This window comes from Mustela erminea, chromosome 5 (genome assembly GCF_009829155.1).
Source record: "Mustela erminea isolate mMusErm1 chromosome 5, mMusErm1.Pri, whole genome shotgun sequence".
NCBI classification, from domain to species: domain Eukaryota; kingdom Metazoa; phylum Chordata; class Mammalia; order Carnivora; family Mustelidae; genus Mustela; species Mustela erminea.
In genome coordinates, this window is record NC_045618.1 from 53,557,057 (window position 1) to 53,629,145 (window position 72,089).

At 36.2% G+C, this 72,089-nt stretch overlaps 3 protein-coding genes and 2 pseudogenes across 3 annotated transcripts in view; all 5 read left to right on the top strand.

The window, feature by feature from the left end:
• LOC116590124 (olfactory receptor 4F21-like) overlaps positions 1 to 3,860 on the top strand; it is a 6,163-nt gene extending 2,303 nt beyond the window's left edge. Inside the window, exon 2 of the mRNA XM_032341778.1 lies at positions 3,772 to 3,860. Within this exon, the coding sequence (XP_032197669.1) occupies positions 3,772 to 3,860 (89 nt within the window). The remainder of the gene's footprint in view (positions 1 to 3,771) is intronic.
• Positions 3,861 to 22,708: 18,848 nt separating this feature from the next.
• LOC116590125 lies at positions 22,709 to 23,903 on the top strand (annotated as a pseudogene).
• A 6,622-nt stretch (positions 23,904 to 30,525) lies between these two features.
• Positions 30,526 to 33,083, top strand: LOC116590126 (annotated as a pseudogene).
• A 17,923-nt stretch (positions 33,084 to 51,006) lies between these two features.
• Positions 51,007 to 51,945, top strand: LOC116590127 (olfactory receptor 4F6-like). Its single transcript, XM_032341780.1, has one exon. The coding sequence runs from the start codon at positions 51,007 to 51,009 to the stop codon at positions 51,943 to 51,945; it is 939 nt and encodes a 312-aa protein (XP_032197671.1).
• Positions 51,946 to 62,524: 10,579 nt separating this feature from the next.
• On the top strand, positions 62,525 to 63,502 carry LOC116590128 (olfactory receptor 4F6-like). The gene has a single exon (XM_032341781.1). The coding sequence runs from the start codon at positions 62,564 to 62,566 to the stop codon at positions 63,500 to 63,502; it is 939 nt and encodes a 312-aa protein (XP_032197672.1). The 5' UTR covers positions 62,525 to 62,563.
• The last annotated feature ends 8,587 nt before the right edge of the window (positions 63,503 to 72,089 follow it).

Genomic DNA, 72,089 nt, shown 5'->3' on the forward strand with positions numbered 1-72,089 from the left:
CTATATTCTAGATGCTGTACTTATCATCTCTGTGATTTATTTATTTTGTAACTATCTTATTCCCCTTTATTTATTTCACCCATACACCCATCCACCTCCCCTCTAGTGACCATCAGTTTGTTATCTGTTTTTTTGTTTCTCCTTTTTCCTTTATTTTATTTCTTAAATTCCACATATGAATGAAATCATGTTTTTCTTTCTATGTCTGACTTATTTCATTTAGCACTATACTTTCTAGGTCCATCCATATTATTGCAAATGGCAACATTTCATTCTTTTTTATGGCTAATATTCTAGTGTGTGTGTGTGTGTGTGTGTGTGTGTGTGTGTGTCTTTATCCATTCATCTATTGATGGATATGGGTTGCTTCCATATCTTGGTTATTATAACTAATGTTGTAATAAATATAGAGCTGCATATATATCTTCAAATTAGTGTTACAGAAATGTTTTCTTATTATAAGAAAGCTGCAGAGGATGGAAGAGCACTGTTCTAAATCATAAAGTTCTACACTAAGATTCACCTATAGGAGCTAACAAATTCTCCACATAGTATCCATATGTGTCTCAGAAAATTCAAACACTACTGCATCTACCCTCAACCACTGGCCTCCTAAAAATTATCTTGAAGGGATAAGTCCATGAATTTGGAGGAAATATATTTCCTACTCTCTGGTATATATGTGACTTACAAAAGTATCTAGAATTTTGCCGCTTCTTTCTCACCAGGTCTGATAGCATTATATCATCACTGTAATGGACCTAGAAAATGTCCTATGGAATAGAAAACTGGAGAGTTGATAGAGCCTTGAGATAAAATAGTGAATTTGTATAGTTGTATCTTCCAGAAGAAAACACAATGCTTCTGAAAAATTTTGCTAATAACTTCTGGGGAAGATGATAGAGTAGGAGGACCCTAAATTTATTTTGTCTCATGGATATAACTAAATAACACTTACATAAGGGAAAATAACCCAGAAAAGGACTCAAAGACTAGTTGAATGTACTCCACAAATGAAGGTAGAGAGAGTCTATATTGAAGAGGCTAGGAAGGATGAAGACTCAGTGGAAACCTAAACCCTACATTTGGCCACAAGAGGAAAGGAGCCATGGGTGTAGAGAGGGGCAAGAAGCAGATTAGTATACCAGGGAGCCTGCAAAAAAAAGAGAAATCCCAATAGCATATGGCTTTGAAAATCAGAAGGGCTAAATTTCATGAATGCTCCCACTAGTGGAACTTAAAGCCTGGAACTTTAAAAATCAGCAGGCTCAGTGACATGGAGGGAATTAGAGTGTATTATGCCAAGTGAAGTAAGTCAGTCAGAGAAAGACAAATACCGTATGATTTTACTCATTTGTAGAATTTAAGAAACAGAACAGATGAACATAGGGAAAGGGAAGGAAAAGTAAAACAAGAGAAAAACAGAGAGAGAGGCAAAACATAAGAGACTCTTAACTATAGGGAACAAACTGAGGGTTGCTGGAAGGAAGGCGGGTAGGGGGATGAGATAAGTGGGTGATGGACATTAAGGACGGCACTTAAAGTAATGAGCACTGAGTGTTGTATGCAACTGATGAATTATGGAACTTTATCTTTGAAACTAATAATACACTTTATGTTAATTAAATTGAACTTAAATACATTTTTTTTTTTTAAATCAGCAGGCTCAGCTCTGAGAGAGCGTAGAGTGTGATAGGAATCGGAGCCCCTGACCTTGAAGAGATAGCATAGCTAACAGCTCACAGACATACAGCTTGGAAGCAACAGTTTGAAGGTGCCTGGAGCTTATGGGAGAAAGAGTTAGTTACTAATCTCATAATTATCTGAGGGACTTCTCTAGGAATAAAGGTAATAGCAGGAATCATTTCCCTTACCCACCCCTCATCATAAACACACAACCATGTGCAAGAATCAGCACTGCTCCAGCATTCACTACCTAACTTGCTTACACTACCCCCAGCCCTCAAGCCAGGCATGCCACAGTATGGGTGCTGCAGATCTCCTCCCCCAGAAGATATACACAAACCTTGCCAACACTGCATATCACCAGCTCCTGCAGAGAATGTCCACACCTTGTTAAAATGATTCCCGCAGCCTGTATATGTTTTGCAAAATAGCCTGGCTGGCACAGTCTCCATAGCAGCTATGCATTTCCTGTGGAAATGTTCTTCCTGAGGAAGAACAGCACACACAGCTTGCAGCACCATAGCACCCTCCCAAACCCCACTACCAGCCAGTCTCTTCACAAGCTTTGCGTCCACTCTGAGTAGGACCAGCCCTATCTAGTTAAAAATGCAAGTCAAATCCACTACTTTCAAGAGCAAGATTTGTAGGTGACTTCCCTAACACAGAGAAACAGACACAAAGTAATAGGCAAAATGAGGAGTCAAAGGAAAGAGTCATAAATGGAAGAGGACAAAATCACCACAGGAGACTTAAGTGAAACATATATAATTAACATGCCTGATAGAGAATTTAAGGTAATGATCATAAAGGTACTCAATGAACTGGAAAAGAGAGCGGAGGACATTGGTGAGATCCTTAATAGAAAAATGTATCATAAAAACATAATGTTATGTATATGTTCCAGATTACCACAAAAATATTTCCAGGTTTTTAACTGACATGAATATTCAAATTAGCACTTTAAATAATCTCTCTTTCCTTTAGTTATTGCTTTAAATGCCTGGACTGGAGGAAAATTATCAAAGATCAATTATCAAAGGTCAACTATCAAAGGTCTTTTATTCAGACTTCTCTTTCTCATTATAATATTAACCTTATTTTATTGTCACTTCTGGTGTCTCCCTGCCTAGTGCCAAGACTCCTTCACTGCCATAACTTCCAACTGACAGATAATCTTTTCCAGTCAAGGAGGTTCATATATGAAAACTGCCTCTCCCTTTCGTAACTCCCTTTTATGATCCCCAACTGACCAATATTGACCTTCAGATAGGGACATCTCTATGTCCCTATTCAGCAAGAAGAAATTACAGAAGATGGGACCTTCTGCCTTCAACAACCTTAAAGATGTAAGGATGAAAATTGCTCAGGGGGGAAATGATGAGGGAGCAGAAGGTTAGCTGAGGACAAAGCATAAGCTGACACCCTTCAACTTCACCCAACCCCTATTTCTAGATGGGATATGTGTAACATTCTTCCAGGTTGAAAACCTCCCTTTTTCTTTACCTCCCCCACCATGTAGCATATAATCAATTGTTCCTCACAACCCCAGTGCAATTCAGCCCACAATGTCCTATCCCTGTGCTTCAATAAAACCGCCCTTTTGCACCAAAAAAAGTAAAAAGTAAAAATAAACCAATCATAGATGAAGGACACATTAAATAAATAAATGAAATTTAAAATGCACTTGATAGAATAAATAGCAGACTGCAAGAAGAGAAGGAATGAATTAATGAACTAGAACAGAGTAATGAAAAATAATCAAACTGAACAAATGAGAGAAAAAAAGAATTATGCAATACAAGAATGGTCTTCAGGAACATAGTGACTCCATCAAGCATAATAACATTTCCATTATAGGGGTCCCAAAGGGAGAAAATAGAGAAAGGGGGAGGAAGAAAATATATTTGAAGAAATAATAAATGCAATGTTCTCTAATCTGCAGATCCAAGAGGCAGAGAAGCCTCAACAAAATCAAACCAAGGAAATCCACACAAAGACACATAGTAATCAATATAGCAAAAAGTGACAAAGAAAATCTAAAGTAGGAAAAAAAAATACAGTTACATATAAGGGTCCTCCAATAAGGTTATCAGCTGATTTCTCACCAGAAACTTGGCAGGCATAAAAGGAGGGATAATATATTCAAAAGGCTAAAGGAAAAAACCTACAGATAAGAATATTCTTTCTAGCAAGGCTCTCATACAGAATAGAAGGAGAAATAGAGTTCCTCAGACAGGGATTCCTGGGTGGCTCACTCAGTTGAGTGTCTGATTCTCAGTTTTGACTCAGGCTGTGATGTCAAGGTCACAGGATCAGACGCTATATCAGGCTCTGTACTCAACAGAGACCTGCTTGAGATTCTCGCTCTCTCTCTCTCCCTCTCCCTCTGCCCCTCCCAGCTCTCTAAAATAAATAAATCTTTAAAAAAAGAGTTCAGACCAAAACAAACAAACAAACAAACAAAAAACAAAAACAAACAAACTATAGGAGTTCATGACCACTAAAACATCCCTATAAAAAATATCAATGGGGACTCTTTGAATGAAAAAGAAAGACCATAATTGAAAGTACAAAAAGTAAGGAATGGTAAAAATAAGTGTATATATATATATATATATTAGTCAAGGGATTCACCAAATAAAATATGACATGATATACCTAAATGGTGAGAGAGAGAGGAGTAAAGAATAGGTTCAAACTTAAGCAACTATCAACTTAATATAGATTGCTATATGCAGAAGATGTCATAAACAAACCTAATGGTAACCACAAATCAAAAACCACTAACAGATTTTTTTTTAAGCTTAAAAATAAAAGAATCCAAGTAGAGACAACTAGAAAATCATTACAGAAAGCAAGAAAAGAAAGGATCAGGGGTTCCTGGGTGGCTCAGTGGGTTAAAGCCTCTGTCTTCAGCTCAGGTCATGATCTCAGGGTCTTGGGATCGAGCACCACATCAGGCTCTCTACTCAGCAGGGAGCCTGCTTCTCCCTCTCTCTCTCTTTGTCTGTCTCTCTGCCTACTTGTGATCTCTGTCTGTCAAATAAATAAATAAAATCTTAAAAAGAAAAGAAAATCAGAGGAAAACTACAAAAACAACCACAAAACAAGTAACAAAACGGCTATAAATAAATATCTAATCATTAATTACATCAAATATAAATGGACTATATGCTCCAATCAAAAGACATAGGTTGACAGAGTGATCAAAACAAGACCCAAGAATATACTACTTATAAGAGACTCATTTCATCTATAAAGATGCCCAAGATTGAGAGTCAGGAGTCAGAGAAACATGTATCTTGCAAATGGACGTCAAAAGAAAGCCAGAGTACAAACACTTATATTGGACAAAACTGATTAAAACAACTGTAAAAGAGACAAAAGAGGACACTATATATTAATAAAGGAGGAAATTCTAAAGGAAGAAATAGTAATTCTAAACATATATGTACCCAACATGGGAGGACACAAATATATAAAACAGTTATAACAAACATAAAGGAACTAATCAGTAATAATACAATAATACTAGGGGACTTTAAAACTCGATTTACATTGATAAACAGATCATCCAAACAGAAAATCAACAAGGAAACAGTGGCATTAAATGACACACAGGACCAGATGGATTTAACAGATATATTTCGAACATTCCATCCTAAAGCAGCAGAAAACAAATTCTTTCAACAGTACACAGAACATTCTCTAGATCAGGTCACATATTAGCCCACAAAACAAGTTTCAACAAACTCAAAATGATCAAAGTGATACCATGTACTTCCTTTCACCACAATACTAGGAAACTAGAAATCAACCACCCCCCAAAAAATAAATAAATAAAATCTGGAAAAACATAAATACATGAAGGTTAAATAACATGTTACTAAACAATGAACAGGTCAACCAAGAAAGCAATGAAGAAACCAAAAAGTATATGGGAACAAATGAAAATGAAAACACAACAATCTAAAACCTTGAGGTGCAGCAGAAGCAATTCTAAGAGGAAAGTTAACAGCAATACAGGCCTATCTCAAGAAGCATAAAAAATATGAAATATATAACCTAAGGACTTAAGTAACAAAATTACAAGTGAAAAGCTAATAACAACCCACTATAGAAATACAAACAATTGTAATAAAAGGATTATAAAAAAATTTATATGCCAACAAACTGAACAACCTGCAAGAAATGGATAAATTCCTAGAAGCATATACTTTACCAAAATTGAAGCAAGAATAAATAAAAAAAAATTAATGGATTGACTATCAGCAAAGATACTGAATCAGTAATCATGAAGGGGCGCATGCACCCTCCTATTTCTAGCAACATTACCAACAATAGCCAATTATAGAAAGAGCCCAAATATCTATTGACTGACAAATAGATAAGATCAGTCGATGGACATTTGAGCTCTTTCCATAATTTAACTATTCCATAATTTGGCTTTCCATAATTTAGCTAAAAATATTATATATTTATATTATTAAGCCACCAACAAGAATGAAATGTTGCTATTTGCAATGACATGGATGAAACTAGAGAGTGTTATGTTAAGTGAATTAAGTCAGTCAAAGAAAGACAAATACTATAGTATTTCATTATACATGAAATTTAAGAAACAAAATGCAGGAACATAGGGGAAAGGAAAAAAAGAAAGAAAAAAAAAGGGAGGGAGGCAAACCATAAGAGACTCTTAACTACAGAGAACAAACTACGGGTTGCTGGAGGAGAGGTAGGCAGGAGAATAGGATAAATGGGTGACAGATATTAAAAAGTGCACTTGTTGTGGGCGCCTGGGTGGCTCAGTGGGTTAAGCCGCTGCCTTCGGCTCAGGTCATGATCTCAGGGTCCTGGGATTGAGTCCCACATCGGGCTCTCTGCTCAGCAGGGAGCCTGCTTTCTCCTCTCTCTCTGCCTGCCTCTCTGCCTACTTGTGATCTCTGTCTGTCAAATAAATAAATAAAATCTTTAAAAAAAAAAAAAAAGTGCACTTGTTGTGAAGAGCACTCACTGCATGTTATATTTAAGTGATGAGTAAATTCTACTCCTGAAACTAATATTACATAATATGTTAACTAACTAGCCATACCACCCTGAACGTGCCCGATCTTGTCTAACTAGAATTTAAATAAAATATTGAAACATTTAAGAAAAAGAGAGAGACAGAGGTTGAATTTTGAATCAGTAATCAAAATCTCCCAACAAACAAGTTGGAGGACCAGATGGCTTCACAGGCAAATTCTACCACAGATTTAAAGAAGAGTTAATACCTATTCTGCTCAAACTATTAAAAAAAAAAAAAAAGAAAAAAAAAAGGGAACTTCCATATTCATTCTATGAGACTAGCATTAACCTGATACCAAAACTAGATAAAGACATCACACAAAAAGAATTAAAGGCCAATATCTCTGATGAACAATAGATCAAAAAATCCTCAACAAAATATAGCAAACTGAATGCAAAAATACATTTAAAAAAAATTGCCAGGGGTTGGAATAAAGATGGTGGAAAAGTAGCAGGCTGAGACGACATCATGTAGCAGGAGATCAGCTAGGTAGCTTATCAAACTATTCCAAACACCTACAAATCCAACAGAAGATCAAAGACAAGAAGAGCAGCAATTGTAGAAACAGAAAATCAACCACTTTCTGAAAGGTAGGAATAGCGAAGTGAATCAAAATCAATGGGAAGATAAACTGCAGTGGGAGGGGCTGGCTTCCAGGAAGCAGTGGAACAACGGAGCACAAAATCAGAATTCTAAAGGTCTGCTCCACTGAGGGACACCGCTTCAGAGGCTAAACCAGAATGAAGCCCATGTGGGGACAGCAGGGTCTCAGGTCCCACGGGGTCACAGAAGGATCAGGGTGTCTGAATGTTGCAGAGCTCACAGGTATTAGAGCAGGGAAGCCGGCTACAGAGACGGAGCTGAGGAGTGAGCTCTCAACTTGGGGTTACCTTATTGTGATCAGTGGCACAGGTCACTGCTCTGCAAGCAGGGACCCCACAGGACTCAGGGAGACTCGCCTGGAAGAGCGCAGGGATCTGTGGAGTTTGGAGACTCCAGGCAGGGCTTTGTGCCAGAGAGGGAGATCCTGGGTCACAGGTTGGGTGAGCTAGGAGCGCAGCTGGAGGCCAGGGAGACGGAAGGGATTGAGCACTTTTCTTCGAGGGTGCACTGAAGAGTGGAGCCCCGAGCTCTCAACTCCTCCAGGCCAGAGATTGGGAGGCTGCCATTTTCATTACTGTTCTCTGGAACTCTACAGAAAGTGTTCAGGGAACAGAAGCTCCCAAAAGCGAACCCGAGCAAATTACTTAGCCTGGACCCTGGTAAGGGCAGTGCAGTTCTGTCTTGGGCAAAGACACTTGAGAAACATTACAACAGGCCCCTCCCCAAGAAGATCAGCAAGAAATCCAGCCATGACCAAGTTCACTTACCAAGAACAGCAGAATTCCAGAAGAGGAGAAGTAAAGCATGGAATTCCTGGCTTTGTCCCCACGATTTTTTGTCTTGAAAAGTTAATTAATTTTTTATAATTTTATTTTTTTCTTCTGCTATTTTTTTTAACTTTTACCCTTTCCTCGTTTAACAGTTTTTAACTAGTTTATCTTAACAATACCTTTCAAAAAAACTTTTTTGAGTTTTCATTATTATAGTCACATTTTATCCTTCATTGTATCTAAATTTATTTTTTGTATACACATAGGGTTTTTTCTTCTAAAAAAAATTGGGATACAACTTCCTCTAATAGATAAAAATATACCCTAAATCTAACACGGGGCTTTGTTCTAGTCTCCAGCCTGAGCAAATTCTCTCTACTTTTTTTTTTCTTTATTCTCCCAACCAACTTATCTTCTCAATTCCTTTTTAGAAAAAAAGAAATTATTTTTTCATGTTTATAGACATATTCCATCCCTTCATCATGTTTACCCTTATATATGTTTTTCATTCTTTAAAATTTGGGGAGGTAGTATCTTCTAAGAGACCAAAATACTCCCAAAATTAAGTGGGTGAAACTGATCTATTCACCACTATAATATACTGATATATATTTTTTTTCTATATTTTTTCTTTATTTTTTTCTCTTTTTAATTTATTTTTCTGAGATTTTTTTTTACCTCCTTTCTTCCCCCCCAATTTGGGGTCTCCTCAATTTGGTTTAACCAATTTGGTTAAAGCACATTTTACTGGGGTCTTTACCACCTTTTTAGTATTTTATTCACTCCTTCATATATTCTTATCTGGATAAAATGACAAAACAGAAAAACTCACTACCAAAAAAAAAAAGAACAAGAGGCAGTACTGAAGGCCAGTGACCTAATCAATAAGGACATTGGTAATATGTCAGATCTAGAGTTCAGAATGACAATACTCAATGTGCTAGCTGGGCTTGAAAAAGACATGGAAAATATTAGAGAATCCCTTTCTGGAGAAATAAAAGAACTAAAATCTAACTAAGTTGAAATGAAAAAATTATTAATGAGGTACAATAAAAAATGGAGGCTCTCACTGCTAGAATAAATGAGGCAGAAGAAAGAATTAGCGGTATAGAAGACGAAATAACAGAGAATAAAGAAGCTGAGCAAAAGAGGGACAAATAGCTACTGGACCACGAGGGCAGAATTCAAGAGAAAAGTGACACCATAAGACGAAACAACATTAGAATAATTGGAATTCCAGAAGAAAAAGAAAGAGAGAGGGGAGCAGAAGGTATACTGGAGAGAATTATCAGAGAGAATTTCCCTAATATGGCAAAGGGAACAAACATCAAAATCCAGGAGCTGCAGAGAACCCCCCTCAAAATCAATAAGAATAGGTCCACACCCCCATCACCTAATGGTAAAATTTACAAGTCTTAGTGACAAAGAGAAAATCCTGAAAGCAGCCTGGGAAAAGAAGTCTGTAACATACAATGGTAAAAATATGAGATTGGCAGCAGACTTATCCACAGAGGCCTGGCAGGCCAGAAAGAAATGGCATGATATATTCAGAGCACTAAACAAGAAAAACATACAGCCAAGAATACTATATCCAGTTAGGCTACCATTGAAAATAGAAGGAGAGAGAAAAAGCTTCCAGGACAAACAAAAACTGAAAGAATTTGCAAATGTCAAACCATCTCTATAGGAAATATTGAAAAGGGTCCTCTAAGCAAAGAGAGCCAAAAAGTAGTAGATCAGAAAGGAACAGAGACAATATATAGTAACAGTCACCTTACAGGCAATATAATGGCACTAAATTCGTATCTCTCAATAGTTACCCTGAATGTAAATGGGCTAAATGTCCCAATCAAAAGACACAGGGTATCAGAATGGATAAAAAAACAAAATTCATCAATATGCTGCCTACAAGAAACTCATTTTAGACCCGAAGACACCTCCAGATTTAAAGTAAGGGGGTGGAAAACAATTTACCATGCTAATGGACATCAAAAGAAAGCTGGGGTGGCAATCCTTATATCAGATCAATTAGATTTTAAGCCAAAGACTATAATAAGAGATGAGGGAGGAAGGACACTATATCATACTCAAAGGGTCTGTCCAACAAGAAGATCTAACAATTTTAAATATCTATGCCCCTAACATGGGAGCAGCCAACTATATAAACCAATTAAGAGCGAAATCAAAGAAACACATTGACAATAACAGTAGGGGATTTTGACACTCCCCTCACTGAAATGGACAGATCATCCAAGCAAAAGATCAACAAGGAAATAAAGGCCTTAAATGACACACTGGACCAGATGGACATCACAGATATGTTCAGAACATTCCACCCCAAAGCATCAGAATACACATTCTTCTCTAGTGCACATGGATCATTCTCCAGAATAGATCACATCCTGGGTTATAAATCAGGTCTCAACTGGTATCAAAAGAGTGGGATCATTTCCTGCATATTTTCAGACCACAATGTTCTGAAGCTAGAACTCAAACACAAGAGGAAATTTGGAAAGAATCCAAATACATGGAAACTAAACAGCATCCTTCTAAAAAATGAATGGGTCAACCAGGAAATTAAAGAAAAATTGAAAAAATTCATGGAAACAAATGATAATGAAAACACAACAGTTCAAAATCTGTGGGAAACAGCAAAGGCAGTCCAGAGAGGAAAATATATAATGGCACAAGCTTTGCTCTAAAAACAAGAAAGGTCTCAAATACACAACCTAACCCTCCATATAAAGGAGCTGGAGAAAGAAAAACAAAGAAAGCCTAAAGCCACCAGAAGAAGAGAAATAAGGATCAGAGCAGAAATCAATGAAATAGACCAAAAAACCCAAATCAAACCAAAACAAACAAACAAAAAAACCAATAGAACAAATCAAAGAAACTAGGAGCTAGTTCTTTGAAAGAATTAATAAGATTGATAAACCCCTGGCCAGACTTATCAAAAAGAAAAGAGAAAGGACCCAAATAAATAAAATCATGAATGAAAGAGGAGAGATCACAACCAACACCAAAGAAATACAAACAATTACAAGAACCTATTATGAGCAACTATATGTCAGCAAATTTGACAATCTGGAAGAAATGGATGCATTCCTGGAGACATATAAACTACCACAACTGAACCATGAAGAAATAGAAAACCTGAACAGACCCATAACCAGTAAGGAGATTGAAACAGTCATCAAAAATATCCCAAAAAACAAGAGCCCAGGGCCAGACAGCTTCCCAGGGGAATTCTACCAAACATTTAAGGAAGAATTAATTCCTATTCTACTGAAACTGTTCCAAAAAATAGAAATGGAAGGAAAACTTCCAAACTCATTTTATGAGGCCAGCATTACCTTGATCCCAATAGGAGACAAAGACCCTGTCAAAAAAGAGAATTACAGACCAATATCTTTGATGAACACAGATGTGAAAATGCTCACCAAAATACTAACCAATAGGATCCAACAGTATATTAAAAGGATCATTCACCACGACCAGTGGGATTTATTCCAGGGCTGAAAGTTTGGTTCAACATCCGCAAATCAATCAATGTGATACAATACATTAATAAAAGAAAGAACAAGAACCATAGGATACTCTCAATAGATGCTGAAAAAGCATTTGACAAAGTACAGCATCCCTTCCTGATCAAAACTCTTCAAAGTGTAGGCATAGAGGGTACATACCTCAATATCACCAAAGCCATCTATGAAAAACCCACCACAAATATCATTCTTAATGTAGAAACACTGAAAGCTTTTCCACTAAGGTCAGGAATATGGCATGGATGCCCATTATCACCACTGCTATTCATCATAGTACTAGAAGTCCTAGTCTCAGCAATCAGAAACCAAAAAGAAATTAAAGGCATCCAAATTGGCAAGGAAGAAGTCAAAGTATCACTCTTTGCAGATATTATGATACTATATGTGGAAAACCCAAAAGACTCCACTCCAAAACTGCTAGAACTTGTACAGGAATTCAGTAAAGTGTCAGGACATAAAATCAAGGCACAGAAAACGGTTGCATTTCTATACTCCAGCAACAAGACAGAAGAAAAAGAAATTAAGGAGTCAATCCCATTTACAATTGCACCCAAAACCATAAGATACCTAGGAATAAACATAACCAAAGAGGCAAAGAATCTGAGCTCCAAAAACTATAATGTACTCATGTAAGAAATTGAGGAAGACACAAAGAAATGGAAAAATGTCCCATGCTCCTGGATTGGAAGAACAAATATTGTGAAAATGTCTATGCTACCTACAGCAATCTACACATTCAAAGCAATCCCTATCAAAATACTATCCTTTTTTTTTCAAAGAAATGGAACAAATGATCCTAAAATTTGTATGGAACCAGGAAGTACCTCAAATAGCCAGGGGAATGTTGAAAAAGAAAGCCAAGGTTGGTGACATCAGAATTCCAGACTTTAAGCTCTATGACAAAGCTGTCATCATTAAGACAGTATGGTACTCGCACAAAAACATATATATTGATCAATGGAACAGAATAGAGAGCCCCAAAATAGACCCTCCACTCTATGGTCAACTAATCTTCAACAAAGCAGGAAAGAATGTCCAATGGAGAAAAGACAGTCTCTTCAACATATCGTGTTGGGAAAATTAGACAGCCACATGCAAAAAAATGAAACCAGACCATTTCCTTATGCCACACATGAAAATAGACTCCAAAAGGATGAAGGACCTCAATGTGAGAAAGGAATCCATCAAAATCCTTGAGGATAACACAGGCAGCAACCTCTTCGACCTCAGCTGCAGCAACTTCTTCCTAGGAACATCACAAAAGGCAGGGGAAGCAAGGGCAAAAATGAACTATTGGGATTTCATCAAGATCAAAAGCTTTTGCACAGCAAAGAAAACAGTTAACAAAACCAAAAGACAATTGACAGAATAGGAGAAGATATATGCAAATGACATATCAGATAAAGGGCTAGCATCCAAAATCAATAAAGAATTTTTCAAACTCAACACCCAAAGAACAAATAATCCAATCAAGAAATGGGCAGAGGCCATGAACAGACATTTCTTCAAAGACATCCAGATGGCCAACAGACACATGGAAAAGTGCTCCAAATCACTCAATATCAGGGAAATACAAATCAAAACCACAATGAGATACCACCTCACACCTGCCAGAATGGCTAAAATTACAAGTCAGGAAATGACAGATGCTGGCGAGGATGTGGAGAAAGGGGAACCCTCCTACGCTGTTGCTGGGAATGCAAGCTGGTACAAGCACTCTGGAAAACAGCATGGAGGTTTCTCAAAAAGTTGAAAATAGAGCTACTCTATGACCCAGCAATTGCACTACTGGGTATTTACCCTAAAGATACAAATGTAGTGATCCAAAGGGGCAAGTGCACCTGAATGTTTATAGCAGCAATGTCCACAATAGCCAAACTATGGAAACAACCTAGATGTCCATCAACAGATGAGTGGATAAAGAAGATCTGATATCTATATACAATGAAATACTATGCGGCTATCAAAAGAAATGAAATTGTGCCATTTGCAATAACGTGGATGGAACTAGAAGGTATTATGCTTAGCAGAATAAGTCAATTGGAGAAAGACAACTATCATATGCTCTCCCTGATATGAGGAAGTGGAGATGTAACATGGGGGATTTGGGGGGTAGGAAAGGAATAAATAAAACCAGATGGGATCAGGAGGGAGACAAACCATAAGAGACTCTTAATCTCACAAAATAAACTGAGGGTTGCTGTGGGGAGGGGGAGGGAAAGGGTGGTGGGGTTATGGACATTGGGGAGGGTATGTGCTATGGTGAGTGCTGTGAAGTGCGTAAACCTGGTGATTCACAGACATGTACCGTGGGGTTAATAATACATTATATGTTAATTTAAAAAAAAAAACACCATTTGCCACAATTAAGTGAAATTATTCCCAGGATTATTCCCATTTCCATTCTCATATAAGTGTGGTTTAATATTCACAAATCAACCACCATGATATGATACATCAACAAAAGAAAAGACAAAAACCATATGATCACTTCAATAGATGCATAAAAAGCATTTGACAAAGTACAATATCCATTCAAGATAAAAGCCCTCAAAAAAGTAGGATTAGAGGGAATATATCTCAACATAATAAAGACCATAAATGAAAAACCCATAGCTAACCTCAAACTCAATGGTCAAAACTGAGAGTTCTTTCCCTAAGGTCAGGAAAAAGACAATTATGTCTACTCTCATCACTTTTAATCAAGATGGTACTAGAAATCCCAGCCAAAGCAATCAGACAACGAAAAGAAATAAAATGCATCTGATTCAGTAAGGAAGAAGCCAAACTTTCACCATTTGTGATGACATAATACTATATATAGAAAGCCCAAAGACTCCACCAAAAAACCTGCCAGAACTGATGAATTCAAAAAAGGTCCAGGATACAAAATCAATATGCAGGTATCTGTTGCACTTCTATACACCAATAATGAAACAACAGAAAGAGAAATTAAGAAAACAATCCATTTACAATTGAACCATAAATAATAAGACACCTAGGAATAAACCTAATAAAAGAGATGAAAGACCTGTACTCTGAAAACTATATAACACTGATGAAAGAAATTGAAGATGACACAAAAAAATGGGAAGACATCCCATCCTCATAGATTGAAGAATAAATATTGTTAAAATGTCTATACTACCCAAAGCAATCTAGACACTCAATGCAAAGTCTTTCAACATATCAACAACATTCTTTACAGAACTAAAATGAACAATCCTAAAATTTGTATGGAAATACAAAAACCCAAATAGCCAAAACAGTATTGAAACAGAAAAGCAAAGCTGAGGGCGCCTGGGTGGCTCAGTGGGTTAAAGCCTCTGCCTTCGGCTCAGGTCATGATCCCAGGGTCCTGGGATCGAGCCCCGCATAGGGCTCTCTGCTTGGTGGGGAGCCTGCTTCCTTTCCTCTCTCTCTGCCTGCCTCTCTGCCTACCTATGATCTCTGTCTGTCAAATAAACAAACAAACAAATAAATAAATAAAAAGAAAAGAAAAGCAAAGCTGGAGGCATCAGAATTCCAGACTTCAATCTTACTACAAAGCTGTAGTAATCAAAACAAATGGTATTGGTACAAAAATATACACATAGATCAATGGAATAGATTAGAAAACCCAGAAATAAACCCAAAACTTTATGATCACTTAATCTTCAACAAAGCAGAAAAGAATATCCAAGGGGAAAAAGACAGTCTCTTCAACCATGGTGTTGGGAAAACTGATCAGGTATATAAAAAAGAAAAAAAAACTGGACAACCACCTTACGCCATACCCAAAAATAAATTCAAAATGAATTAAAGGGTTAAATGTGAGATTTGAAATCATAAAATTCCTATAAGAGAAAATAGACAATAACTTTTTTGACATTGTCTATAGCAACATTTTTCTAATAATGTCTCCTGCACAAGAAAAACAAACTAAAAAATAAATTATTGGGACTACATCAAAATAAAAGGCTTCTGCACAACAAAGGAAATAATCAAGAAAACTAAAGGGCAAAATAGTGAATAGAAGTTTTTTGCAAATGGCATATCTGAGAAAGGGTAGTATCTAAAATGTACAAAGAACTTATTAAATTCAACACCCAAAAACCAAATAATCTAATTAAAAATGAGCAAAAGAAATGAACAGACATTTCTCCAAAGAGAGCATACAGATGGACAAAAGGCACATTCAAAGATGCTCAACATCATTCATCATCCGGGAAATGTAAATCAAAACTGCAATAAGGTATCACCTCACACCTGTCAGAATGGCTAAAAGCAACAACAGAAGAAATAACAAGTTTTGATAAGGATATGAAGAAAAAGGGACCCTTTTGCACTGTTGGTGAGAATACAAACTGGTGCAGCCACTCCAAAAAACTGTATGAGGTATCTCAAAAAGTTAAAAATAGAACTACCCTATGATCCAGTAACCATACTACTGCATATTTACCCCCAAAATACAAAAACATTGTTTTTTAAAAAAAGATTTTATTTATTTATTTATTTGAGAGAGAGAGAGAGAGCACATGAGAGTAGAGAGGTCAGAGGGAGAGCAGACTCCCTGCCTAGCAGGGAGGCCAATGCGGAACTCAATCATAGGACTCCAGGATCATGATCTGAGCCAAAGGCAGTTGCTTAACCAACTGAGCCACCCAGGTACCCTAAAAACACTATTTTAAAGGGATACATGCACCCCTATGTTTATTTCAGCATTACTTACAACAGCCAAATTATGAAAGTAGCCCAAGTGTCCATCGATAGATGAATGGATAAAGAAGACATGATATATAAGTGATGGAATATTATTCAGCCATAAAAAGAGTGGGATCTAGATATTTGCTATGATATGGATGGAGGTAGAGAATAGAACACTAAGAGAAAGACAAATACCATGATTTCCCTCTTGTGGAATTTAAGAAACAAAACAAATGAGCAAAGGGAAAAAGGTGGGGGGGAATCAAGAAAAAATAAGAAAAGACTCTTAGTTACAGAGAACAAACCGATAGTTATCAGAGGTGAAGTGATAGAGGAATGTGTAAAAGAAGTGACATGGATTAAGGAGTGCACTTGTCATGATGAGCACTGGGTAGTGTATGGAGTTGTTGAATTACTATATTATACACCTGAAACTAATATAACACTGCATGTTAACCATACTGGGAAATTTGCTAAAAATACAAACAGTGAAATGCATTTAGTAGATTAATAACTACGTATCAGGAATCAAAAATACATAGTGATTTAATACAGCAATGAAATCATATATGAAACGACAGTATAATTAGAATTATCACCTAATTAAGTATAACATAATACATTGTTTTCCTTAAAGATGCATCAAGACTTCTGCACAGGTCAAATAGCCAAGTCGAAAGAGATTGTGGTAGGAATCAAACTGCATCTTTGAGAGAGTAATGTCAACAAGATGGTAGAATAGGAAGTCCCAGCCCTTATTTCCCTACAGAAACACTTATTTGACAACCTACAGTCCAAAATACCTTGAGAGGCTTAGAATCCAGTTAAAAAGTTATAGTATCTCACATAAGCAAAACACCAAGAATAGCCACATTATACTGTGAAAGAAGAGCAATCTCTCGTTATCTGTGTAAGCCCTTGCCTCATGTTAGCACAGCTCAGTGTCTAGAGAGATCACATCAGCCCTATACATTTCCCATGGATGAAGGAGAGAGTAGAACCTGCATCCAAGAGCCATAGTCTTTTGGTGCACCACCTGAGGGGCCAGTTTCTATCTTCCTTTCACTGGTATTGATGAACAAGTACAGGCTGGATGTCTGAGGGAAACTAAAAAGAAAGGAAAGGGGAAGGTGGCTTGCTACAGAAATAAACAAAATAGAGAAAAAAGATAAACTAACTACCCTACATTTTTTTTTAAATATAAACAAAATTAACAAAGTTTTATCTGGACTAATAAATGGGGCTCAAGTGAAACAAAGAGAAACAAATTTTTTTTAAGAAAATAAAAAGAGATCTTAAGATTGTTAACACAGGAATTTAAAAGATCATAAAAGACTATTATAAACATGAATAAACATGAAAAAATGAATATCATAAAATAAATGGATAAAATGGATAAAATCCTAGAAATACACAACCTGCCAAAATTGAATCATGAACAGATACCTGAACTGACCAATAATGAGTAAGGAGATAGAACAACTAATCAAAAGCTTCACCAAAAAGAAAAGCCCAGATGGCTTCACTGGTAAATTCTACCAAACAATTAAACAAGAATTAACATCAATCCTTCTTAAACTCTTTATAGAAGTTAAACAGAAGAGAACACTTCCAAACTCATTTTACAAGGCCACTATTAATATTTAGAAGGACTTGATATAAAAAATAAGCAAAGACATTTAGTTTAGTCATTTCCCTTGCTGTGCGTAAGGTCTTTATTTTGATGTTGTCTCAATATTTTATTTTTTCTTTTGTTTCCCTTGTCTCAGGAGACATATCTAGAAAGAAGTTACTCTGGCTGATATCAAGGAAATTACTGTCTGTGTTCTCGTCCAGGATTTTTATGGTTTCAGGTCTCACATTAGCACTACAATAGCTAAGTTATGGAAACAGCTTAAGTATCCATCAACTGCTAAAAGGATAAAGAAGATGTGGCATATATTTATACAATGGAACTATTACTCAGCCATTAAAAAGAATGGAATCTTGCTATTTGCAATGATATGGATGGACCTAGAGAGTATTATGCTAAGCAAAATAAGTCAGTCAGAGAAAGACAAATACCATATGATTTCATTCATGTGGAACTTAAGAAACAAAATGAACAAGGGAAGGAGAAAAAGAGAGAGGGGGCAAACCCAGAAACGGACTTTTAACTGTAGAGAACAAACAGATGGTTACCAGAGGGCATGTGTATGGGGCAACGGGTTAAATAGGTAAGGGGGATTAAGGAGTATATTTGTTGTGATGAGCACTGGTGTTGTATGGAATTGCTGAGTCACTCTATTGTATACCTAAAACCAGTATTACAGTGTATTTTAAATAACTGGAATTTAAACAAAAACTTAAAAAAATAGACAAAGACACTACAAAAAAAGAAAACCACAGACCAATATTCCCAATCAATATAGATGTAAAAATTCTCAACAAATTACAAGCAAACCAAAATTCAAAGATTAAAATGATCATGCACCATGACCAGGTAAAATTTATCCCTGGGATTTAAGGAAGAGTCAACATATACAAATCAATTATTATGGTACAGAATGTTAACAGAATAAAAGATAAAAATCATACAATCATCTCAATAAATGAAGTAAAAGCATTTAAAAATGCCTTTGCACGATTAAAACTCCCAAGAAATGATATGGAAGGAAATAACTTCAATATAATAAAGGTTATACATAAAATTCTCACAGCTAACATAATCAACAGAGAAAAACAGAAAGCTTTTCCTCTAAGGACAGGAACAAGGCAAGGTGGTCATCATCCAATATCTATTCAATACAGTACTGGAAGTTCTAGCCAAAGAAATTAGATGAGAAAAATAAATAAAAAGCAACTAAGCCATAAGTAAAGAAGTAAAATTATTTCTGTTTGCACATGATAAAAACTGTAAGGGCTCCTCACACATACACCAAAAAACTGTAGAACTAATAAAAAACTGAGTTATGTTGTAGAATACAAAATCAGAATACAAAAGATCATTGCATATCTGTACATTAACAATAAAAATTTGAAAAGGAAATTAAAACAATCCCATTTACACTACCACCAAAAGAATAAAAGGCATAGGAATACATTTAACCTAGGAGGTAAAACTTCTACATGGAAAACTATGGAACACCAATGTAAAAAATTGAAGTAGACATAAATAATGAAAAGATTTCTCACATTCATGAACTAGAAGACTTAATATTGTTCAAATGTCATTTTTATCCAAAGTGATCAACATATATCATATAATTCCTGGCAATATTCCACTGGCATTTTCACCAAAAATAGAAAAAACAATCCAAAAATTCATATGGAACCACATAAGAGCCTAAATACCTAAAATAATCTTGAGAAAGAAGAACAAAGCTAGAACTATCACAAAGCCTGACTTCAAACTATATTACAAAGCTATTGTAATTAAAACACCATGATACTGGCATAAAAAATAGACATAGACCAATACAACAAACTAGAGAGCCCAAAATAAATCTACACAAATATAGTCAACTAATCTTTGGCAGGAATGCCAAGAATACACAATGTAGAGAGTCTCTTCAACAAATGGCATTTGGAAAACTAGATTTCCAAAAGCAAAAGGATGAAATTGGACTCTTATCTTATACCATACAGAAAAATCAACTGGAAATGGAATAAAGATTTAAGGTATAAAAATTCTAAGATAAAATCCAAGGAAGATGCTTCATGATATTGCATTTGGTAATGATTTCTCAACATGACACCAAAACCACAGGCAACAAAAGCAAAACACACAAGTGGGACTACATCAAATGTAAAAAGTTCTGTACAGAAGACAATTAACTGACTGGGAAAGGCAACCTATAGAATGGGAGAAACTATACTTCTCATAAGTGTTAATACTATATATATATATGTATATGTGTATATATATACATATATATATTTATATACTATATATATAGTATATACATATAAAATACAATTCTCTCTCTATATATACATACAAAAAAGAACTCAGACCACTCAACAGCAAAAACCAAATAATCCAATTTTAAAATGGGCAAAGGACCTGTATAGACATTTATCAAAAGAAGACATAAAAATGGCCAGTGATATATGAAAAGGTTCTCAAGATCACTGATCATCACAGAAATGCATATTAAAATCACAATAAGATACCACCTCACATGTTACAGTGGTTATTATAAAAGAGACAAGAGAGAATGAATGTTGGTAATAAATGTGCAGAAAAAGGAGCTCGTGTATACTGTTCATGGGAATGTTAATTAGTACCACATTTTGGAAAACAGTATGGAAGTTCTTCAAAATATTACAAATAGAACTACCCCACTTCTGAGTTTATATCTAAAGGAATCAGTTTTATTTCATTTCAAAGAGATATCTACACTCCTACATTCATTGCAGCATTGTTCCCAATAGCCAAGATACAGAAATAATCCTATGTCCCTCCATGGATAAATGAGGAAAGAAAATGTTTTATACACATACAATGAAATATTACAGAGCCTCAAAAAGGAAGGAAATCATGTCATGTGCAACAACACAGATGAACTTAGAGGACATTACACTAAGTAAAATCAGCCAGTCATCAAAGAACAAATGCTACATGATCTCACTTATCTGAGGTATCTAAAATAATCAAATCATGGGGCTCCTGTGTGGCTCAGTCAGCTAAATGGGTAACTTCAGCTCAGGTCATGATCTCAGGATCCTAGCATTGAGCCCCAGGTAAGGCTCCCCACTCAACGGGGAGTCTGCTTGTCCCTCTCTTCTCCTTCTACCTCTGTTCCTCCCCTCTCCTCAATGTTTGCTCGAATAAATAAATACAATCTTTTTAAAAATTTTTAAAAATAAGATAATCAAATCATAAAAACAGAAAGTAGAATGATGGTTTCCATGGACTAGAGGGGAGAGGGAAATTAAGAGTTGTTATTCAATAGAAAGTTTCAGTTCTAGATTTAAGTTCTAGAGATCTACTGAACAACACTCTATCTGCAGTTAACAACATTGTACTGGACACTTAAAACTCTGTTAAGAAAGCAGATAAAATATTCTTAGATTAAGTATCAAGTATTCTTTTGTTTTGTTTTGTTTTTAAGATTTCAATTATTTATTTAACAGAAAGAGATAGAATACAAACAGGGGAAGCCTCAGAGGCAGAGGGAGAAGCAGGCTCCCTGCTGAGCAAGGAGCGCATCCTGGGACTCCATCCCAGGACTCTGGATCATGATCTGAGTTGAAGGCAGGCACTTAATTGACTCGGCCACCCAGGGGTCCCTCAAGTATTCTTTTTTTAAGAAAAAAATTTTTAAGATTTTATTTATTTATTTGACAGAGAGAGATCACAAATAGGCAGAGAGGCAGGCACAAAGAGAAGGGGGAAGCAGGCTCCCTGCTGAGCAGAGATCCTGATGGGGGGCTTGATCCCAGGATCCTGAGATCATGACCTGAGACGAAGGCAGAGGCTTAACCCACTGAGCCACCCAGGTGCCCTAAAATATTTATTTTTAAGTAATCTCTACACCCAGTAGTGACTTGAATTTATAACTGTGAGATCAAGAATCTCACACTCTACCGACTGAGTCAGTCAGGTGCCTCAAGTATCAAGTATTCTTACAATTGAAAAACACACACACACAAAACCAAAACTCTACATTTTTTTTAAAGACTTACTTACCTGTTTGAGGGAGAAAGAACAGGGTGGAGGGGCAGAGGGAGAGAGAAGCTTAAGCAGACTCTGCATTGAGCTTAGAGTCTGACCATCCCATGACCCTGAAATCATGACCTGAAATGAAACAAAGAGTTGGGCGTTTAACTGACCGAGCCACCCAGGCACCCCCAAAACTCTCCATCTTTGAATTCACTGATAATAGTACTAATCTCTACAATTCTTCTTCAAGTGAAATATTACTTTGGTTTATTATTTTAGTAGGTTAATTAGATCTAATTTGCTTCACTTTGCTTTTCTTATCATAACATATTTCATTTCATGACTTAGGTAACCAATATGGAAATATTCCAATTGTCAGTATACTTATGCCAATTTTTATCTCAAAGTATGGACACAACTAAAGAATAGATTTAGGAAAACACACAGCACACTCTGAGATAGGCACAGACAAAATTTCATTGGCCACCTAATTGCCACAAACCCCTATTTCTGACCGTCCACAGTAGCATTTTCTTTCTACAGAAATTAGTGACAGTTCAAAATCAAAGTCAGTGTCTAATAACCTCAAAAATTTTGATTATTCTCATTATCCTTTGAAGAATAGGAAAAATACAGTATCAAATTGTGGCTGTGGAGCCAGTTCTCCAAGGGTCACTGACACCAAGACAGCTTCCGGTTAACAATGTCTTCCATTAAAATCGAATGTGTTTTGCGGGAGAATTGCTGGGGCAGGGAGTCTCCGGTGCAGGAGGAGGTATCCATCTCACTGCTCTTTATAGATATTCTTGCAAGAAAACTTTGCCAGTGGGATTCGCTCAGCAAGTGCGTGCAGCAAGTGACTGTGGATGTCCCATTGGCTCTGATCCCTTCACCAGGGAGGAGGCTATGTCACCACCACAGGAACAAAGTTCTGTGCTCTGAACTGGGAAGATCACTCAGCAGTTGCCCTGGCCACAGGAGATAAAGACCAGAAAAACAATTGGTTCAATAATGGGAAGGTAGATCCTGTTGGGAGATATTTTGCTGGCATCATGGCCAAGGAGACCACCCAACAGCTCTGGGGTGGCACCACAGGTCCCTGTACTCCCTCTTTCTGGACCACCAAGTGGAAAAGTATTTTGAGCAGGTGGACATCTCCAATGGTTTGGATTGATCCCTGGATCACGAAATCTTCTATTACATCGGCAGCCTGTCTTACTCGTTGGATGCCTTTTTTTTTTTTTTTTAAAGATTTTATTTATTTGACAGACAGAGATCACAAGTAGGCAGAGAGGCAGGCAGAGAGAGAGGAGGAAGCAGGCTCCCCGCTAAACAGAGAGCCCGATGTGGGACTCGATCCCAGGATGCTAGGATCATGACCTGAGCTGAAGGCACAAGCTTTAACTCACTGAGCCACCCAGGCGCCCCTCGGTGGATGCCTTTAGCTATGACCTACAGACAGGAAAGATCTCCAACTGCAGAAGTGTTTACAAGCTGGAGAAAGAAGAACAAATTCCTGATGGGATGTGTATCTATGCTGAGGGGAAGCTCTGGGTGGCCTGTTATAACAGAGGGAGAGTGATTTGTTTAGATTCTGAGAAAGGAAAATGTTTTCCAAACTGTTTGGAAAAGTTTTCCAAACTGTGAAACTGCCTGTTGTTAAAACAACTTAATGCTGCTTCGGAGGTAAGGACTACTCTGAAATGTATGTGACCTGTGCCCAGGATGGAATGGATCCCAAGGATCTTCTGCAGCAGCCTGAAGCTTGTGGGATCTTCAAGATAACTGGCCTGTGGGTCATCCTCCCCATCCCTCTGCAATATGATTGGCAGGCCTTCTTTCCCACTGGAGGAACTTTTAAAGGCTCAGAAAATTCTAGAGCCAAAATTTCAATCTAGTTCCAAAAAAAAAAAAAAAATCAAAGAATGATATTATTAACAGGGTTTACAATTTTTAAAATGTAGAGCACTTTAGTAAGTGCTCTTTAGTATGTTTTGATAACGTACTAAAAAGCCTTCTGCAAAGGTATTATAGAAATAGAGAAAATTTTTCAATCTATCAACCAGCCTCTTGATTCTTTGCAAATTACTGGCAGTGGGGCGGGGGGGACATGTTTGTTCTGCACTTCATACTTGTAATACCTAAAGCTTCAAAAACCTAATAAATAATGGCTTAGTAACAACTTAAAAAATAGTTATGGCTGTGTAGAAGTGTCCTTCCTCAAGACAACACAGTCCTCCCTTCACTCAAGAAGCTTCAGTTTGGTAAATTGAATTGATTCTAAAGTAAATCTCTGAATGCATTAAACAAATCACTTGTTGCCTGGGAATGGAAGTGCAGATTAACTACAAATAGGCACAAGGAATATTTTAGGGAGATTGAATTATTCTAAAACTGAATAATGATAATGGTTATACAACTCCATAAATTTATTTTAAATTACTGAGTAATACGTTTAACTGGATAAATTTTACAGTATACATATTAAGCCTTCAAAAAGTTGTTAAAATACCAAATGAGAATTTGCAAATCTAATATTTCACTATTTTTGGAACTCCCCCTGATACGTTCAAGTATTAATTCATTATTTCTCAAAATTCCAAGTTAGACAAACCATTATGGGTATAATGTGATAGTTTTCATAAACGTGATAGTGGTGCCTAACTAATACCATCAGTGGTTTATATAACTTGCAATAACACAATGAACATTTAAAGTTAACCTAAAATTCTCTAATTTGAAAAAAAAAAAGTATATCAGAGCACAAAATCACAGATCAACACATTGAACTGCTTGATTTCACTGGATCTCTTCTGCAAGTTGTGATAATTTACCTTTGGGAAAACCAGTGTACACAAAAGACCTGGTTTCCATTAGAAGCAATTTTGGACTCTGTGCAGTCCTACCATCCATTCCAGCTAACTGACTCCCTTCCAAATAGTAGGAACTATTTATAACTATCTGTCTCAAGAAATGGTGGCAATTTAAAAGGGTATGAACTGTCTGTACGTCTCAGTCTCTTGAAGCTCCTGCTGAATGAGACCTGTACCTGAGCATGAAACCTGTTAATTCCCCAAGAACTGGTTACATTTCATTCCCAAATCTTCTTTCTCCTTTATCTTAAGGTTCTTTTTGCTCATTCTCTTTATTTGAATAATTTTTACTCACATAGTTTTATACAGGTTATGGTATCATTTTGATAGTTTCAATTATATTATGAGATGAATTTCTCTTCAAAGAGCCCATATCTTTATTAAATTGATATGTGAAGGGGTTTCAATTTTCCATGCCTTTTTTCCCTCTGATATTAGATTCATGGGAATTCATGGAACATTGTATCTTGGTTATTTCATTCCAAATGAGTACAGTCTGGCAGAGCTAGCTATCTTATGTTCAGAAAGAACTGAATGATCAAGTCTTAAAAATCATTATAATTATTTTTAAAAATGTATTAAGTACTTATTATGTGCCACAGCATACTTTGCTGTTGTCCCTGTATTAACTCATTTAATTCTCACAACAAGACAGTATAAGGTAAGTACTATTATCATCCCTATTTTACAGATGAGGAAATTCAGGGAGAGAGAAGTGAAGCAACTCACCCAAGGACACTTAGTTCATAAATCAAGGAGATGGAGATTCGAATCCAGGTAGTCTGTCCCCAGAATGCTTGCTATTAGTTACTATACAATACTGCTATTTATAAAATTACTCCTAGATCATTTTTATTATTTCTTTTTTTTTAATTTTATTTTATTATTATTTTTTTAATTTTTAATTTTTTAATAAAATATATTTTTATCCCCAGGGGTACAGGTCTGTGAATCGCCAGGTTTACACACCTCACAGCACTCACCAAAGCACATACCCTCCCCAATGTCCATAACCCCACCCCCTTCTCCCAACTAATTTCAAATTCTCTTTTAAAATGTTACTTATAAAATATAGAAAATAAGAGTTCATATTTAGGAAAAAATAAAATCACTTAAAAAAACACAAACTAAAGATACTATAAAGCCTAAATATTTCTATACATACATTTACATTGTATGTTATTTTAAAATCTTTTTTTTAACTTAATAAATTACTTTTTCAGTTTAGTTTATCTGAAGTTCTAATCTATGTCATGTGTTCAAAAACTCTTCTGAACATAGACTCAAGTGTGTTTAAAAGTTCTTTTCCTGCTTCATGTACCAAACAGCTTTCCATTGGAGGCTTAAGCTTAAAAAGTATACTGCTCTTTCAAATTACTGATTTTTCCCCAAATATCCAGTGATGTTTTCAGTTTAGCAATATGTCTTTAGGATGCTTTAATATTTTACTATAATTTGAGGACAGTTCCAGATACTCTGTAATGACTATACACATTTTGTCAGGCAAAAAATAAAGAGGAAAGTTTGTACTTTAGATTTAGGATGGACTCATGACTGTGAGGTGCTGAGGTCACTCTGTGAGAATGATATCATGACAAGGAGGTTGCTGATGGAGATTGGTTTCCATTCTCCATCAGCAAGCCGGTGCTGATGAGTTCAAACCTCAAAGTCATTTGATTAAGATTTATTCTCCACCAAATATCTTACAATAGCTTCTATGCCCTGATTTTGCCTACCATGTCTTCTTGAATGTCAGTGAAGACTATCATTTGATAATGCCTACCTTGTGCCAGAAATTGTGCTAACTACTGGGGTATACAAATTGGCTAAAGTCCCTTTTTCTCAAATAAATTATAATATATTATGTTATATTATAAAGATATTATTATATATTTTATTTTTAAAAAGGCCTGCCTCTCTGCCTACTTGTGATCTCTCTCTGTCAAATAAATAAATAAAATCTTTTAAAAAAAAAAAAGGTACAAGATATAAGAGTAGTTCAGAGATACTACTCTGCTTAGGGTTATAAATGAATACTCCAGAGTAGCTTGTATTTAATCTCAGTTTTGAAGGATAAAGGAAAGTGGAATTAACATTTCTGCCAGATAGTTTTACCCAAGTACTCGCAAATCTTCAAAACATCTGGAGATGTTTCTCAGACTGAGAAACAAACTGGAGGTTCTGGAGGGGGGTTTGGGTGAGCCTGGTGGTGGGTATTATGGAGGGCCTGTATTGCATGGAGCACTGGATGTCGTGCATAATGAATGAATTTTGGAACACTTAAAAAATAAAATTAAATATATTTTTTTTAAATCTGGAGATGTAAGTTAGACACCTCTCAATTTATAGACAAATAAATAACCATCAGCATAATTGGCTAGTATATCCTAATCTATATAGATCATATGTGGCAGATCTAGAATGGCAACCAAGTCCATCAGGCTTTTTAAGCAAATATGTTTCCTCTTTGTAATGACTGGGAATAACAGAGATGACAGTATATGCAAGAGCAGAGAAGTGTGAAAAAATAGAGTAACACATTCAGTTTATCACTTCTTGGCCTTTTGGCTAAGATCAAATGTATAAGGAGCTTGATGTGATATGCTACTAGATTTTAACATATCCACAATGATAGAACCAGAAAATGAAATAGGAGAGTTACATGACCATATTTGATCTTTATTTAATATATTTAATTAGCAAACATATAGTCATCATTAGTTTTTGATGTAGTATTCAAGGATTCATTAGTTGTGTATAACACCATATTTGATCTTTAGATAGACAAATCTGAAAGCAGAGTGTAGAAAGTATGAAACGTAGGTAATATTGAAGGCAGAGAGATCATTCAGAAGCCTTTATCGTCATTAATTAGAAAAAAAAATAGACCTGAAATAAAACTGACAGTGGAAATTAAGAGGAAGAAACAAAACAGAACTATTCAGGAAGTGTAATTTTCCTTCTGGTATAAGAAACGAGAGAGGATAAATGGTGTCTCAAAGACTCCTGGATTAAGCATCAGAGAGAACACTCATGATATTTCCTAAAGCATTAAAAAGAGGATGAAATCATGAGTTCACCCTTGCACATTTTAACTTTGAAGTGTTTGAGGGATGTCCCTTTATGTACTACAGTAAAGTCTTGGGTTTATTATGCTAGAGTCCAGGAATAGAGCTATAGATAGGGAAACCTTTCATAATCTGGCTGGTAGGGGTGGGAGAGAGAATCCATGCATCAGTGAAATATACAAAAAAGAAGTTATAAATAGGGATGCCTGGATGGCTCAGTTGTTAAAGCATCTGCCTTTGGCTCAGGTCATGATCACAGGATCCTGGGATCAAGCCCTGCATTGGGCTATCTGCCTGGAGTGGCACAGAAGCCTGCTTCTCCCTCTTCCACTCCCCCTCCTCCTGTTCCCTCTCCCATTGTGTCTCTCTGTCAAATAAATAAGATCTTTTCAAAAAAAGAAGTTAGAAATATAGGAGAAAAACCAAGAGAGATCTGTTATACAAATATTAAAAATGCATCTAGCTTCAAATTAACATTGCCTGAGTTACAGTCTCTTAAAGTAAGTTTTTATTTTTCTCAACAGAATATCAGAAGGTAGACCTTTTTCTGACATAAAAGACCTTTTAGACAGGATTATTTTTCTATCTGTTCATAATATCTTCTTTAACATGTAGATACTTAAAGGTCATGAGTGCTGCATCTTTGAGCATCGCATTAATCTTGAATGCAAGGATAAAAGAGCCCAAAAAAAGAGACTTCTCTACATTAATCTTTCTATTTTAATCTGGGAAAGAAAACCTTCCACAAAAGGCATTGTTCTTTATCTCATCAAAATAGCTACATGCCCCTCTTATACCAATCCATGGCCAAGGTACATAGATTATCATATTTCGTCCCAGAGCTAAGATAAGAACCTACATTCTTCCAAAACTCAGAAATTTCCATCAAATGCCTAAACAGATAGGTGTTCTCTTATCACAAACTGTATGGAAAATACGTTGGGATAGGCAGCCAATACAGATAACAGCAACGGATGACAGAAGACATTTCAAAAACAATTCAAGATCAACAGTACCAAATTTGGAGAACAAGTATGTAAGGTAAAGGCTAAAAATTGTTCATTGTCATATGACATTTTTATATGTAGACCATTGTGTACTAAATTCCTGGTAACTTCTCTAAAAGAATTTTCTGTAACTAGTGGCTTGTTTTGGCTTGTTCAGTAAATACAATGTGTAAGTTAAGGTAAACTCACCTGTGAAGGGCTTTTAGAGAGTAAAGGGAAAATAAGAAGGATACCCCCCTCCCCATCCTTGAAAGATTTGATTTTTGAAGGAGAAATGCTATTTGCAACACATTAAGGGAAGTAAAAATTTCAGATGTAGGAAAAAGATTAATGCATCTTTATCCTTGGAGGGTTAGAATGTACTTGGAAGTGCTAGCCTTGAAAAGCACAGAACATTGGTTAGAATACATTCTCAAGTTGTAAAACTCTAGATATACCACTCCTAGTTTTGCCACTTCATCTTTCTCAGACACAGTTTTATTTGTGAAGTGGGGATGATAAAACTGAACCTATCTTATACAGTCATTAGGAGGTTTGAAAAAAATAATACACTTAACACAATTTCCTAAATATAGGAGACTCATATCTGTTATCTGTGATCATTAGAATAATTGTTTATAATTAAATTAACTTCTCTTTACTCTCAGATATACAATATTTTATTTTATTTTTAGCTTGTCATTAACTAATCTATTCACTAAAAGTGGTCTTGGACCAATGGTGACAATCATGTCATAAACTTAGTATTAATATTAAGCCTGTGCACCCGAATTCCATTTAAACTTAAAAGCCCAATATAGTGAGTGATGGGATATAGTCAAGTAATTTTGTCATGGTGATCTCTATAAGCCCAGTGAAGAATGAAAAAAATTTTTTAATTTTTTATTTAAATTCAAATTAATTAACATATACTATATTATTCATTTCAGAGGTAGAGTTTAATGATTCATCAGTTGCATACATCACCTAGTGCTCACTACTTCCAGTGCCCTCCTTAAGGCCCATCAACCAATTACTCCAGCCCCTTTCCCTCCTCCACTCCAGCTAAACCTCAATTTGTTTTCTGTAGTTAAGAATCTCTTTGCTCTGCCTCCTTCTCTGTTTTCATCTTATTTTATTTTTCCTTCCCTTCCCCTGTGTTCATCTGCTTTACAAGAAGGGAAAATTTAAGGGACTAAGAAAGTTTCAGGTAAGAGAATAGAGAATTAGATATTTATGTAATATTATGTGGGATTAAAAAAAAAACACTTAGGGCAATGGTCATGGATTCTAGATAATGATCTAGAAATCTTTGAGGAAAAAAATATTTAAGTATGGGGTGAAAATTAAAGTAACCCCTTTGTCTCTATCTTAAAAATTTATAGTCATATATTTCCCTCATAGATCCCCCTTTATATAGTAAATTTGCTGCTAACCTTATTTCCTCCAAATTCTTTGTTTTTCTCCTCTCAGTCAATTATATCTAACTTAATTAGAAAGGCAATTAGGGGATCTATGTTTCTGCCAGTGATACTTACTCTTTTAAATTTTCATTCTCAGGTCACTTGAAAGTCAGCTCTCCTGTACCAGTCAATGTGTAGACTAAATGACTCTGTGGTCACTGAGATTGTGTTACTGGCACTTTCTTGTTCTTGGGAGAAAAAACTTTTTCTCATCTTGATATGTTTGTTGCTCTATTTAGGGGTCCTCTTGGGAAACCTTTTTATTTTGTTTTTGGTAATTTTTGATTCTCACCTACATTCTCCCATGTATTTCCTGCTGGCCAACCTGTCCCTCATTGATGTGGGTCTTTCCTCTACCACAGTTCCCAAGATAATCAAAGACCTCTTAAATGAATACAAAGTAATTTCTTTCCAAGGTTGTATGGCACAGATATGTTTTATTCACATCATAGGAGGTGTGGAGATGGTGTTACTCATAGCCATGGCATTTGATAGGTGTACAGCAATCTGTAAGCCTCTTCACTACTTAAAAATCATGAATCCTAAAACATGTATTTCATGTGTAATCACTGGATGGGTAACTGGGGTGATCCATGCTGTCTCAGTTTTTATTTGTTATAAAGTTGCCTTTTTCTGGGCCTAATAAAGTGGACAGCTTTTACTGTGACTTTCCTAAGATCATAAAACTTGCATGTACAGATGCAACCAAGTTTGAGTTTATTGTTACTGCCAACAGTGGCTTCATGAGCACGGTCATCTTCTTTCTGCTAGTACTTTTCGTATTTCCTGCTAATACTATTCGTTCATTTTGATCACAGTCTGGAAACATTCTTCAAGAAAATTATCCAAGGCATTTGCTACTTTGTCAGCTCACATCACTGTGGGTTTTTTGTTTTTCACTCCATGCATGTTTTTGTATGTCTGGCCTTCTCCTCCACCTTCAATTGATAAAAGTCTCTTCATTGTGGACTTTGCTATCACCCTGGTCTTGAATCCTGCTATCTATACACTAAGAAACAAAGACATAAAGATAGCTATAAAAAGACTGCACAAAAAGATATCTTTTTCCTGATTATGTTGACCACTTTTTTGGGGGAGCTCTAAAACTAAACATCCCATTACACACTGACCCACCCCTACTTAGGTACCTCAATTTTAACATATCCTGAACAAATTCATCATCTACCATTTTAAGCCTGCTACCACTATACCTGTGGAGTATACAACCACTACCAATCATGTGAATGGAAATTCATCATACTAAGAATTAGTATTCTAACAGAGGATAGCATAATCTAAGAAAGAACATTTTAATCTTGAATTTTTGTTTATTTTTCAAATAACATATAATAATACCATTTCTGCTATTCATAACATCTAAAAACAACCTGTAAATTAGTTCTGATGAATGGATAAACATCAAAAATCATCACATTAAATTGCTGTGTGTGTGTGTGTGTGTGTGTGCGCGCGCGTGCGTATGGCTGCAATGGTTTTACTTATTTTTTAAAAGAAGAGCCATGGGGTGCCTGGGTGGCTCAGTGGGTTAAGCCTCTGCCTTTGGCTCAGGTCATGATCTCAGGGTCCTGGGATCAAGCCCTGCATCACTTATCCCTTCCCCTCTGCCTGCCTCTCTGCCTACTCGTGATCTTTCCCTCTGTCAAATAAATAAATAAAATCTTAAAAAAAAAAAAAAAAGGACCCTGGAACAAATTCAGTGGGCCAGGAGTTTATTTAGATGGGGCATCAGGAACACATTTGTTCAGAAATGGAGACAGGGGACAGAAAAAGAAAGGATGCCAAAAGAGGTTGTATTAACTGGTATTCTACTATACGGACATTGCAGTGCAATTCTGCTATGGCCCTCTTGGAGAATGTGCATAATATATAACTTATATTTGTTTCACTTGAGGCAAGGAAGCTGTGTATTTCTGTGTTGGAGTAGCTCTAAGGTAGTAACTCCATGGCAGTTTCAGGCTTCCTCACATAGTAGGTTGAGCAGTTTTGATATCCAAAGAAAAGTCCTCAAGCAGAAAATCTTTGCAGTTTATGGTATAAAACAATATACATTCTTAGGAATATTAAGCACAGAGGGATATGTATGCAACATTGAAATCATCGATACACTCCACATCTTCCCATGCTTAGAGGTATTCATGTTCCATGTAAGTTCACTCCATCATTGATTCTTCAAATACAGGAGTGTTAATGAAACGAGTATTAATGGATTCTATCATGCATATGTTACCAAGAAGATTTTCATTATCTCCTTCCTCCATGATCCATTCTAGATTTTCCTCACATTTGTCCAGCACTTCTGCTCATCTAGATCACTTGCCTAGATCCATATCTTCCCACCTAGGAAGGCTAAATCCATGATTACCATGCTCTTGTCATGCTGCAATTGCTGCAACTGCCTATTTAGAGTTATCACCAAGTGTGGCAACCATTCTATTTCTTTGCATTAATAAAGTTTAATTATACCTGGAATGATAGTAACTGCTGTTTTTGTGGGGCTTTTTGTTGTTGTTGTTGTTTGTTTGTTTGTTTGTTTGTTTTTGCTGCTGATCTACAAACACAAGGAAACAAAAATGACCAGTGAGCTACTAAAACTTTAGGTTTACTGAAATGCTTACTCTGTCCTCAAAAGAAGCATTCACCCTACCCCAGAAGAGGTCAAAATTATAGGTCCAGAAAGGTCAAATTCCCCAAGGCAGTGATGGTGAATGGAGCCACTCTCACTGACTATCTTTGGTTTCCAAACCTATGCATTTTGGAATACAATACCTTATAATATCCATTGGTTCAAATGTATTTATCACATGTTAAAGTACAAAGTGTCATCACCAAACATACTTACTTGTACCTTTATTTGCATCTTTAAAAGGCTATTCCCATGTTCTATTGGTTTCACACTTTTGTATACCATATATTGCTATACCAGTAGATCACTTGGTTATGTGCCCACTGTTGTACTTTCTTGGCTGTAAAGATATTTCTTTGTCCTAAGCAATGTTATGAAGGCCATTAGACTTACTATCTTTGGATCTCTTAATGGCCAAGCTACTGTCATAGGATAGTCAAAACCAAAACCATAATTGGGAGACATCTTTACCACAGTAAGAACTACTCACAACTCTTCCACCATGAAAGGGATCTAATATAAACAACTATAAGTTGTTACCAAGTTGTTAATTAAATGCATTAACAGATGAAACCATATAAAAGGTTTGGGTTCCATCTGTATTTCTTTTTTTTTTTAAATATTTTTATTTATTTGACAGAGGTCACAAGTAGGCAGAGAGGGGGGACACAGGCTCCCTGTGGACAGAAAGTCCGATGTGGGGCTCAATCCCAGGACCCCAGGGTCATGACCTGAGCCAAAGGCAGAGGCTTTAACACACTGAGCCACCCAGGTGCACCTCCATATGTATTTCTGAAATGACAAACGTTAATAGTGGCTGTCACTTTAACTACCTTACTGAGAAGAGAATATACTGAAAGAACCCATGGAAAGATTTCATCCTTGTCATTCATAACTATTTTCATTCATAACTTCATTCATGGGTCTATAGTACAAGCACTACAGTGGCTGAGGTAGGTTATCAACTCTTCTTGGAACACGGTAGAATTCTGCTGGAATACAGCAAAAACATAAATAAAAAGCATAAGTGTTGTTCTTTATGGCTAAAGAAACAATTATATCACACATCATCATAGCCTATATTTAAGTAACTACTATCCACTGTAAGTGATGATCCCAGTTAGGCAGAAATTATAAAAATGACCCATACTAGAAGATATTTTCAAATGACATATCAGATAAAGGGCTAGTATTCAAAATCAATAAAGAACTTATCAAACACAACACCCAAATAACAAATAATCCAATCAAGAAAAGGGCCGAGGACATGAACAGACATTTCTGCAAAGAAGACATCCAGATGGCCAACAGACACATGAAAAAATGCTCTATATCACTTGGCATCAAAGAAATACAAATCAAAACCACAATGAGAAACCACCTCACACCAGTCAGAATGGCTAAAATTAACAAGTCAGGAAATGACAGATGCTGGCAAGGATATGGAGAAAGGGGAACCCTCCTACACTGTTGGTGGGAATGCAAGCTGCTGAAACCACTCTGGAAAACAGCATGGAGGTTCCTCAAAAGATGAAAATAGATATCCTATGACATGGTAATACTCTATGACCCAGCAATTGCACTACTGGGTATTTACCCTAAATACTAGGTACTTACCCTAAAGATATAAATGTGTGAACCGAAGGGGCAAGTGCACCCGAATATTTATAGCAGCAATGTCCACAATAGCCAAACTATGGAAAGAACCTAGATGTCCATCAACAGATGAATGGATAAAGAAGATCTGGTATATATATATATACAATGGAATACTATGCAGCCATCAAAAAATGAAATCTTGCCATTTGCAATGACATGGATGTAACTAGAGGGTATTATGCTTAGCAAAATCAGTCAATCAGAGAAAGACAACTGTCATATGATCTCCCTGATATGAGGAAGTAGAAATGCAACGTGGGGGTTTGGGGGGTAAGAAAGGAATAAGTGAAACAAGATGGGATCAGGAGGGAGACAAACCATAAGAGACTCTTAATCTCACAAAACAAACCGAGGGTTGCTGGGGGGAGGAGGGTCGGGAGAGGGTGGTGGGGTTATGGGCATTGGGGAGGGTATGTGCTATGGTGAGTGTTGTGAAATGTGTAAACCTGGAGATTCACAGACCTGTACCCTTGGGGCCATATAATATATTATATGTTTATAAAAAAAATTTAAAAAATTAAAAAAAAAAAACTGACCCATACTTATGAGGACAAATATCATACACTAGAGTCATTTGATAATTTCCAGCAGAGTGCTAGACTGGTGTTGTTTTTGTTGTTTTTTTGTTTTGTTTTGTTTTGTTTTTAAAGATTTTATTTATTTCTTTGACAAATAGAGATCACAAGTAGGCAGAGAGGCAGGCAGAGAAAGAGAGAAGGAAGCAGGCTCCCCACTGAGCAGAGAGCTCGATGTGGGACTCGATCCCAGGACCCTGAGATCATGACCTGAACTGAAGGCAGCAGCTTAATCCACTGAGCCACCCAGGTGCCCTGGTTTTTGTTTTTTGTGGGTTTTTTTTTGTTTGTTTTTGCATTTTTTGTTGTTTTTGTGTTGTGTTGTTGTTGTTGCTGTTGTTGTTTTCATAAAAAAAGATAAGTTAATACATATGGTATGAAATGGAAAAATTAAGTGAAATATCAGCTCCAAAAACAAATAAACTAGCAATTAGGAAGGAGTTGAGGTAGTAAATCTGTGCTGTTGAATGTACACTCATAAGAATAAAAGAATAATTAGTAAGGAAAGCCCAGATAAGATTTAATTTCTACCCTATAATAAAGGTAGATTCTCAAAACAGAGGTGAATAAATCCATATAATCAAAAATAACAAAGAATTTGAACAAAAAGTTAAGTTCTTCACACATACAAAAAAATAGATACATTTCCTTCAACATAAATTAATTGGATGAAATTAATTATATTTATATCATGAATTTACTTTCAATAATGTGAGATTTATATAATTTTGGCATATAATATTCAGTCTTAAGCAAGGCAAAACAAGTAGAAAACATAAAAAAGCAAAGATTATATTTTATTACAATAAATTTAATTTATTTGTTATTATTACATTAATTTTAAATTTATCAAAAACAAATAGTTCTAGTTCTGCATGTAGGAGCTTGGAGTCAATATTTCATCCTAACAACAAATACAAAGCAGAAAAGACTAAACAATCAACAACTCTTCTTGGATCAATAAGAAAGGGGAGGACACAAGGCAAACTGTTGTCTCCTAGATTAGAGACACAAACAACAGAAACTGTTATAGCAATGAGAGCTGGAGTAGGAAACCTAAACCATAACTGATGAATTGATGGAGTCTCAATACAGGCAATTTGGAAAGTTAAAAACTGTCCCGGGGAAACCAGCCATGGAGGTTTGGGGGGAGTAGGGAGTCCAAAAAATATTGTGAGGTTTACTTCCAGCAGATTCCCTAGTAAATAACTGAGAAAAATCCCTTCAGGTTTCTGGCAGAGAAAGGGGAAAAGCAAATATTTTGAAATACACCCCAACACTTTGTTTTTCTTAAGAAGCCCTTCCCTCAATGGAAAGTAGTAAAGCAGAATCTAAACTACTGAAGTGTCATAAGAGCCTAAATGACCTGGAGAAGACAAATACCCAGTTCCAATCCTTTTGCCATTTTGTCCCATCTAAGGAGGAATAAAAAATAAAAATACACATACACACACACACACACACACACACACACACACACACACACCTGTAAAGTTCACAGTCCAGAGGCACAGTCTCATTAAAAAACTAAGACCTAATTGAGAGGCTATGTAATGTTTCCCTTCCACCCACACTTCATCACCACATTAACTAAGGCCTATTTACAGCCATTTCTTCTACCCAGTACATCATGCCTACCAATGAAGAAAAAAATTATAAGGAATACTGAAAGAAAAAAAATAAAAATTTGAAGAGACAGAACAAGCTTCAGAGCTAGACATCGCATGGATGTTGGAATTACCAGACCAGAAATTTAAAATAACTATGATAAATGTGCTAAGGGCTCTAATGGATAAAATAGACAGCTTTTAAGTAGAGATGGCCAGAGATCCAAGATGGCGGGGAAGTAGGAGGAGGCACCGATTCAACCTATACCCTAAAGTGAGCTGATTACCTACCAAAGAACTCCAATCACCCATGAAATCAGCCTGAAATCAGAATTACATATGTCTAGATCTCTACAGGGGCAGAAGATGCCAGTGGGCAGGTAAAGCAGAGTGGGAACGTCCGACTGATATTGGAAGATAAACAAAAGGGGGAGGGAGCCACCAGAAGTGTCACATTGGAAAGTAATACCTCAATACGAAAGTGCCCTGCACTGGGGACCAGCATTAACTTGGGAGTCTGTTTGAAAGCACTCAAAAAGAGCAAAGGATTGTGTGGGGAAATTGTGGAAATTGGAGCAGTTAGGGACAGGGGCTTAAGTCCCCGGACCCAGGACAGCCACCCCTGGTGCTGAGCCAGAGAGAGTGTGGCAGAGAAATCAAGTCCTTGTCCCTGAGCCACCAGCGTGCCTGAGAGCTCGTGGGGTCTGGCTCCCATGAGGGGCTGGGAGCATCACCAGCTGGCAAAAGCACAGACTTTTTACAGTCCACACGCAAGTGCCGTGCAGTGCTATCAGAGTCTGAGCTGCACCCCACACCCTCCCCTTAGAGAGGTGTGCATAGGCGCCAGCCGGAAGCTCTCTGACCGGAAAGACCAGGCACTCCCAGCCCAGGCCAGCGGGAAAATCTCAGTGTGTGATCGCTGCTTGGAACCTCTCTGGCAGTCCGGAGCTGCCCAGACAGCAGCCCCTGTCATGGTTTTGGGTACAAGCAGGAGTTCCTGTGCCCCCAGGGACCGCGACTTGTAACATGCTCTGCCAGCGGCTGAGGGGGAACTTATGTGCTCTGGAGCACTCACAGGGGAAGAGACTCAGGCTTCTCTCTGAGAGGGAGGTCTAGGTGCAGTTTGCTTTCCTCCAAACCTCCAAAAACCATCAAAAGCTTTCAAGACAAGAGGGAAAAACAAACAAACAAACAAACAACAACAACAACAACAAAACCATAAAAACCTCCAGAGAACAAAAGCCTGAAAAACTGGTTTCCTCAGAGCCCATTCCGTTAAGTGGGGCAGGAGGACTTAACTCAGGAAAACTTGCCTGAAAACACAAGTGGCAGGCCACTCCCCCAGAAAGCCAAACAGGAAAAAAAAAAAAAAAAAGACTACAAGAGAACAACCACCACTACTTCAGAGATACAACATTTATTTTTAATTCATTCCCATGATTCTGGTTCATTTTATTATATAGACAATTTTTTAACCTATTTACCATCACAGTGAGATGTCCAGTATATCAAATTCCATAATAACCTTTTAACCTGAACTTTTTGATACATATACCCATGTTTTTTCTTTTGCTTCTCTATTTTTTAGTTTTTTTTAAATTTTAGTTGAGATTAGTTTAGTTTATTCTTTTTTTATTTTTAATTTTTTAGCATTCCTGTAGAGTTAAACTTCAAGGTAGTCCCCTTTCCCCAATCAATGCTACCCCTATAGGTAAACCAATTTGTAATCCCCCTTTATCTTAGGTAACTTGAGTCCTTTAACAAAGATATAAAGATACATCCAAGAGGAATCAAAATAACATTCCTCACCCACACTGAGAACTTATAACCACTCTACCATTTTTTCTCCTGCCAGTGTTTCTGTGCATTTGTGTTTCTCCTGATAGTATATAAAACTTATACTTGGGGTTCTTGTTGACAAGTTTTTTTTTTGTTTTTTTTTTTTTTTTGCTTAAAAAAATATATACATACATATTTCTCTTGTCATATACTTTTATCAGTCTTTTTGTTTGTCTGTTTTTGTTTGTATACTTCATAAATCTTATCTAGCCGCCCATTTGAGCTGAGCCTTCTCTTTTATCTTACTATTTTTTTTCCTGCCTCTCTCTCTCTCTCTCTTTTCTTTTTCTTTTCATTTTTCTCTCTTTCTTCTTTCTTTCATTTGGTTCAGGACTCCTGATTGCTCAGAAGCATTCCAGGGTGCACCTTGACTGCATCACAGTCGATACATCCAGCTATATCCATTCAGCCACCTTTCACCAAAATGACAAGGAGGATGAATGCCCAACAGAAGAAAAATTCAGAGGATGGGCCTTCTGCAACAGAGCTAATGGCTATTGACACAGACAATATGTCGGAAAAGGAATTCAAGTTAACAATTATCCAGGCAATAGCTAGGTTGGAGAAAGCCATGGATGACCAAAAGGAATTGATTAGGGCAGAACTGAAAGCCATCAGGGATGATGTTCACAATGTTAGGGCAGAACTGAAAGCCACCAGGGATGAAGTTCACAATGCTCTAAATGAGTTCCAATATAATCTAAATTCTCTAAAAACTAGAGTAACCGAGACAGAAGATAGAACTAGTGATCTGGAGGACAAACAGAGAGAAAGGATCAGGAGGAAGCCTGGAACAAATAGCATAGCAGCCATGCAAACAGAATCAGGGAAATAAATGATGCCATGAAACACTCCAACGTCAGAATTATTGGAATCCCTGAAGGGGAGGAGAAAGAAAGAAGTCTAGAAGATATAGTTCTCCATGAAAATTTTCCCAATCTTGCGGATGGAGCCACCGTTCATGTACTAGAGGCAGAATGGTTTCCCCCCAAGATTATAGATTCTAAAAAACATCAAGGCACCTGATAGTAAAATTGAGAAATCATAATTATATATATAATCTCTTGAAAGCCGCTAGGACAAAGAGGGTCCTTACTTACATAAGAAAGCCCATCAGAATAACGTCAGATCTGTCCACAGAAACCTGGCAAGCCAGAAAGGGCTGGCAAGATATATTCAGGGCAATAAATGAGAATACTTTATCCAGCAAGAGTGACATTGAAAATGGATAAAGAGATAAAGAGTTTCCAAGACCTGCAAGGCTTGGACCTTTGTTTGGTCACAAGACTATGCAACCACCAAGTTGACACTGCAGGAAATATTAAGAGGGTTCTAAAAAAGAGGGAAAATCCTAAGAATATCATTGAACAGAAATATAGATACAATCTACAGAAATACTTCAAAGGTAACACAATGTCAATAAAAACATATCTGTCAATAATCACTCTCAATGTGAATGGCCTAAATGCACCCATAAAACAACAGAGGGTTGCAGATTGGATACCCATCCATATGTTGTGTACAAGAGGCCCATTTTGAACCTAAGGATACACCCAGACTTAGAGTGAAGGGATGGAGAAATATCTTTCATGCCAATGGGCCTCGAAAGAAGACCGGGGTAGTGATTCTCATATCAGATAAATTAGATTTTAAACTATAGACTGCAGTCAGAGATACAGAAGGACACTACATAATTCTTAAAGAGACTATCCACCAAGATGATCTAACAATTATAAATATCTATGCCCCCAATATGGGAGCAGCCAATTACATAAGAAAACTGTTAATCAAGATAAAGAGTCATATTGATATGAATACATTAATAGTAGGAGACCTTAACACGCCACTCTCAGAAATAGATACATCATCAAAGCAGAAAATCAGTAAAGAAACAAGAGCATTGAATGACACATTGGACCAGATAGACCTCATAGATATATACAGAACATTCCACCCTAAAACAACAGAATTCTCATTCTTCTCAAGTGCACATGGAACCTTCTCCAGAATAGACCACATCCTGGGTCACAAATCAGGACTCAACTGATACAAAAAGACTGAGATGATTCCCTGCATATTCTCAGATCACAATGCTTTGAAACTGGAGCTCAATCACAAGGAAGAGTTTGGAAGGAACTCAAACACCTGGACTCTAAAGACCACCTTGCTTAAAAATGCTTGGATCAACCAGGAAATCAAAAAAGAACATAAAGAGTTCATGGAAACCAATGAGAATGAAGACACTTAAGTCCAAAACATATGGGATACAGCAACGGCAGTCCTAAGGGGGGAATACATGGCCATCCAAGTCTCCCTCAAAAATAAATAAATAAATAAATAAATAAATTGAAAAACCCAGAATACACGAGCTGTCTCTACACCTTAAAGAACTGGAGAATCAACAACAAATTAAACCAACTCCACACATAAGAAGGGAAATCATCAAGATTAGAGCAGAGATCAATGAGGTAGAAACTAGAGATACAGTAAAATATAGCAATGAAAATAGAAGCTGTTTTTTTGAAAGAATCAATAGGATCGATAAATCATTGGCCACACTAATCCAAAAGAAAAGAAAGAAAGCTCAAATTAATAAAATTATGAATGAAAAGGGAGAGATCACAACTAACACCAAGGAAGTAGAAACAATCATCAGAAGTTATTATCAACAGTTATATGCCAATAACTTAAGCAACCTAGATGAAATGGATGCATTCCTGGAAAACTATAAACTCCCTAAATTGAACCAGAAAGAAATTGAAAACATGAATAGACCAATATCTAGTAACGAGATTGAAGCAGTGATCAAAAACCTCCCAAAAAACAAGAGCCCAGGACCTGATGGATTCCCTGGGGAAATCTACCAAACTTTCAAAGAAGAAATAGCACCTATTCTCCTGAAGCTGTTTCAAAAAATTGAAGCAGAAGGAAAACTTCCAGACTCTTTCTATGAAGCCAGGATTACCGTGATCCCCAAACCCGGCAAAGACCCCACCAAAAAGGAGAATTTCATACCAAAATCACTGATAGATATGGATGCTAAGATTCTCAACAAGATCCTAGCAAACAAGATCTAACAGCACATTAAAAATATTATCCACCATGACCAGGTGGGATTCTTCCCTGGGTTACAAGGATGGTTCAACAATTGCAAATCAATCAATGTGATAGAACAAATCAATAAGAGAAGAACGAAGAACCACATGGTCCTCTCAATTGATGCAGAAAAAGCATTCGACAAAATCCAGCATCCATTCCTGATTAAAACCCTTCAAAGTATAGGGATAGAGGGAACATTCCTGAACTTCATAAAATCTATCTATGAAAGACCCACAGCAAATATCATCCTCAATGGGAAAAACCTCACAGCCTTCCCACTGAATCAGGAACGCGATAAGGATGCATACTCTCACACTCTTTTTCAACATAATATTAGAAGTCCTAGCAACAGCAATCAGACAACAAAGAGAAATAACAGGTATCCAATTGGCAACGAAGAAGTCAAACTCTCTCTCTTTGCAGATGACATGATTCTTTATATGGAAAACCCAAAACACTCCACCCCCAAACTATTAGAACTCATACAACAATTCAGCAATGTGGCAGGATACAAAGTCAATGTTCAGAAATCAGTGGCTTTCTTATACACTCACAATGAAAATACAGAAAGGGAAATTAGAGAATCGATTCCATTTACTATAGCACCAAGAGCCATAAGATACCTGGGAATAAACCTAACCAAAGAGGTAAAGGATCTGTACTCAAGGAACTACAGAACACTCAGGAAAGAAATTGAAGAAGACACAAAAAGATGGAAGACCATTCCTTGCTCTTGGATCAGAAGAGTAAACATTGTTAAAATGTCTATACTGCCTAGAGCAATCTATCCTTTTAAGGCCATTCCGATCAAAATTCCACTGGCATTTTTCAAAGAGCTGAAGCAAATAATCCAAAAATTTGTATGGAATCAGAAGAGACCCCAAAACGCTAAGGAAATGTTGAAAAACAAAAATAAAACTAGGGGCATCACATTACTTGACTTCAAGCTTTATTACAAAGATGTGATCACCAAGACAGCATGGTGCTGGCATAAAAACAGACACATAGACCAGTGGAACAGAGTAGAGAGCCCAGATATGGACCCTCAACTCTATGGTTAAATAATCTTCAACAAAACAGGAAAAAATATACAGTAGAAAAAAGACAGTCTCTTCAATAAATGGTGCTGGGAAAATTGGACAACTATATGTAGAAAAATGAAGCTTAACCATTCTCTTACACTGTACACAAAGATAAACTTGAAATGGATAAAAGACCTCAATGTGAGACAGGAATCCATCAGAAACCTAGAGGAGAACATAGGCAGTAACCTCTTCAATATCAGCCACAGCAACTTCTTTGAAGATATGTCTCCAAACGCAAGAACCATATGATTCTCTCAATTGATGCAGAAAAAGCATTTGACAAAATCCAGTGAAACGAAAAGTGAAAGAAAGTGAAAATGAACTTTCGGGACTTCATCAAGATCAAAAGCTTCTGCACAGCAAAGGAAATAGTCAACAAAACAAGGGGGCAACCCATGGAATGGGAGAAGATATTTGCAAATGACAGTACAGACAAAAGATTGATATCGAGGATCTATAAAGAACTTCTCAAACTCAACACACACAAAACAGATAATCATATCAAAAAATAGGCAGAAGATATGAAGAGACGCTTCTCCAATGAAGACATGCAAATGGCTAACATACGCATGAAAAATTGTTCATCATCACTAGCCATCAGGGAGATTCAAATTAAAACCACATTGAGATACCACCTTACACCATTTAGAATTGCCAAAATTAGTAAGACAGGAAACAACATGTGTTGGAGAGGATGTGGAAAAAGGGGAACCTTCTTACACGTTGGTGGGAATGCAATTTGGTGCAGCCACTTTGGGAAACAGTGTGGAGAGTCCTCAAGAAATTAAAAATAGAGCTTTCCTAGGACCCTGCCATTGCACTCCTGGGTATTTACCCCAAAGATACAGACGTAGTGAAAAGAAGGGCCATCTGTACCCCAATGTTTTTAGCAGCAATGGCCACAGTCGCCAAACTGTGGAAAGATCCAAGATGCCCTTCAATGGACGAATGGATAAGGAAGATATGGTGCATATACACTATGGAGTATTATGCCTCCATCAGAAAGGATGAATACCCAACTTTTGTAGCAACATAGAGGGGACTGGAAGAGAGTATGCTGAGCGAAATAAGTCAAGCAGAGAGAGTCAAGTATTATATGGTTTCACTTATTTGTGGAGCATAATAAATAACATGGAGGACATACGGAGATGGAGAGGAGAAGGGAGTTGAGGGAAATTGGAAGGGGAAGTGAACCATAAGAGACTATGGACTCTGAAAAACAATCTGAGGGTTTCGAAGGGGTGGGGGGTAGGAGATTGGGGGAGCCAGGTGGAAGGTATTAAGGAGGGCACGTATTGCATGGAGTACTGGGTGTGGGGCAAAAACAATGAATTCTGTTATGCTGAAAAGAAATTTAAAAAAATGGTCTATGTAAGCAGAGGGATTGAAACCCAAAGACAGGAAAAAAAAAAAAAAAAAAAAAGAAATGTTAGAGATCAAAACCATAGTAAAAGACATGATCGGTGACTTTGATGGGCTCATTAGTAGATGGGACATGGATGAGTTAAGAATCTCTTAACTAGATGATATATCAATAGGATCTTTGACAACTAAAGAACTAAGGAAACAAAAAAATTTAGAAAAAAAAATTATGTAAGGACAGTGGGATAACTAAATGTGTGATATATGCATAATTGGAATGCCAGAAAAAGAGAAAAGTGAAAATGGGACAGAAAAAATATTTCAAATGATAATGACTGAGAATTTCCCCAAAATTAATGTCAGACACGAAACTCCAGGTTCAGAAAGTACAGAGAACATCAATAGGATAAATGCCAAAAGAAATAACACAAAGCATATCATTTTTAAATTACAGAAGATTAAAGAAAACAAAACCATAAGTGACTCTTAATCTCACAAAACAAACTGAGGGTTGCTGGGGGGGAGGGGGTTTGGGAGAAGGGGGTGGGATTATGGACATTGGGGAGGGTATGTGCTTTGGTGAGTGCTGTGAAGTGTGTAAACCTGGTGATTCACAGACCTGTACCCCTGGGGATAAAAATATATGTTTATAAAAAATAAAAAATTATTAAAAAAAAAATCCTGATAGAAGTCACAGAAAAAAAAAAAAACCAAAAACCCTTAATTTTTACAAAATCAAATAGTAGAACCATATCCAACTTCTCCTCAGATACCATGCAAGCCAAAGGGAATAGAATGAAATGAGTAATGTATTGAGAGAGGGAAAAAAAACCTAGAACTCTATACTCAAAATTATCCTTTAAAGTAAAGAAGAAATAAAAACTTTCTCATGCAAATAAAAATTGAGAGAATTTATCAGTAGACCTGCTTTGAGAGAAATAATAAAAAGAAGTTCCTTAGATAGAAGGAAAATAATATATGTCAGAAACTCAGATCTACACAAAGAAAGGAAGAGCACAGAAGAAGGAATAAATGAAGGTAAGATAAAAACTTATTTTCCTTATATTTAATTGTCCTAATAGATAACTGTTTAAACAATAATAGGAATTACATACTCAATTACATACGCCTATGTTTATATATTATGCATGCATATGTGCACATAAATACAAATACATGCTTATATATGCTCACATTAAGTGAATTGAATGATAACAATGATACAAGGAAGACATTAGGATTATTTTGTAATTACAAGGAGCCTACAGTACCCATGAAGTAGTATAGTTATTTGAAAGTGGACTTGGAATAGTTGGGTATGTACATTGCAAATTCTTAGATAACTTTAAAAAGTTTTAAAAAATTACAAATTGCATACCAAAAAAGTAGATAAAACAGAATCCTATGAAATGTTCAACTAAAATGACAAAGTAGAAAAAGTGGAAAACAAACATAAGAACTAAGAACAAGGGCAAAAGTTGTAAAACAGTAATGAACATGGTCGATGTTAAACCACCACTCAAATAATCACTTTAAATGTCAATAGTCTAAATGTACCAACTAAAAGAGGTTGTCAGAGTAGATCAGAAAACATGATTCAACTATATATTCTCTATAAGAAGCCCACTTTAAATATAAAGATACACATAGATTTAAAGCAAATGGACATATTTCACTCAACTTATTTCACTCAGGTGAGTGAAGTATGTCAAGCAGAGAGAGTCAATTATCATGTGGTTTCACTTATCTGTGGAGCATAACAAATAACATGGAGAACATGGGGAGATGGAGAGGAGAAGGGAGTTGAGGGAAATTGGAAGGGGAGATGAACCATGAGAGACTATGGCATCTGAAAAACAATCTGAGGGTTTTGAAAGGGCGGGGGATGGGAGGTTGGGGGAGCCAGGTGGTGGATATTATGGAGGGAACCTATTGCATGGAGCACTGGGTGTGGTGCATAAACAATGAAAAGAAATAAATAAAGACAAAAACAAAAACAAAACAAAATAAAAAAGCAAATGGACAGGGAAAAAAATTACCACAATGATACATATGAAAAGAGAGATTAGCTCTATTAATTTCAGATAGAGCAGGCATCAAACTAAGGAAAGTTATCACAGATAGGGAAGTGAATTACATAATGATAAAAGGGTCAATTCTCCAAAATTTCATAAAATTATTCATGTGCATACAACTAAAACAGGAAAGACATAAAACTCTCTTTGATTGCAGATAACAGAATAGTCTATTAAAAAATCTGAAAGAATCAACAAAAAACCCTCCTAAACTAATAACCAATTAGTGAAGTTTGTAAGAGCAATATGGATTGAACTAGAAGGATAATGCTAAGTGAAATAAGTCAGTCACAGAAAGACAAATACCATATGATTTCACTCATGTGTGGGATTTAAGAAACAATAAATGAGCAAAGTATATATACGTATATATATACGTTCCCACAAAGAACGTATATATAAGAAATTAAATCCATAAACACATGAAATTAAACCAAATTACCCTTAAATCCTAAACAACCGTGAAGCTTTGAGTTCTAATCAGTTAGGAAATGCCCAAGGCAGATAGCATGCAAATATTTATATTTTCCCTGAACTCATGAGTAACAAAAAGTACTATTCTCACTTAAAAAAAAACACAAAACTTCAAGAGTAAAAGGAGAGTTTTTATACATGATTGAAGTTCTATTGTTATCAGCTTAAAACAGATTGTTGTATCTCTAAGATGTTTTGTTAACCTCATAGTAACCGCAAGGCAAAAACCTGCAGAAAATACACAAAAGGGAAAGAGAAGGGAAATAATGCATACCATTATGTTAAATCACTAGTTCACAGAAAAGACAGCAAAAGAGGAAGAAAGGTACAGGGAATTGCAAAACATCCAGAAAACAATAAATAAGATGGCATTATCCTTTAGAAACCTTTCTGCCATTAGTAAGTCCTAAACTATCAATAATTACTATAAATGTAAATGGATTGAATTCTCCAATCAAAAGATGTAAGTGGTTGAATGACTAAAAAAGCAAGAACCAACTAACTATATGCTGCCTACAAGAGACTAACTTCAGCTCTAAAGACACACACAGTCACAAAGTGACTGTGCTATATATATAGCATAGAACATTATAGCACCTAATATACTAAGCAAATACTAATGGATATGAGAAGTTAATAGGAGGAGTTAATGAGGAGTTAAATAAACAACAATGGAAATATCATAGAGGAATTCAACACCCACTTTCACAATGGACAAATCACTCGATAAAATCAGTTAGGATACTCCAGATATGAATAATACTTTAGACCAAATAGACCTCAACAGACATATACAGAACATTCATCAGAGCAACAGAACACAAATTCTCAAGTACACATGAACATTCTCCAGGATAGATCATATGTTAGGCCACAGAACAACTCTCAACAAATTTTAAAAGATAAAAATCATACCAAATATCTTTTTGACAATAATTATCTGGACTAGAAATCAATTAGCATGAGAAAAACTAAGGAAATTGCAAAAATGTAGAATTTAAACAATATAATCCTGACCAGTTTCTATACAAAGCTTAGGAGTACTTTTTCTACCTGTATAAAAAAAATGCCATTGGAATCTTAATAGACATTACATCAAATTTATAGTTGCCTTTTGATAGTATGAACATTTAAACAATACTAATTCTTCTAATCCATGAGTATGGAATACCTTTCCATTTATTTATTTTCCTTTGTTTTCCCCCATCAATGTCTTAATAGTTTCCAAAGTGGTGATTTTTCACCACTTTGGTAAAACTTGTTCCCAAGTATTATATCATATTTGATGTTATTATAAATGGGATTGATTTTATTAATTCTTTTCAGAAAATATGTTGTTAGTGTATAGAAATGATACTGATTTTTCTATATTTTGTATTCTGTAACTAAACTGAATTTATTCATTTTTTCTGGTTTTTTGGATGAGTCCTTAGGATTTGCTATATATAAAATCACATCATTGGCAAGTATGGATATTTTTAGTTCTTCCTTTCCAATTCTGATGCATCTTATAGCTTTTACCTGGTTGCTCTAACTAGGACTTCTAGAACTATGTTCAGTAAAAATAGTGAAAGTGGGTACACTGTCTTACTTCTGATCTTACAGGAAAAGCTTTCAAGTTTTCACCATTAAGTATCATTTAGCTGTTGGCTTGTCATATATGGCTTTTATTGTATTGAGATGTGTTGCTTCTATGGCTTATTTGTTATTTGTTTTATTATAAACATTATGTTACATTTTGTCAACTGCATTTTCTGGGTCTATTGAGATGATCATATGATTCAATTTTTTTTCCTTCATTCTATTAATGTGATGTAACACACTGATTGATTTTTGTACATTGAACCATCCTTGCATGCCAGGTTTAACTCCATCTTGATCATGTTGAATGATCTTTTAAATGTGCTGCTGAATCTAGTTTCTTAGTATTTTTTTCAAAACTTTTGCATCTATATTCATCAGAAACATTAACCTGTACTTTTCTTTTCTGGAAGTAACCTACCTGACTTTAATACTAGCATTATGCTGGCCTCATGGAATGGATTTGGGAGTTTTTCCCTCCTCTTTGACTTTTTTTGGAAAGGCAGGAGAAGGACTGGTGTCTTTTTAAAATAATTTTGTTAAATAAAACCCATATATACATATTCATTTTGAACTGGATCCCACAAATATGTATGCAGTTTGAGTGTAGGCAGAGTATCTGGAGGCATAATCTATAGGACTTCAACGAACTTACTTCCCAACCTTCATTTGAATCTTTGGGTCTGAATATATATGAAGATGATGAAAATAGATGTGGAAGATCCTTCTACTATACCCTCTTCTTCTGCCTGTCGTGCTTGACCTAGGATAGGGTCATCAAGCTTCTTATGTAACAGACCAAGTCATATGGGCCATATGGTCTCTGTTACAACTATTCACCTCTGCTTATTGTAGCACAAAGGAGCCGTACACAGTACATAAACAAATGGCTGTGGCTATGTTCCAATAAACTTTATTTGAGGAATGGGCAGTTGCCCAAATTTGGCCTATGGGTCATAATTTTCCAACTCCTAATCTAGAATAACATTTTTAAGCTTTTTTAATTTTGTTCACAGCTCATCATGGTCCTGTATTACTTATGTCCAGTTAGAATCCAAAATGATTAAAGAAAAAATAGTTACATGAGGATATTTACTTATTCATTCATTCATTTTTAGTGTTGCATAATAAATTTTGGAATAAGTAACAGATAAACATCTTGAATAAGAAAGAATCATGAATGCTTATGAGTACTCCCCCCTTGGATAAAGCCTTTTGCTTGTTCAAAAAAAAATATTGAACATATGGCTCAACTCTCCCACTCTGTAAATGACAGCATCTCCAATAATTGTTGAAGATTTCTCACTCTTCCCAACTCAGTAAATCTAAGTAGGATCACATTTCAACATTTCCTGTTCTAAATGGTACTTATTTTCCATCCATCCAGCATATTATCTTGCCTAATATATAGGAGATATTCTAACACCTACCTTCTTTTTTTAACACTCATCACCAAGTAACTCTTCTGATATTTTTTTTTTTACTCTTGGGAAAATTAATATACCTCACAGTTCTGATTCCCAGGAGAAATCAATAAAAGGCTAGTTATTAGAGATCTGAGAAACATCAATGGGTCAGTAACATCTACTACTACTAATTATCTGTATTCTCACTGGGAAGAAACATAATATTTTTGCCTTGGAGATGATTATACTACAAAGCACAATCAAAACTACTGAGTTCCTACAAATGTGGCTACACACCTTAGAACAGAACAGGTAGGTAAAAAAATGCTCCCAATATTGAGCAATACTACAGTAAACTCTCTCTTCTTTTACTCCCTTTCCACTTTCTCTTTCTTTTCCATTTGTACACATTCTGTCACTAGTTATTCCAAAACAATGAGTTTTGGACAGCTTGAAAACCTGGTATATCATTATTACACCAAGATTACAAAATCTCTCTCAATCCTAGCAAAGCACAGAGAAGCTGTTTTTCTGAGTCTTCTGACACTCTTTTTTTGGGGTTTGGAGAGTCACTTAACTTAAAGTGTATCATAATTCTCCCAGTGATTTGTTGCAAACACAAGTATTGTAAACTACAGTTTCAGAGGACAAAGCCTTTTCATTTTCTGTAAGCATTTCTCTCAGATTCAATAGTATTTCACTCATTGTCTGCTGACTATTCTATGAGTGATTAATGTCTGAGATTTCACAGAAATGAAGTAAAGAATAATCAGAGAATATATTCTGCTAGAATATGCATATACAGATGTGATTAAATTTGAATATTCAAATTATGGTTGACTATTCATGACACAAAATGTGTTTTCTTGAATATAAATAGAAAAGACTAAAGAAGCACAATGAGAAAGTTAAAGAGGCTCTCTACCAGGAAGTGTTACTCTTTGCTCTTAATTCCTCCATGTTTCAAGTGATGTTTCCTTCTCTCTCTAATATAACTTCTGATTATCTCATTTGTCCTATTATTTATCTTCCTTTCACCAGCCCTCTCTGTATGTTTCCCAGCTTCACATTTGGCATTTGCAACATAGTTCCCACAAAATCATCGATGGGCAAGCAACATATCAATGTTCAGTTCCCATATTTCTCAATTCTTCCTTATTTTCTACCTTCAGAATACTCCATCGTTTTCTCTACTGATTGAGCCAATGGGTACAACAAATGACTCTGTGGTATCTGAATTTGTATTGATTGGACTTTCAAATTCATGGGAGATGCATCGTTTTCTTTTTTGGTTCTTCGCTATGTTCTACATGGGGATTATCCTGGGAAACCTCTTCATTGTATTCACAGTAACTATTGACTCTCATTTACACACCCCTATGTACTTCCTATTGGCCAACCTCTCTCTACTTGATCTAGGTCTGTCTTCTACCACGGTCCCCAAAATGATCTCTGATCTTTTCACTGACTGCAACATCATTTCTTTTCCAAAATGTATGATACAGATATTTTTTATTCATGTCATGGGTGGAGTTGAGATGGTGCTGCTCATAGCCATGGCATATGACCGGTACACTGCAATCTGTAAGCCTCTCCACTACCTGACAATCATGAGTCCAAAAACATGTGTTTCCTTTGTAGTGGCTGCCTGGATAGTGGGGATAATCCATGCCGTATCTCAGTTTGTTTTTGTCATAAACTTGCCCTTCTGTGGCCCTAATGAAGTAGATAGTTTTTACTGTGATTTTCCTCGGGTCATGAAACTTGCTTGTGTAGACACTTACAAGCTAGAGTTTGTAATCATTGCTAATAGTGGGTTTATATCCATGGCTACCTTCTTCTCTTTAATTATATCTTATATCTTCATTTTGGTAACTGTATGGAAACGTTCTTCAGGGGACTTGTCCAAAGCATTTGTCACACTGTCAGCTCACATCACTGTAGTGATTTTGTTTTTTATGCCATGTATGTTTCTCTATGTGTGGCCTTTCCCTACAACATCGCTGGATAAGTACTTGTTCATTGTTGACTTTGCTATCACCCCCGTCTTGAATCCTACCATCTATACATTAAGAAACAAAGACATGAGAGTGGCCATGAGAAGACTGGGCAAATGGATTGTGGGTCCTAGTGGGATCTCATAATGAATGCAGCAGATCCACATACAATATGCTTCAGGATCACCAAGAACACTGCAGTTCACATGACTGTCATCATTACTATGTAAGAACTACTATTTGGAGAAACAGTTCAACAAAGGTCTACCTATAGAAATTGACTGAGTCAGAGCTGACTTTATTTTATTAACCACAGAAAATAAATGGACTTCACCACTTCCATCACGAAGAGTTATGAGAATAGAAAACTGAGCTGATTTGTAGGAATAAACTTAACATTCAAATACCATTTTCTGGATGACATTTTCTGGGAACTAATAATTGTGTTATTCTCAATTATAAATGAATACCTCAAATGATAAATATATCTCATGTAAACTTATGGACTTAATAGATAAAATGTGACTTTGAGTCAATAAAAATCAATAAATTCTATTTTTTAATTCCTAATTCAATTTTAGTTTAACTTAGAAAAGAACAAAATTAACTATGTGTTACTTATATTTAGCCCCCAAACACAAACTTGACTTTGTCAGTTTAGGATGCTATTTTAGTTTTGTGTTTAGATTTGAGTGATTAGGGGCGCCTGGGTAGCTCAGTGGGTTAAAGTCTCTGCCTTCGGCTCAGGTCATGATCCCAGGGTCCTGGGATCGAGCCCCGCATTGGGCTCTCTGCTCAGCAGGGAGCCTGCTTTCCCCTCTCTCTCTCTGCCTGCCTCTCTGCCTAGTTGTGATCTCTGTCTGTGAAATAAATAAATAAAATCTTTAAAAAAATTTAGATTTGAGTGATTATAAGTAGAAAGAGAATTTTCCTTAACACTGTCAATACTTTAGATAAATACAAACCAGAGCTTTTTGCACTTTTGTCTGCCTTTGTATTATTCTATATTTCTAGTCATTCCAATATTGAATCACCTGGTTTATTTTTTTAAAAAAGTATAAAAATAATAGCTATTCCAAAGGAGAATAATCACCCTGGGATGTGCAATTAGAGGTCCTGGATTTCTTGAATATGGTTTCTTGGCCAAATAAAACATTCCCCAAGAGTTTATATATCTAAGTTTGATAGTCTTAGATAAATGTCAAGCCAAAAATGGTAAGGCATATTCAATTTAAATTGTTTCTACATTTGTAATAAATTCTTTATTAAAGCTAACACTTAACATTTTCATTTATTTGTTTCTACTGCTCTCTAAATAAAATATGCTCAATTAACAAAACTAATGTCTATGTATTTTGTCCAGTGTGTTTCTAGGAACGTTTCCAGTAACATTTCTACTACCTCAGTGTAAATTAGCCATTAATACCTCTTTTAACATTGGGCACCTGGGTGGCTTAGTCGGTTAAGCGTCTGCCTTCAGCTCAGGTCATGATCCCAGGGTCCTGGGATCCAGCCCTGCATCTGGCTCCCACTCAGCTGGAAGTCTGCTTCTCCTTCTCCCTTTGCCTGCTGCTCTTCCTGCCCCTGCTCATGCATGTGCTCAGGCTCGCTCTCTCTCTCTGTCAAATAAATAAAATCTTAAAAATAAATTACATCTTTTAACACTTTGGTATTCATCTGGATGGGAAGTTCTTCTTCACTTGATCATTGCTAACTACTCCTATCTTTCAAATATTTCACTGGATTCTCACTGGGCTTTTCCTCCTACTCTTTGGTAAATTCCTTCCCAGTAGCGGTTCGCTGGGGTTCTCTCAATCAGCTCCATCACCAAACTCAACGTTCCTAATAATTGTATTTTTGTCCTTTTCTCTCTCCATATTCTATCCCTTAGGGACAAACATTCCCTTGGCTTTAATTACCATATCATCTAAGGGCTTTTATTCTTAAGCCAATGTACTGTTTTTTGAGTTCCTACTTCATAAATTTGTCTACTGACTTGATGATTCAAGGGCATCTCCCATTCAGCAGATCTGAAACTAAACTCATCTCATTCTTGAACCTGTTAGTCTTTCAGGTCCCTAGTCACAATAAGTAGTGCTAATATTTACCCAGTTCTTCAATGTAAAATCTAGGAGTAATAATGGACTCCTCCCTTCCTGAATCCCTAATATTCATTAAATCTGCAAATGCCATTAATTCCAACTTCTAAACACCTCTTAAGTATGCCCCCTGTTCTCTTCTAAATATCAAATATTGTCTAAGACTTCACATGTCATTTTTCAAATAGAATATTAAGTCACCTATGTGACTTCCAACTTCAATTCTTGTTTGCCTTCATTCTCATTATCTACATTCAGAATGAGAGTTTGTTTTGTTGGTGGTGGTGGTTTGTTGTTGTTGTTGTTTTTGTTGTTTTGAGAGACAGAGCATGGGTGCACACACATATGCACAGGGAAGAATAGCAGAGGGAGAGAGAGAGAGAGAAAATCTCAAGCAAGCTCCATGCTCAGCTTGGAGCCCAACATGGGTCTTGATCTCATGACCCTGAGATCATAACCTGAGCTGAAATTAAGAGTCCAACACTTAACCAAATGAGCTACCCAGACATCTCAGATTTTTTTAAATATAAATATAAGCATGTGATCCTTCTATTTAAGACCCCCTCACATACTTGCCACTACTCTTAAATTAAAATACAAACTCTTTTTCAAGATTAATCAGGCAACATAAGACCTGGCCCTCATCAACCCCTCCAGCCTCAGAGGACAACATGCTCTTGCCCTACAACTCCAGAGGCAATTTGGTTTTCTTTTGCTTGCCTGAAAAAATTATTATTTCTTATCTTAAGGTTTACACTGGCCAACTATTCTTTCTGAAACATTTGTCTTTTATGCTTTATTCATTCTTTAAATTTTGTGTTTTATCAAGAAATGCTTTCCAGAACCTGAGTCCAAGAGAGCTCCTTACATTGTATATTATTACAGCATTCCTTAGTATCATTTCTGTAACACTAGACATACTCATAATTTCTTATTTGTTGTATGTCTTCCTCATTACATTTTAAACTCCATGTGAGGAAAGTCTGTGTTAATCATGTTTACTGCTATCACATCTGTATAATAGTACAGAAAATCTTTGATGAATATTTATCATTAAATAAATGAATAAAATCAACAAAGAGTTTAAAAAGAGCAGTGTTGAATAATTTGTTGATTAATATCTGGGCTTTCTTTTTAACTTTTATTTTATATATTTTTTTAAGATTTATTTATTTTAGAGAGAGAGTGAGAGTGAGCAGAGAGCAGAGGGGCAGAAGGAGAGGAAGAGCTTCCTCAAGCATACTTCCTGCTGAGCATGGAGCCCAACATGGAGCCAGAGATTCCATCTCAGGACCCATGAGATAATGACCTTATCCAAAATCAAGAGTCAGCCACTTAACTGACTGAGCCACCCAGGCACCCCTCTTTACTTTCATTTTAGATAGAGAGCCACATCAAGCTGCAACAATTAACACAGAGGTTCTGGTACCCTTCACTCACATTTCCTCATGGGAAAACCTATAAAGTATAGTTCAATACTACAACCAGGATACTGATGTTACCATAGTCAAGATGCAGAATATTTCTATCAGCACAAGGTTCCCTTCTGCTGCCCTTTTATACCCATACCCACTTCATCCTGCCCCTCCTTCCCTGACCCCTGGGAAGTGCTAACCTGTTCCCTATTCTTATCATCTTGTCATTTCAAAAATATTACATATATGGAATCAAAGAGTAACTTTTGGAGATTGGCTTTTTTCTCAGCATAATTCCCTTGAGATTCTTTTCACTTGTTGAAGGACAACTGGGTTGTTTCTAGTTTGAGGTTATAATGAGTAAAGTAGCTATAAACATTTGAGTACAGGCTTTTGTATAAACTTACATTTTCATTTCTCTGGAACAAATACCCAGGAGTAAAGCTGCTGGATCATATAGTCAGTTTCTGTTTGTTTTTTTTGTTGTTGTTGTTTTTTTTTTTTTTTCCTTAATAAACTGCCAAACTGTTTCCCAGAAAGGCTGTAGCATTTTACCCTCTTACCAGCTATGCAAGACAGACCCAATTTCACTGTATCTTTACCAGCATGTGCTGTGTCACTATTTTTTTTTTTAATTTAGCTATTCTGATAGGTGTGACAAGATCGCTCATTGTGGTTTTACTTTTCATTTCACTTACAACTAATGATGTTGAACATCTTTTCATGTGTTTATTTGTCATCTGTACATCCTCTTCAGGGAAAAAACGTCTCTTCACATCTTTTGTCCATTTTCTAATCAGATTGTTTTAAATGCTGTGTTCTTGGAAATCTTTATATATTCTGAATACTAGTCCTTTATCAGATACATGTTTGGCAAAATGTTCTTCCTCTCTGTAATTTGTCTCTTTATCTTCCAAACGAGGTTTTTCCCAGAGTAAAAGTTTTTAATTTTGATGAAGTCCAATTTCTCATCTCAGTGTTTACATCTACCGATTGTTTCTCCATTTAGTTTGAAATCTTTCAAACTTTCCAGTTTGAAATCTTTCCAGTTCTTGCTATAAAAATGGTCTTTTAATTGCAAGTAGGACACATGCATGTTATGTAATGAGACTCTGAGTCTTATTTAAATCTTCTGTTTTAACTCACTTTTTGTGATACCACTCTTGCAGGGGGAAAGGGACACAGTCTCACCATTACCAGTGAAGGTAGAAGTCCAGGGGTACACTTGTTACAGGTAGGTGGAAGTGGGAGTTCCAGGGCCCAACACAGTCCTCACTGACCCTGCAAAGGGGGTGGCCTCACTCCCATGTGGCAATAGTGGAAGTCTCAACTCTCTTTTAGAACCTCCTCAGATACAACCCAGCAGGGAGAAGGGAAGTGCCTCAGTACTGCTGAGTGGGGATGTAAGTCCAGGCTCTCACACATTCTCTAATAAACATGGGGTATGTGGGGGCCTTCTTACAAGCAGGCAGAAATGAAAGTCCCAGACTCCTGCCCAGCCTTCTCTGACACCAACCTGGTAAAGAGAACACAGAGAGTGCCCTGTTACAGCCCTGTGAGGGTAGCAGTCTAGATGACCACTAGGTCTTTGCTGATGTAGGTAAACGTAGGGCCACAGCTTGTTCTGTGCTATTTGGCTGAAGTAGAACAGTTATTGCCTAAAACTTTTCTACCTTACTATGTTTCCCTTTTCCTGGGTCCTGGCTTGGTGAGAACAGGCTTTTATTGGGACTTTTAAAACTCTGCCCACCAGCATTTCCCAGTTACCTCCTTCTTCAGCTCCAAGTGTGTGTGTGTGGTAGGGAGGAAGTAGATTTGCATTAGAGAATGAAAACAACTGCTTTCCAGCTGCTCACTGTAGTCCATGGACCCTTGTTCATTAGGCCTTTAGGCCTTTCACTGGTGGTCTATTATTGGCACATCTTCTCCTGGGAGATGTGGGACTGTGTCTGCTTGCTCTTACCATCAGCCTCTGTGCTGTCAGCAAGCAACACCTGCACCTGGTACTCTAGCATGTAACCTTCTGCACATGAAGTGCTCCAGCTCCTCCAGCTCCTGGGAGGAAGAGGCTGATAGTGCAGAGGTGTTCCCCATCCCTCCAGCTCAGTGACCTGGGTTGAGCTCAGGTTCCTGCTCTGGCTGCCTTTAGCCCCAGTCCAGCAGTGTGGGAAGGGGGATAGAAAGGGGAAGGGGAGAGCAGGTCCCAGAGAGCCACCTCCTGCCCCAAATTCCCTCCCCACTGCCCTATTAGCTTCCTTTTATATTTGCTTAGTCATAGAATTAAAGTACCTAATCACCTTTTCTTTGCCTTTTCTCAATTCATTTTCTGTATCTCTTTGTCAATTCTCTGCAGTGAAATCTACTGATAAGTTTCTTTTTGCTGGCTTCAGCCAGTTTAAATCTTGAGCCAGTTTTAGTTGGGACAGACTGTATATCAGTGGAGTTAATCCTCTCTAATACTTTAAGGTCTCATCAATTCTGCATTAACAGACCCTGATCCTCTGTTAGCTCAGCAGCCTTCTTTGTTGCCAAGCAAACCCAGGATCCATGCCCCAGGGGATCACTCACAAATCACAGTGTGCCTGATGCTTGGCTGGAGAATTTCCTAGGGCTTTATTTCCGCCTAGATTCTCCCTCATTCATCTTAATATACTATTCTGCCTGGTATCCAGTTGGCCATTTAGAATACAGGCACATCAGGACAGAAGTACATTGACATGATAGAATGATTTATGGGGCTGTGGAGTGTTCCCTGCCTTGCAATAGCCAGTGAGGCAGGGAGCTAACAAGAAACTTTCCTCCAATCTTGGAGTAGCTGTGCTTCTTCCAAGCAATTAAATTATCTTACTTCATCATATATATACCAACTCATGTCACTGACCATGCATTTCTATTTATTTTTAAATATTTCTGCCTGCATTATTCTCCAGCTTGTATCCTTACTTACATATTTTGAAATGTCAATGCTTTTCAAAAATTAATTTGACACTAACCATGATTCTGAAGCTATTCTAAAGAATTATGATTTTCCATTGGTTCTCAAAAAGAGAACATAAAATACAACTCTAAGCAAACACAACTCAAAGATAGACACTTGACACTTTTGGACCCCATGAGAGCCTAAAGATCAGATTCTTTTTATCTACATATCAAATATATATAAAGCCTTACTTCTTTACAGAAACAGTTGTTTCAGTTGTTTTCAGTTGTTTCAGTACCTTGTCATAGGTCTTAAGAATGAGCATCTCCCTAAAGGTAAATATGATCTTCTTACAAACACTCAAAATAACCTGTATTTTTCCTCTTTTGTGTTTGTATCTGTTTTCCACTGATCTCTTCAGAAATTAATCCAATAATGTACAAATTTTAGTTCTATCTAGTCAACTCAGGAAAAATAAAGGTTAAATGCATTCAAGAAGACTTTCATCTTCTAAACTCCACAAAGTTTGGGACTGCAGGTAAACCTACAAAGGTAAGCATTTGCTATAACTGATAATAGGAAAGTGATCTATTTATTACCCTCCTGTCAGTTGTAAGAATTATCTTTACATATTGGGGGTTTTACATGCACTTCTTCAAGTCTGGTCCTAGAAGTGGTGGTATGTCTGTCTACTCAGGATATGTTTTCACACCCCCAGCCCCTCATCTCAGTGCATCTAAGCATTTCATCCCAAAGATCAGGGATTTTTTTTTAAGTTTTTATTTATTTATTTGAGAGCAAGAGAGTGAAAGACAGTATGAGAGGGGAGAAGGACAGAGGGAGAAGCAGAGTTCCTGTGGAGCTGGGAGCCTGATGCAGGACTCGATCCCGGGACTCCAGGATCATGACATGAGTTAAAGGCAGTCACTCAACCAACTAAGCCACCCAGGCATCCCGATACATAGGGATATTTTTACACAAACCAACATACTGCTACAAATCTTCCCTCTTCCCCTCTGTTGCGTTACCAGGCAATTTCTTTTTCATTATTTCTCTCAGGGAGAAACCACTGCGACTCAAAGATTTTGTCCCCCAGGAGAAACTAATAATGGGCTTGGCATTGGCCTTCTCTGAGACAACAGTAGGTCATTCTCCTGTGCATCTAATTAGCTTATTTCCTATTTTGAAGAATCATATATAGCTTTGTCTTTGAGGGAAGATTATGTACAGAAAATAAGACTGAATTCTCTGAATTTCTGTTCTTCCAAAAATGTAAATCCTGTGGCTGAACAGGCAGGTAGGAAAGTTTTTTTAATTATAAAACTGCACCTGTCATGGTTGTGTCCCTCTCTCACTCTCCCTTAACTCCGCTTCAGTATCTGTTCCTCTGTAAAATATTAGTGTCAGAAGTTTTCTTGCTTTGAAAATATTTTTGTCCTGTTATTCTATGTCATCACTCTTTTATTTTCAAATTTCAATCATTTCTTTGTCTTATCAAATCAATCCTACACACACAAACACAGAGACAGACACATGCACACCATTTGATATGTTCAATTTGTGAAGGTTTTTCAAGATTCAGGTGTTTCTGATTTTTGTGCTCTCCAACTTATTTTAAACTTTTCTTTTCATTGTGTAAAACAGACATCCGGCTTCAGCTATTCATGCCTTTTTGAGAATCAAATTCTGTTTTAAACAAAAGGAAGGAAGTCTCAATCTTCCACCTCCAGGATTCTGGTGTGATTCCCTCTCCTTCAGTATTACTTTCCTCCATATTTGAAGGAATCAGCCAATGCCTAGTCTGAGAGGCTATTCTCAGAGTCAGAAAGCTTCTGGCCCCATGCCAGGGGATGGTACAGGTACAGAGGAGCTGATAGCTTTAAGTTCTGAGATGGAACTGTTTAAGGATTGACCAGGCTATGTGATGAAACAGGAAAGAGGGTTAAGAAGAGCAATTTCCTATGTCAAGGAAAAAAAAAAAAAAAGTCTTTCAGGAAGGGAAGGCCAATTTTATTTTATTTTATTTTATTTTTTAAAATTTTGTTTATATATCTAATAGAGAGAGACACAGCGAGAGAGGGAACCACAAGCAGGGGAGCAGCAGATGAAGAGGGAGAAGTAGGTTCCTTGCTGAGTAGGGAGCCCAATGTGGGGCTCCATCCCAGGACACTAGGATCATGACCAGAGCTGAAGGCAGACACTTAACAACCAAGCCACTCAGGTGCCCCAGAAGGCCAATTTTATTTTAAATAAATAAAAACTCAGGTTGAATAGGGCACTTCCAAATAGGTTAAAGTGATCCTTTCAAATATAAATAATTCTAGATTTTTCATGACTCTATTTAAGCAGGTATAGAACATTACTGAGGAAGACCCCTGGACTGGACATTAGGCTGACTTCTGACTCTGGCTCTGTGAATATATCACTGGGAATGCACTGTCTAGCCATTTGAATGAAGTAACTGAACAAGATTCTCTTGAAGTTCTTTCCCACTTCTATACAAATCTATAATTCTGATTGTCTTATTTGTTTAATATGTTTCTATATTTTCTATTTAAATATGGGTCTCCCCAGGCCCTCAATGACTGAAAAATATTGTATCTCCAGCAAGAATGATACCAAACTAGATGGAGTCTTGGCTTCTGAACTCCTGAGAGCCTCACAAAGTCACCAGGGTTTTCTGTAAAGGCAGAGAAACAAGTGCATGGTCTTTTTCTCCCTCAGATCATGTGAATTTCCCCATCAATGATATATACTAATTCCAGATGTTTGTAGTAAAAAGGGCAGAAATCTCTTCACTCAGTTAAACACTCAGTTTTTATGTACATAGAACAGGATTATACCAGGAAATGCAAGCTTAGCAGAAGATATTATTAAATCAAATTCTCTATGTATTTGTGAGGGCTACTGATTTGTTTCTTCTATGAATAATTTAGTACCTATTTCTAGGAAATTCATTCATCACTTATTTCCTAGGCTTTTTCTATGTGCCAGCCACTGTTTAAGGCAGGTGATGCAGTGTTGGACAAAGCAGAAAGGGTCCTATATCAAAAACTTTAATATTTATTTATGAAAAGCTATAAATATTAGAATGAAGGTAAGTAAAATAATGTCTGGAGGCTGAACGGATGCTTTTGATCAGTTACTTCCTAATTTTTTTAGAGGTGATTCACCTGTCAGTTCACTGAGGCATCATGTTCAACCACTCTATTCTACCAAACCCCATTGCTGCACCCATGATTCATATGCTTAAAATCTTAACTTGTCTTTATCTCAGTGGTTATTTTCCCTAAAGTTCACTATTACTTTCCATCCTTTCAGTCAAAATATACCTAAAACAGTGAATGGAAACCCAAGTAAATTTCATACCCAAGTGTTTGTAATTTAAACTATGGCGGGTACCTAAGCAAAGATGTTCCATGTTCTACCAATGCCTTTTTTTGATCATCATTTTATCCTCCCTATTTGGTGTCTAGGAATTTATTTCTTCCCCTCACCCTCCTTTTATTTTCTTACACACTTTCCCATTGGTCTTCATTCTTCCGATTTATTTATGTGTTTTTTCCTGCCTATCCTTTACATGCTACTGACTCTGACTCCACGACTTTGAATATACTCAGTTCCATAGTTTGCATTGTGATTGTCCATATTATAATAATTAAAGTTCACAAATAGATTATATGTTATAAATGGAAGTTTAGAAACTTTAGGATAAAAGGTTAATGTAGTGTTGGATTTTCCTGTTACAAAAATAATCACTCAAACTCCAGTACAAACACCATTTCAGCATACAAACCCAAAAGTAACACAAAAAAAACAGACTTTAAAAATGTATTAACTATTATTATGTTAACTGTTATTATTCTATACTCATTTGTAATTTTTGTTTAATTTTATTATTCTTGATTATATTTTCAAATGTCTATTTTTTGTTAAAATTTTTTTTGTATGCTTATGTATACTCTTCTAATTTTCTAGGCATCAATACGTATTATTTTTAATTTTTATTATTTTCTTTTACCTAAATTCCTTGAGTTTAATTTGTACATCAATTTCTAACTTCTTAAGTTGCCTGATTACTCCATGTACTTGACTAAATAAGAGCAATTTAATGCAATAGACAGCCTCTGAGTGCAGCTTTAGTCATACTACCAACCCATACTCTGGGTTCCCATTATTTCTAAGTAATTTACTATCAATTAAATAAAAGATCTGTCAATAATAAATTTAAATTATCAACATTTAACACATTGTGTGAGGCACTCCTCAAAGTTAATTCCTTCTCTCATTTCTTTCAGGTCACTTCAGAGTCTTCCCTTCCTTGTGATTCAATGGACAAAGTAAATGGCTCTGTGGTAACTGAGTTTTTGTTACTGGGACTTGCACAATCCTTGGGAATGCAGGTTTTCCTTTTCCTTTTCTTCTCTTTGTTCTATGTGGGGATTATCTTGGGAAACCTCTTCATTATGTTAACAGTAATTTTGGATTCTCACTTACATTCCCCCATGTATATCCTGCTGGCCAACCTATCACTCATTGACCTAGGCCTTTCATCCACCACAGTTCCTAGGATGATCTCTGATCTTTTCAGTGATTGCAAAATCATTTCCTTCCACAACTGCATGATACAAATGTTCTTTATTCATGTCATGGGAGGAGTTGAGATGGTACTGCTCATAGCCATGGCATATGACAGGTACACAGCAATTTGCAAGCCTCTCCACTATCTAACTACTATGAATCCCAAAATGTGCATGCTTTTGATAATGGCTGCTTGGATCATTGGGGTGATTCACGCTGTGTCTCAGTTTGTTTTTGTCATAAATTTACCTTTCTGTGGCCCTAATAATGTGGGGAGCTTTTATTGTGATTTTCCTAGAGTTATTAAACTTGCATGCATGGACACTTACAGACTAGAATTTGTGGTCACTGCCAACAGTGGCTTCATATCTATGGGCACCTTCTTTTTCTTAATTATATCATACATCTTTATTCTGATAACTGTCAGACAACATTCTTCAAAAGATTTATCCAAAGCATTCATCACTCTGTCAGCTCACATCACTGTAGTGGTTTTATTTTTCACTCCATGCATGTTTCTCTATGTGTGGCCTTTCCCTACCAAATCAATGGATACATTTTTTGCCATTGTGGACTTCGCCATCACTCCCGTATTAAATCCTGCCATCTATACTTTAAGGAACAGAGATATGAAGGTGGCAATGAGAAGGCTGAGCCGACAAGTTGTAAGTTCTAGGGAGATGCCATAACAGACTTCATTGGTAAGACCACAAGATGAATGTCATGGACTTTCAGGACCCTTGTGATCACCATGAACACTATGGATTATGTATAATTTCATTACTGCCTTTAAAAAAACTGAGAATTCTACATAAAAAGAGGTATTAGAACTTCACTTTCAAGTAGAGCTGCAGTAATTTCTGTTAAGTATGAAAAATAAAGTGTTATATATTCCTACCTATCTATAAAATTAAGTTGCAATTTCATCAATGACCATACTCAATTTTCATGTAACTGTTTTATATTTCCATATAAATACATATATGCATATATGGTTAAGTTTTATTTATCAGTATCTTCATACTGATTATAAGCATCACTAGGAATCAATTAATATTTCTTGTGGAAATTATGTGCATCCAATGGATAAAATAGGAGTTTATACAAATTAGCAGCCATTAAAAATCAAGAAACAATTCTCATCCTAATTATATGTTGTTAGATAAATAGGCAGACAACTCTCTGCTATAACTCTTAAGATTTGTTTTCAGTGTTTGTCAATGTATTTTGTACAATGTTACTTTATTTTTTTTTTAATTTTTTAACATTTTACTTTAATTTTATTTCTTCGGTGTTCCAAGATACATTGTTTATGTATCACACCCAGTGCTCCATGCAATACATGCCCTCCTTAATACTCACCACCAGGCTCATCCATCTCCCCACTCTCCTCCCCTCCAAAACCCCATTTGTTTCTCAGAGTCCACAGTCTCTCATGGTTCATCTCCCCCCGCAATTTACCCCAATTCACTTTTCTATTCCTTTTCCTAATGTCCTCTATGTTATTCCCTATGCTCCACAAGTAAGTGAAACCATATGATAATTGATGTTCTCTGCCTAACTTATTTCACTCAGCATAATCTCCTCTAGTCCTGTCCACATTGATACAAAAGTTGGGTATTCATCTTTTCTGATGGCTGTATAATATTCCATTGTATATATGTACCATATTTTCTTTATCTGTTCATCTTTTACAGTGTTACTCTAGAAATAGACTCTACTATTTTGCATTATGCAAAATTTGTCTATGTTCCATTTTTTTCAACAGTGAATTTCCATTGTCCTTGCAGTCTTCCTCAATGCATTTTTTGAATCACCCTAAAAGAGTATCTACAAGTATTTCAAGGATCTTACTACCTAAAGAAAGGTCCCAACTCAGATCTCACTTTATTTAAGGTATCTGTACTTAAGTTAGAGTGCTTAGGATAAACAGATGATTGACATCTTTACTTTTACTTTACTTTCCCAGGTAAAACATGGGAAGTCTGATAGGTCAAACAGCACAATTGATAAATCACTTGGATGTATCCCTAAGACTGATTTAAGAAATATTAATTGTGATGACCCAGCTCAGTTGTATATGCTGCATTGTAAGTAAAGCTGCTCAATAAAATGGTAAATAAAATAAATGAGACTTTTTTACTATTGTTTAAAGTATTTTTTCCTACATTTTATCTAAAAGTGGTAATAAATGCTATAAGCCATCTTCTTTGTATAATATCTAAAGCATTATCATTTATTGTTTCCTTAATCCATCTGGATTTTAACATTCACAACATTATCTTTGGTTTCACTATGATTCTTTTAAAGTCACCTTTAACAGAGAGGGGCATCTGGGTGGCTCAACTGGTTAAGCTTCTGCCTTTGGCTCAGGTCATGATCCCAGTGTCCTGGAATCTCACTTCAGAGCCCCATGTCAGACTCCCTGCTCAGCAGGGAGCCTGCTTCTCCTCACATCCCACTCCCTGCTCCTGCTCTCTCTCTCTCTTCAAATATATAATTTAAATTTTTAAAAAGTCACTTTTACGGAGAAAGACAAATACCATATGATTTCACCAATAGGTGGAATCTCAAACAAAAAACAAACAGGCTCTTAAATACAGAAAAAACCTGATGGTTGCCACATGGCAGATGGGAGGGGGGATGGGAGAAATAGATACAGGGGATTCAGAGGTACAAATATCCAGTTATAATGTAAATAAACCACAGAAATGAAAAGTACAACATATGGAATAAAGTCAATAATATTGTAATAATGTTGTATGATGACAGATGATGAATACACTTACTGTGCTGAGCACTGAGTAATGTACAGAATTGTTAAATCAATGTGTTATACACTTGAAAGTGACATCACACTGTAAGTCAATTATCCTTCAATATGAAGAGAATAAAGGGAAACATAGATATAAGGAAATAAAGCTTAATTTGTGCAGAAAAAAAAAATTACCTTTAGATTCACAGAAGTACTAGAAACATCTAAGGAAGCCAAGAAATTGTGACAAAAGCCCTGACTCACAAAGATTCTGTGTATATCCTTGCGGGAAAACCTGTGAAACCATAAGACTTAGGCTCAGTACTCAAACTTCAGGCTGGCTATTTCCAGATCTCCTCACCTGTCTCTGGTCACTCACAGATGGCTCTTAACCAAGTGATTTCCTAAAGAGGACCAATCAGACACACTTTATTCTCTTGGAAATGTTTTACTTCAAGACAAAGTACGGAAAAGGAAAGTCTGTACTCTTCCTTGCTCTTAAAATTGTTGCCGTCTCTTCCAGCTATGAAGGAAGTAGGTGGAATGATGAAAGTGAAGTATATTAGCAGAACTAACCACATTGTAGCATTTTATTGACAATGAGATGCTTCTATTAGTAAGAACCCATTTGGCAGAATTCAATTGTGTGTGCATCTTTAAGAAAAATGGAATGATCCTGTGAGGTCAGTTCAAGTACTTAGAAAGTTAGGATGAATATTAACAGGAATTGCACTCATTTGTGTTATAAAACAGGAAAGAAGAGATTAGCCTAGAAAATTCAGAAGGACTCAACACTTAGAACACTTGTATAACTACACTTTCTATTTAAGGATCCTTTTTCCCATATACCCAGATGCAGTGTTCTCTTTCCCACCAATTTCCCTCCTTCCTGAAATTCCAGTATAATCTAGTTTTGGATATTTTTTTCATAAAATGGTGCAGAACACTCTCCTAGAGTTGTGGAATTTCATCTTTGAAGGCTTTTGGTCCAATGAGCTCATTTGTAAACAGGAAAACTAAGGCTTGGAGATTCTGAATCACATGCCAAAATCCTATGGTAACTTTGTACTAAAATCCCCAAGTCTCCTGACTTCAATCTCAGTGAAATTTATGAGGACTTTAAGTATTTTTCTTTAAAGAGGGGTAAAAGATATTTAGGACAAACATGACACCCTCAGTGTTGAATTTTAAGTTTAATCTAGTACTAAGGGAAAGATTTTCTCGTTTATTTGTAGCTGGCTCTTCATGAATGCTATAACCAGTGTCGAAGCCTCTGGAGAACTTCTTCAATAAACTTAATGTTTAACTTAGAATCAATAGAATTCTTCTCAAACTCCTTGAGCCATTTTTGAAGAATCAGATATGAGCTTTGAAAGGATTACATAGGTAGCAGTTCCCCTGTAACTGAGAATCCACCATCATTACTCACTCCTCCCTAGCATACACTCAGGAAATGAGATGTCTTAACTCAGTGAGCAAGAAATTCCTCTTGCTGAGGAGCAGCATTTCTGAATTCTTACTTGTTATCATGGCATAAAGTCTTTTCGTTGCAAAAGAGAAACCATTGGGCAGCTATCACATTTGGTATATTTCTTCTGGAGATATGAGTATCAAGTCTGTCCTCTCAATGAAATGAAATGGTTGCAGCAAGTGTCATTCTAAGTTGCATATTTTAATTCTTAAGAACCATCCTAACCAATCAGTCACATCAGAAATGATCTCACAACGGGAATCCCATCCTCTCTGTTGTCAATGATTACTGTGATTGTATTTATTACTGTGCTAAGCAGAAGGGAACAGAGGGCTTAAATCTTGTTTTACTATTAGACTTCTCTTTATCCTTGAAAATGAAATTAGAATTGCTATATTCTTAAAGTATCTTGAAAACAGTAATATGGAGCACTAGTGAATAGGGCTAAGGAAAGGGTTTGAGATAATGAAGAAAAAGTGTAATTTCCAAGGATGATGTAATAACCATGATTAGAGAAATGTTGAAAACAAATAACACTACTCCTCCAGAAATTTGGTAAGAATAACACACTGTGCTTTCATATCTCCCTTGGATGCATCAATTTCCACAATTACTCAGAATTTGTTAGAAACATATTAAACAACTGCATATAATTCTTCAACAGTTCTGTGCTGTATTCATAATAAAACACAAATCCCTTAGTAGGCATTCCAGAATCCCTTTTCAATTTTATCTCCAATTAAACCCCTTTACATTTTCTCTCATGTAGATTTTTTGCATTTTCCTCACTTCTCATTTCACCTTTAAATCACTTTTCTTTTTCCTGCTGTTTTATTTATTTTCCTTCAATTTTTCATCTTTAATTTTATTTTGGATTAACATTTTTTCTTCTAAGCATTTCAATATCACAAATGGTAAGTATAAATTCCATTCTCTATAAGGCTTATAATCTTTATCTTCTTTTCTAGAATCTTCATTTATTTAACTTCCCCTAAGACTGGATCTCTACATCTCACATTTCTATCCAAGCTTCTGAGAGACTATGAAAATTATATTGGAATTCTGTCCCTCACTCATGACCCACAGAGTATTAGATCAGTGGGCATTTTGATAATTTTTTTAATTAATTTATTTTTAAAAATTTTTTAATTTTTTTATTTTTTATAAACATATAATATATTTTTATCCCCAGGGGTACAGGTCTGTGAATTGCCCGGTTTACACACTTCACAGCACTCACCAAAGCACATACCCTCCCTAATGTCCATAATCCCACCCCCTTCTCCCAACCCCCTCCCCCCAGCAACCCTCAGTTTGTTTTGTGAGATTAAGAGTCACTTATGGTTTGTCTCCCTCCCAATCCCATCTTGATAATTTTTAATCCAGTGCCTTAATTCTAAAGATGGGAAAACAGAAGGATACAGGGAACTGAAATTTAATCATCTTGTTATGATTAGTATTTCTAGAATAAAAGTAAAATTCTTTAATTCTTTAAAAAAGTAAAATTCATAGGGAGCCAGGGTTTCTCTATGAATCAGAATAAAATAAATCTTCCCACTAATAACTATCTAAATCTACTGTACACTCACTAAATACAAAAAACTGTGCAAAACACTTCACTTTTACCACTTCATTTAAAATTCATAAGCATAAGAATTTAATATAATTAGTATCCACCTTTGTAAAAATAAGTGTTAAATAGGATGAGTCCAATGTCCACAGACTACATTCAAAACTTATATACAACAAATTGCCTCAAATAGCAAAATTGTGAAAGAAGATTTGTTTTGGTTTGATAGAGAGTTTCCCAACAACCTTAATATAAAATTATTATGATGGGTTACAAATCCACTAAGAATACTTTTCCTCAGGGAGGAGTATGGGATAAAATAATGGGTTTAGATTGTGTGCATTTTGAATGAAACTGGACTACTTTCTTAATCCATACACAAAAATAAATTCAAAATGGATTAAAGAACTAAATGACACTTAAAATCATAAAAATCCTAGAGGAGAACAGAGGCAGTAACTTTTTTGACATAGGTCATGGCATGTTCTTACTACATATGACTCCTATGGCAAGAGAAACAAAAGCAAAAATGAACTATTAGGAGTACATCAAAATAAAGAGCTCTGCCAGCAAAGGAATCGATCAACAAAACCAAAAGTCAACCTATGGAGTGGCAGAAGATATAAGGGTTTAGTACCTAAAAAATATAAAGAACTTATAAAACTAAACACCCCAAAACAATAATCCAATTTAAAAATGGGCAGAAGACATGAACATATATTTCTCCTAGAAGACATACATACGACCAGCAGACACATGAAGAGAAGTTCATCACCACTTGCATCAGGGAAATACAAATCAAAACTACAAGGAGATACTATGTCACACCTGTCAGAATGGCTAAAATCAACGATAGAAGAAACAGCTGGGGTTGGCAAGGATATGGAGAAAAAGCAACACAGGTGCACTATTAGTGGGAATGCAAACTGGTACAGACACTCTTGAAAATAGTACAGGAGGTTCCTCAAATAGTTAAAAATAGAACTACCCTATGATTCAACAATCACATTACTTGCTATTTACCAAAGGAAGACAAAAACACTAATTCAAGGGATACATGCATCCCTGTTTGTGGCAGTATTATTTACAGCAGCCAAGATAAGGAAGCAGCCCAAGTGCCCATCCACTGAGGGATGGATAAAGAAGAATTGGTATATAGATACATACAATGGATTATTACTTAGGCATAAAAATGAATGAAATCTTGCCATTTGCAATGACAGGGTCCACGGAGCTAGACAGTATTATGCTAAGTAAAGTCAGTCAGTCAGAGAAAGACAAACACCAAATGAATTCACTCATATGTGGAATTTAAGAAACAAAACAAATGAGCAAAGGGAAAAGGAGAGAGAGAGAAACCTTGAAAATGACTCTTAACTATAGAGAACAAACTGATGCTTACCAGAGGTGAGGTGGGTAGGGGGATGGGTTACATAGGTGAGGGGGATTAAGGAGGGCACTTTTTGGAATGATCACTGGGCAATGTATGAAACTGCTGAATCACTGTATTGTAAACCTGAAACTAATAAAATATTGTATATGAATTAACTGGGATTAAAATAAAAACTTAACACTAAATAAATATATAAAACACATTATACAACCACACACAAAAACCAAAATATTAATTTGTTCAAAAAAGAAAAATGACAGTCATGTACCAGAATCTGATGTATTATGTTACCCATGACTGGTAAAAGGGAATGTGCTAGAAGGGATATAGGAGAATGGGACATCCTCTAAGACTGCGCAATTTTTAATTTAGTCGTGTTAATCAGTCACATGTTCAAAAACTGACATTAACTCAACAATGGCAAATTGTTTAAAAGACCCTAAACCTGAATGCAAAAGGAAATGAACCTGAATTATCTTCAATAAATGGCATAGCCAAACTAAAGGGGAAATATAAGAACTAATCCAATTAACTACTTTTTGGATGTCTCTTTTTTTTTTTTTCCAATTACTTTTTGAAGATAATGCTTTGACTACACACCATTAATTTAAAAAATAAAATGAGGGGCACCTGGATGGCTCAGTCATTAAGCGTCTGCCTTCAGCTCAGGTCATGATCCCAGGGTCCTGGGATAGAGCCCCACATGGGGCTAAACCTGCTTCTCCCTCTCCCACTCCCCCTGCTTGTGCTCCCTCTCTCATTGTGTCTCTCTCTGTCAAATAAATAAATAAAATCATTATAAAATAATAAAAATAAAATAAAATAAACAAAATTACTGCAAAAATTGTCTTAGCAATTATTTTTCCTTTTTATAGTGGTATGGATATAATAATTCTGAAATAATATTGTGTGCTATGTAGGATTATGCAAATGAAAAAATACATATTTATAGTGTTAAGACCCAGAGTCTCACTGGGAGAACAAAAGGACAGAGATACAAATATGGAATAAGAGAAGGGAAAAAGAAGCCCACTGGTTTGGAAAGTATTGGTATGAGCAATATCCCCTTTTCTCTCTTTCTCTCATATACACATATACTTATATACACTCACATACACATACATTTATACACATGTAAATATATGCATATATTTGAAGCACTAATAGCTGCTAAAAACAGGAGGGAAAGTCATAACTATGCCACCTGATCACCTATAATCCTATAATGCTATCAAAAATGGGATCAAACCCCTGTTTGGTTACCCTCTGGATCCAGCTGCCATTTGTATGGTACAAAGGTTAGTGACAATGCTGAACTGCAATGAGTGCCAGCAATCAGCAAAATTCAGAGTATGAGAAACCAAGTGTAAAAGGTTCACATTTTTCAGCAAATAAATTTAAGGGAAAAAAAGTATTGGAGGGAAATCTATATAAGAAGAGATCTGAATGACATATTAAATGAAAAATGGTTAAAACAAACTATAGTGTCTTGCGATGCATGTTTGGAAGATAAAGCTAGAAAAAAAATGCAAGGACATTTTTAGCATAACAGAATAATGGTTTCTTTAAAGGAAAAATATGGCTGTAATTTGGAAGAGTCACATAGGTTTCTGATGGAACAGCTGACATAGTTCTACATCTTCACTTGGGTGATGATTACTTTATAAAATTTGATTAAGCTATAAATTTGCTTTCTGCCATTTTCTGTATGTTTCATCTTGTGATTAACAAATAACAAAATCAAAGTCAAACTATGGTGAATGAGCAGTAGCATAAAACCTCCCATCCGTAAGCACCCTTGTCTAGAGACCTGTATTTAACTACCATTCACAGAGGCTACTTGAATCAGCATACATCTGTTTTTGTTTTGTTTTGTTTTTTTAACACTGAAACACAATGAACAGGAGCAATTGTGCTCCTCCACCTGAGGGCATAAAGCAACTGTATCTTCAGGGAGTCAGAACAACTCAGAAAGTTTCTGTCTGCTGCATAATTCTCCCCTGTGTACTGAGTTACACAAAACACTGCCATCATAAAGGCTGCTAATTAACAGCACTAGTTATGCTTGGGTAGTGACCAATTTCAAG

What these genes read in the sequence shown, in the direction of transcription:
- LOC116590127 (XM_032341780.1), top strand. Translation starts at nt 51,007, where the DNA reads ATGGGTACAACAAATGACTCTGTGGTATCTGAATTTGTATTGATTGGA.
- LOC116590128 (XM_032341781.1), top strand. Translation starts at nt 62,564, where the DNA reads ATGGACAAAGTAAATGGCTCTGTGGTAACTGAGTTTTTGTTACTGGGA.